This window comes from Staurois parvus, unplaced genomic scaffold (genome assembly GCF_062004578.1).
Source record: "Staurois parvus isolate SC_StPar_1 unplaced genomic scaffold, SC_StPar_1.0 ptg000303l, whole genome shotgun sequence".
Lineage (NCBI taxonomy): Eukaryota > Metazoa > Chordata > Amphibia > Anura > Ranidae > Staurois > Staurois parvus.
Window position 1 is genome coordinate 9973960 of NW_028318099.1, and position 72089 is coordinate 10046048.

The following is a 72089-nucleotide window of genomic DNA, read 5'->3' on the forward strand; positions in this document are numbered from 1 at the left end:
GATTGCACAAGTGTGAGGTGATCTGTTGCTGCAAAACAAAGTCAGGAGCCCTAAAGAATGTTTGTTTTCATATTTTGAAATTATGGTGAAATCTCCTGCGAAGGCAACCATCTGTTTTGAACAAATATATATACACACATAGCGGGTAAAATAGTAATGAACATGTCACCATTTTTCTATGTAAATATATTTCTAAAGGTGCTATTGACATGCCATTTTCACCACATGTTAGTAACAACCCATGCAATCCATACATACAAAGAAACCAAAACAAATAAGTTCAGAAATTAAGTTATGTGTAATAAAATGGAATGACACATGGAAAAAGTATTGAACACATGAAGAAAGGGAGGCGCAAAAAGGCATGGAAAGCCAAGACACCAGCTGAAATCTATCAGTAATTAGAAAGCAATCCTGCCCCTTGTCAGTGCAAATTAATATCAACTGCTTCAGTCTCAACTGATGGTCTATAAAAAGGTGTCTCATTACAAAAAACATCTCATGATGGGTAAAAGCAAAGAGCTCTTGCAAGACCTCTGCAACCTTATTATTGCAAGACATACTGATGGCATTGGTTACAGAGGGATTTCTAAACGTCTGAATGTTCCAGTAAGCACTGTTGGGGCCATAATTCGGAAGTGGAAAGAACATCATTTCACCATAAACCAGCCACGACCAGGTGATCCTTGCAATATTTCTGATAGAGGAGTGAATTATCAGAAGAGTTGTGCAAGAGCCAAAGACCACTTGCAGAGAGCTTCAGAAAGACCTGGAATTAGCAGGTACACTTGTTTCAAAGAAAACAACAAATATTGCACTCAACCGCCATGGCCTGTATGCACGCTCACCATGCAAGACTTCATTGCTGAAGAAAAAGCATGTTGAAGCTTGTTTTAAGTTTGCTGCACAACATTTAGACAAGCCTGTGAAATACTGTGAGAATATAGTCTGGTCAGATGAGACCAAAATTGAACTCTTTGAATGCCATAATAGACACCCCCAAAGCACCATACCAACAGTGAAGTTTGGAGGGGGGAACATCATGGTGTGGGGCTGTTTTTCAGTATACGGTACTGGCAAATGTCATTATTGAAGAAAGAATGAATGGAAAAATGTAGCAAAACATTCTTGATAAAAATCTGCTGTCATTTACCAGGATGATGAAGATGAAAGGAGGGTGGACATTTCAGCAAGACAATGATCCCAAACACAAAGACTTGAATCACCTGACTTGAATCCAATAGAAAATCTATGGAAAGAGCTAAAGATCAGAGTTCATAGAAGAGGCCCATGGAACCTTCAAGATTTGAAGACCATTTGTGTGGAAGAATGGGCCAAATTCATACCTGAGCAATGTATGCGACTAATTTCCCTGTACAGGAGGCATCTTGAAGCTGTCATTACCAACAAAGAATTTTGCACCAAGTATTAAATACATTTCAGTAGCGTGTCCAATACTTTTTCCCTGTGTTCCATTTTATTACACATACCTTAATTTCTGAACGTACTAGTTTTGGTTTCTTTGTATGTATGGATTGCATGGGTTGTTACCAACATGTGAAAATTTAATGTCAATAGCACCTGATATTTACTGAGAAAAATGATGACATGTTCAATATGTTCAATACTTATTTTACACGCTGTATATATATATATATATATATGTGTGTGTGTGTATATATATATATATATATATATATATATATGTACACACACACACACTGTCACTTTGACCCTTTAGGGCAAACTAACAGTGTCTGAATATCCTACCCCTCCAAATGTGCATACGTAGGGACGCAGGAATGTAACGCTGCCCAATGGGGATAGGCATACCCCATAATATTTTTCAAATTGTAACACAATTTGTTTTTTTTTATATGCAAATGTAATGCATTATACAAAACCAAATTGGCCCTATGGCAGATGATATAGTATCATACATATGGCATAAAGAATGGTACTTTCCACTCACCGATCGCAACACACTTAATGCTAAATGTTGCATCTATCAAACCGGGGGCCTGTGTTTTGCCATATGATGAGAATCATGGAGCCTGCACAATAAAAATAAAGTAAATCAGCAATGGTAGGTGTATTTCTACCCTGACAGATTTGTTTTAAAATGGGATTTACCCCCCCAAAAAAATCTCCCAAAGAAGTCAGTACACAAATAGAGATGCAAGGCCTTGTGATTATGGATACCTAAAATGACCCTTTCAGCACAGGGTCACTTCTATTCAAAAGTATAAATGCTAAAAGTGGAGCACTATACTTCCCTTTCAGGCTGCCTGTGTCTTCAAACGCCGCTGAGCCCCAACAAGTAAATATTCCATGCTTCTTGGTGTGTGTTGAATACCTTCCTCTTCCTTCCCAAACTCACACTGTTATCTCCTCATTGTTGGCTAAATGGGTAATATTGAACACATGGTATTACAAAGGCCCCTTTCACACAATTGCTTTTTGAACAGCAGGGAATCAGCCCACAGATCTTCTGCTGATCAGATCAAAGCAAAGGGATGATGCATCAGTGTCTGCCCAATTTCTGCAGAGCAGACATGGACAGAGCCCACTCTGCTTAATGGGCAACAGGGAGTAAACAGACTCCGCTATCCATTTACACCCAACTGCCCCCTGATCAGCCTAAATTGAAGAGGATGGATCCCCTTCCATTATTTTCTTTTTAGTGAACCGGATTGGACCCGGAGGTAGGTGGGTGCGTGTGGGCTTTATTTTCTAAAGTTGTTCACTCCGAATCTTGTGCATTTCTCATTTACTTCTGCATGGAAACCATGCTTACAGCTTACAAGTTTTACGTATTGCTAAAGCCTAAATGAACAAGCTGAGGTTAGAAGCTGATTGGCTACCATGAACAGGTGCACCAGATTCTGAGTGAACTAGCTTTAGTAAATCTCCCCCCAAATGACAGAAGTCCGATTACAGCTTTGATCCATCCATTCTGTCAAATATGTGCAGTGGCTGGGGAGCAGCAGAGTGGTGGCGTTTCAAAGACATGGCTGCTTGACAGATAACTATTTTCCCTCTTCTTTTAGCAGTGACCCTGAGCTTTGCCCTTTCAGGACAAAGAAACAAGTTTGCTTTAATCCCCCTATGCCCAACAGCACGTGCTTACCTTTCATTTCTTCATACACCACTACATTTTGTACCAGGAGCCAAATTAATTCTCCAGTAATTCCAGGTATAGAGGAGCATGTGATGGCACTTGGCCAATAAGTGTTGTTACATAGGGAGTTCATAGTTCTGTGTAAGCTACTCGGAGCCTACACAGGGCTTTCCCATCACTCCCAGCAGTTGGACAGAGAACCAGGGGAGCAAAAGAAAGTTTCAATATAAAGGAAAGGCTATTCTTTATGGCAGTAGCAGCATGTTTCTTCCTTATGATGTTCGTAAAACAACATGTTAACATTACACTTAGTTAGTATGGACAGCAAGAACACTCCAGTATATTAATAGTTTGTTTTTTCACTTTTTCTAACCAGACACTTCATTTTAGGGAGCAAAGGACGTTATTACTTAATAAGTTCAGACATTGGCCTCAAGTTCAATAAAGATAAAGAACATGAAAGAGAAGATAGATCCCCTTCGGAGCAGAGAGAGTGGATGACACATGTGTCTGCTCAGTTCTGCAGAGCGGACACAGACAGAGCCCGCTTTGCTCTACTTGCGGCTGGGAGTAAACTGACTCCGTTGTCCATTTACACTTGACTGCCTTCAGATCTGATCTGCCTAAATGAAAGAGGAGGTAGGCAGGTGTAAAGAACACAAGTCCATTTACATTTGCCTGTCCATAGGAATGCATGGACTTTCCATTTAGGTCCTCCTGAAAAACTGACAGGTGGACCTGATCTAATCACCCGTGGCATAGGGTCCTAAGAGTAGAAGAAGAGACAATGTTATAAAGTTTAGGCCAAAGTAATATAGACTGCAAAAGTTAACATTTTCATGAATTTCTGTCATATCAGAGCTCAGGCATTAACAGTGGAAGGAAGAAAAGCTGGGTATATACTAAAAGAATTGTGAATGAAAATGAATGTTGTTCAAAAGATTTTGCTTGCTTTTACCAAATGAAATACACCTTAGAAATTTGAACACTTGAGAAAAATTTTCCATCTTGCTCCTTTCAATTTTTTCATTATTGTGGTCGAAAAGTGAACATTGATTTGAACCCAGTAATGATTACAAAAACAAGTGTTACTACAACAAAAATGTAGAACAACATTTTACTAGTGTATACCTAGCTGAAAACATCTGAAGTTATTTTGGGGATCAGGAAATGGCCCTATGTTCCGAGTGTAGATTGGAACAGGTTTAACATTTGGTCTGTTGCTGTTGGCAGCACATTAATATTCATGTTTCACATATTGGTTTTGGGTTTGGACACACTCTAGGTCTAAAGGCTCCATATACAGATAATCCTGATGTACATAGAGTGAGTGTAAATGTTGAAGATCTCTGCCCAGTTTATATAAATTTCAATAAAATGCTCTCGTCTTCTTTAAAGCTGTAACCAAAAATGACTGTTTAGAGACAAAGAGATCTGCTCATCCTTATTTCAGTAAGTCTGAGTGCACTTAAATATTTAGTCTTTATCTTGGATTTCGCATAAACAAAACAGTGTGCCATGAACTTCAAAGCTGTATCTGCAGTGTGAGATCAGCTAAGGCAATGTTCCTCTGACTGCTAGTTTCATGAGATTTGGGGTGGGTTTTGATGATATCACGAATGTGCTGGTCCTTGTTCTTCCTGTATAGCAGTGGTCTCCAAATGGTGGCCTGGGGGCCAGATGCAGCCATTTGCTTGCCTTTTTCTGGCCCTTGAGGCACTTTTTCTGCCACTGACACCAGTGATGGAGCCCTATTCCTCCCACTGATCAACAATGGGGCACTATTCCTCCCAACAATACCAGTGATGGGGCACTATTCCTTCACAGGACACAATGACAGGGCACTATTCCTTCCACTTACACGAATAATGAGGCACTATTCTTCTTACTTACACCAATGATATGACACTGTTTCTTCCAGTGACACCAATGATTTGGCACTATTCCTCCCACTGACACCATCAACAGGGCACTATTCCTCTCTCTGACACAATTGATGGGATACCATTCCTTCCAGTGACAGCAATGACGGGACACTATTCCTCCACTTATACCAAAGATGGGACACTAATTCTTCCACTGACACCAGTGATGGGACACTATTCCTCCCACTGACACCAACGATGGGGCACTATTCCTTCCTCTGATACCAATGATAGGGCATTTTCTGCTCCCACTGTGTAAGGAATTCTCTAGAAAGTTGTTTCAACGTTGTTTGTTATATGTGCATATCTCTTCACCAACACTTGTATGGTCTCACCTTTTTCTTTGCCCCAGGTAACATGCACTTTTCCCCTTTAAGTAGGGTCTTCTACCATGGCTGTTAATCCTCTCTCCAGCATACAAATATTCAATAAGCCACCTCCCTCCTATAATCAACGTTGGTTTGGAACATTTAGCTGACATATGGCAACATCAGACCTGGGCCAATGCAGACACATTAGAATGGGAGATCACTCAACCCAGCACTGCCCGCATGCTGACGAGGTGTTGCTATAATTGCATCTAGTACAAGACAAAAGGGAATTTGCAGTGAGTGCTTCTCCCCCTATGATTCTGATTTCATTCTGTGGCTCTGTGCTTTCAGCACCACTTCTTTTTATATATTAAACCTCCAGTCATCACGGTGCCAGCTCTGGCATAATATAATTGATGGCCCTGCCTCTAGATTAGTGGTGCTCTACTTTCATGATACAGGATGCATCTAATGCTGCCCCTTACATCAACAAACAACCACACATCATTTTTATTGAATATAATACTATAGAAAGAGACTGCAGACCTGCACTAGGAGATGGACAAAGCCTATGAGCATGCAACAAAGGATGGTCAGAGACTGCAGACATGCTGGGAGGGATGGTCAGAGATTGCAGACATGCTGTAGGAGATGCTGGAGGCTAAGGACATGCTTTAAGAGACTGAATACATATTACATAAGACTGATAGAGATCACTGCTATTACAATCTCTTTACAATTTAGTGCTTTCATATTTGTGCCCCCTACAGTTCACTTAAAATGTATTTGAGCCATATTTGATATTTACCTCAGCAAAAACTATTAAAAAAAGAGTAAAGGGACTGCACAGAAAGAAAAAAGATAATGTGAAAGAAACAGACCAAACCATTTAACCACCAAAAACCAGACAAAATAATATTTTTCCTTCACCGCCCTGAGGAAGCACCTAAGTAAAAAAATAAAGACTACTATCTACAGAGACACCGAAGGCCACACAGTAAATGCCTAACGGCCTAGATGATGGGTGCCCCTACACAAGGACACACTGCACAATGAGGCATGGTAAGTCTGTAATGGAGAAAAGACCAACTATAAGGAGCCTACAGACAATACTAGTCACCAGTCCTTTGATCTCTGCTTGGGCACACAATTCCACAATTCTGGTCCTCTTCAAGGTTAGAAATGGGTAAAAAATTATATGTCTGAAAAGGAGAACCAGACAAACAACTTCTTTCAACACTTTAGTGTAATTAGACTAAGATTAGTTGATTTCTGGCTGCTGAGGGTTCCAGGAAATCATTTACTATTTCCATTATTTTTATATTATTATCTCAATAAGTTAATTAGCTCAATGTAAAATGTGCAGAATGAGTAAAAGGTTGTTGAAGGCAACACATGGTGCAACACATGCTGCATGCCTCTTTAAGACAGGAGGTGGAGTAAAATGTCCCTCCATATAAAAGGTCCTGCATGGCCATTTTTAGGGCAGTAAGATCAGTAAGAAGAAGAGAACAAGTGAACTCGAGGATTGAGATCCCTCGAAATACCATCTGCAATCCTCCCTGCCTCTCCCCCCTTATCTCCTAACACCATATAGCAGGGAATAAAAGAACGCTAAGGAATTGCAGCCATGAGTGAAGTAACAGCTGAAGAACCAAAACCCAAGGCTGCTGGGAGTGAACCAAACACAGCTCCGTCTGGTACAGGAGAAGTAGAGAGGAAAGTACTGGGTGAGTAACAATAAAGTTTTATGATTGTGACCTATGATGAAGCTAAAATCCTTCTGTGCCTTATATTTCTTCCCAGTTCTCACTGCTCTACTCTGCCTAATGTTCCTGTCATGGTCTATTTTTGTCCTTGCTGATTCTATGTCTGTTCCACTGTGCCCATATTCTGTGACAAACTTTCCTTCTGTATAAAATTACCCAATTATCTAAAAATTGTTTGTACTTTTTGTTTTTGTAAACCTTCATAACTTTTTTCATAGCTTAAACTTTGGATAAACAGTATTTGTGAAGATACAATGAGTTTTTTTATATTACATTTTTAACATGCCCTGTAGCAATACAGACAGTTCATCCTTAAAATATATGTAAACTCAATTAATAAGATCCCATATACAGTAATCTTTTAACATGCTAATGTAATTTTCAGTCATCTACAGCTTTCAGTATAATAATACCTGGTGATCCTGGGATGAAGGTTCTTGTTCAAAATGTCACAACACTCTATCACTGTCTCCCAATTGCTCTTCTGCAATGTCATCCTGCTTCTAGTGGAGACTTCATGTGGCCATACCGACCCACAATGAGCAAGCAGGGTCCACCTTGTCATTATCAATAATCTGGTTCAGAATGAAGGTTTGCGGTTGACACTGGAGTGAATGCATGTAGACAGGATGTGGCTAAAAAAGCCAGATAGGATCAGAAGTACCGAAATACAAAATGAAGAAAAATACAAGAGAAGCCAATTGTATTTCACACACAGACCAAAAGCCAACTAAATGCCATACAGTTAAATCTATTTTAAGACAGATTTCTGAGTGAAATCCAAATCAAAGAACTAATTATTTAAGTTTAGAGAAAAGGCACAGATTAGAATCGCCAGTAAGATCTATTGTTGAAAGGTGTCTAGATATGTTTCTCAAGGTGCTCTATCTTGGCCAGTACAAGAGGGACGCACTTCTTTCTGAATTTGTATTTAGTAAACAGTACAGAGCAATTGATAGGAAATGGACTCTATGGCAAGAATACTAAGGAAGAACACTAAGGTAGGGGTTTAGGTGGAATAACTGATTGTGATAATAATCTCTCTCTCAGATCCTTTTGAGATCTGAGATGCATGTTGGTGATTCAGTCCATAAATATTAACCTATCCCCATAATGAGTGTTAAAAAGGCACACAAGTCAGGGCAGTAACCAGTCATGATGTATAAAAATGGCAACTTTTTACAACATACAAAATGATTGGACATAACTGGTTGAGAGTTCAAAGCTAATGTTAAGATGGCCTGCTATGTGTCAGTGAAGATACAAATAAATATCTTTTCATGGTCACTGAGTGCTGGTGATTTAATCAGGATCATAAACCAAATGCGAGTCTTTTGGCACCTTTAGACCTCTGAAGACATTGCTGAGGATATAGTCTTGGGTGAATCTCTCCAGTTCCTAACTATTGATTCCTCAATAATAAGTATGGTCTGAGCCTGTTATTCTAAGTGTCAGTGGGACAGTAATTGAAAATACTTAACTACAAACCTGCTCATGAGGTCTTCATTATACAACCTTGCCTGTTGGCCCCTATTCATTCCTATAGATGTGTCTGCACATGCACTCCAGATAGGGTACAGAGCCTTTCATAAAAATAAATAAGGACTGGAGCACTCAGTTATGCCTGGTGCAGGGCCTGGACAGGACTGGGTGATGCCAGGCAGAGTTGCACAGCAGAGAACCCAGGAAGAAAGCTTCCTTGAAGGAAACCACTAAAAGTGAAGCCGTTCTTAAAGATTCAGAATCCTGTGATTACGTTTTTATTGTGTGGGGCAGGAGTAACTCAATTTCCTGTCTAGCCCAGGAAAGGTCACACAAATGGATGAAAGTATATTTTGTCGCTCCGGCAGTGGTTACCTCTAGCTTCTTTTGCAATTGAAGAAGAAATATTTTAACTAGTTAATAAACAATAAAAATGCATTCCTAAATAAATAGCTTGTCTGGTCTCAAACCTTAGGTAAAATATGATTCACAGCATTAATTTGCATTCCAGGACAGGTTCCAAAAATACTGTAGGATTTCGCTGTATTTATTGCTCAATCTTTGGGCCAGAATTGGTTGCAGTAAACAGACATGTTTATGACTTGACTCTTTTACAATCAAAGTATAATTATATTAATAACTCAAAAGTAATCTTTTTTTTGTAGCAACCAAAGTACAAGGAACAGTGAAATGGTTCAATGTGAGAAATGGCTATGGATTCATAAACCGGTAAGATTTGAAATAGTACAAATGTAAATCTTGTGCCATGCCATATCTGTACAAAATCTAATAACGTATCTGTTCATACACACCTGCTGGTTATTCAACATTGAATGCTGGTTGGTTAACTAAGGGTGGACAGCATGTACCTCTCAGAGAGTTCCCATTTCTGGGACTTTACATACAAAGGTTTTATGGCCAGTAGATATGAAACTGGAGGGTTATTCAACCATGCTTAAGCGTTCACTAGTGTAGTTATTACACTGTTCTGTATTGCTAATACATTTTATATCAATGCTACTTAATTAAATCTTTAAGGAGCTTCGTCCTCCCATAGTTTTTACTTCATTGCAATAGACACTGCTGAATTAATTAAAGTATGATGTCCTGGAGAATTTAAAATGGACATGTACTTGAAAACAGGAAGAACTGTACATAATGCTTTTAGATTCATAATTTGTTGATTAATAATATTCTCCATATTATTTTTATAGGAATGACACTAAAGAAGATGTTTTTGTCCACCAGGTGAGAGTGTTACCACTTGTGACTGAATGTTTTTGGGGTTTTATTATTTATGCCAGCTCCTATGCTTAAGCCTGAAGATGCATGTCCATCTATAATTCTGTGTAGATGCACTAATAATTCTTTTCATAACTGTGGAGCAAATATATATATATATATTGGAGGATAGAAGTATGTTTTTGATGCCCAAAGGAGATGGTCAGTTTTCTGCTTTTGTTTTTTATAACCTACAGAGGAAGAATGACACCTGGAATCATGCTGGTTGACATGAAATTTAGCCACTTATTACATTACACTTTCATAAATCAAACATTATATCATTATATAGCCACCTCTGTCTCATTTGTTGTTTTGTACAAAAAGACATACCTCCTGAGACCCAGTTTGTACAGACAATATGGCAACTTGCTGACTCAACAAGATCCACAGGCACTGCCTGACTCAGCAATTGTAGCCTATTAGGGCTACATTCACACTGAGCTGATCATTTTTCAGTGGCTTTTTTTTTAGGTGTTTTTAAGCATGTTTTGAGCATATTTGCAAATATTATAGGCGTTTTTTTCAGGTGTGTTTTATTTAGGTGCTTTTGCTGTGGCTAATAGAAATAGAAATAGCTGCTGTTTGAGCTGAAAATGTCTGAAAAAAGTCTTGAAAAAACACTCATTCCCACTGTTCAGGCATTTTCCATTCAAGTATATGAGGACAAAACACTCGAATCTGCCTGAAAAGTAGTGCAAGTACTTTTTTGAGAGACAGGCATTTTGCTACAGGCGAGAGAACACTCAAGAGTGAACAGGGGCCATTGGAAATAATAGGATTTTACTTGTTGAGTGTATCTGAGCGTCAATCTTCGAGCTGAAAAACGATCAAGTGTGAAAAGAGTCTAAGTCTTGCACATACAAAGGATGTGATTCCTTATCTTTCTCAGAAGTTTGAAGACATTTCTTTTTGAAAGCCTTCTTTACTCCATAAAAGTCCTCTTAACACAATGAGGGAAAAACTGAAACTAACATTCCACATGGTGAAGCAGAGAGTGGCAACTAAGGGCGTTTAACTACTAAATAATAACCAAAAATAATAATAAACAACAATAAAGGAGGCTGTTTGCTGTAAAAAACATACAACACATACACTCACCGGACATTTTATTAGGTACAATTGCTAGTACCGGGTTGGAACCCCTTTTTGCCTTCAGAACTGCCTTAATTCTTCGTGGCATAGATTCAAAATGATGTTGGAAATATTCCTCAGAGATTTTATTCTATATTGACATGATAACATCACGCAGTTGCTGCAGATTTGTCAGCTGCACATCCATGAACCGTTAATACAAGGCAGGATGGATCCATGCTTTCATGTTCTTTATGCTACCATCTGAATGTCGCAACTGAAATCAAGACTCATCAGACCAGGGAATGTTTGTCCAATCTTCTGTTGTCCAGTTTTGGTCAGCCTGTGTGAATTGTAGCATCCGATTCCTGTTTGTAGCTGACAGGCATGGTGTAGTCCATCTGCTTTGGGCTCGATGTGTTGTGTGTTCAGAAATAGTATTCTGCATATCTTGGTTGTAACGAGTGGTTATTTGAGTTACTGTTGCTTTTCTATGATTTCTATCACCTCAAACCAGTCTGCCCATTTTCCTCTGACCTCTGACATCAACAAGGTATTTTTGTCCACACAACTGCCGCTCACTTTATCTTTTTTGGACCATTCTCTGTAAACCCTAGAGATGATTGGGAGTAAAAATCCCAGTAGATCAGCAGTTTTTTAAATACCCAAGCCAGCAGGTCTGGCACCAACAACCATGCCATGTTCAAAGTCGCTTAAATCCCCTTTCTTCCTCATTCTGATATTCGGTTTGAACTTCAGCAAGTCATCTTCACCATGTCTAGATGCCTAAATGCATTGAGTTGCTGACATGTGATTGGCTGATTAGCGGTTTGTGTTACCAAGCAATTGAACAGGTGTACCTAATAAAGTGTCCGGTGAGTGTATATATGCACTGTATCTGTGTGTATTGCCTCAAGCAGTCTGTTTTATTGTTGTTAAAAAAAATAAAAATAAATATATATATATATATATATATTTTTTTATAATTATAACTTTTATTATAGGACCATCATTTAACATATAGCATACAGTTGCATATAATATAGCAGAGTATTTGGGCTACAACTTTATTATTCAGTATAATAATACTGTGAAGTTCAAACCGCAGTAAAACATGGCAACCAGTCAGAACTAAGATTACAGTAGGTTAGCCAAAGAAGAATTCTGATTGGTTAACTGCCCTTTTCACACTTTTGTTCCTATTTGAATGAACTAGACACTCCATGTGCAGTTTGATCCTCAAATATTCATAGTGTCTCATAATTCGAAGTATGATTGACTAGTAACTCCTGACTGCATCCTTTCTGGTCAGTCATCCAAAGGCTTTAGTAACGATCAGCTAAAATAGAACTCAGGGCTTCTGCCAGATCTGTCAGGCTGTAATTTGAGAGAGGAACTAGCACTGACCCAGTTGTCAAGGCCTCAGAGGGATGTAATTTGATGGGTCAATGAGAGCAGTCAGTGGATAATCTTGTATGCATAGTAAATTTATGTTTCCTATGAAGAAAGGGTACAAACAGTCAGACCAAAATTAGCATCTCAAGTAATACATTACATTACATCCTCTGGATCAACTGTGGAAGTAGGATTATAATTTTTTTTTTTTATGGTTAAACTGGATGGACTTTTGTCTTTTCAGCCAGACTAACTATGTAAAAGCATAGTAGCCATGGATAGAAGGTTGACGAGAATTAAAGAGGCCCTGAGCTATAAAGCTGTGCCCAGAAAAGGCAAGAAGAGGGTGAAGATCTAGTCCCCAATATTACCCGTAGGCTCCCTACAGCTAATCGTCTCCTCATTACTAACCTACGATGCCTAATTCCACACTGTGTCTCTTTATGGAGGAGGCTATCTTGGTAGAAGCAGAACTTCAAGTCCTTATATCAGACTGACCCTGATGATTGGAGATCTGATAACTGATGAGGAAATATTTAAAAAGCAGAAGAAGTGAGGGAGCCAAGATCTGCAGAATGAATGAAGTAGAATCTTTAATTTGCAGGTGCTTATGTACTGCTTCCTTTCCAGCAAGGAGAATAGTGAGCAGCACAGTAGCAATATCACCAAATCTCACTCCAAATCTCATTGAACTAGCAGTCAATAGCAGATGTGCCTTAAAGTATAACTTAAGGCAAACCTTTTTTGGTTTTGGATAGGGTGGTGATGGATTACAACCTGTCAAGTTTTTATTGCTTTCTGTGTCCCTGTTATGGAGATGTATCCTTTCTTTGTGTCCTGTTTACCATTTTTGCCAAAAGTGAAAATGAAAGAAAATCCCAAATTTTGGGTTATCCCCAGAATAGAAATAGAGTGCAAATCTCCAAATGAAGACACTCACATTGGAGGGATTTCCTCTCAGTTGCTATTCTGGCTTTCAAGACAAAGGACAGACATTTCAGGGTACTGCTTAGGCACATTAAACATTTCTAGAAGTTCCCTTTATGAAAGAAAAGCTTCACTTTTTGAGTTGAAGTCCACTTTTAGTATTAGAATAATCTATTAGAAACTTGTTTTAAAATATATTGAGTAAGCCAATTTTTATTGCCTTTATTTTTACTTTTGTGAAGAAGGGGGGATAGTTAGGGTGTATTCTTGGAAAAGCTGCAGAATTCAGTCAATATTCCTTTCTACTGCTGACACAGAATATATTGCCTTTTCCTCTGTATAAGTCACCTGTTCCTTCTCATGCTGCCTTATGCAGCAAAGTGCTGACCAAGAGAATGCTGTGGTGGTGATATCTGGGATGTATGTAGAGATCCTTAGCTTGTGCTGAGTTCATCATAAACCCCTTAAGTTCACTTGATATCTTTATTGTATCATGATTTTTGTGTCTTCTTTCATTTTCTTTCCATATTTATGAAAATTTAGACAGCGTTATTTAGTGTAAAAGTGAAAACATTATTTTCCATATTTATTACCCGTGCAGTTTTGATTCTAACCAATGATAATATCCTGTTACTGATAACAGTATTGATACTGTTTGGCTATAGATATTAGGAATTATGCTAAAGCTGTATCTCATGTTTTGAATCTGCAGTGGAAATTAGGAAACTTCCCCTCAGGGGTGGACTGACAACTCATGGGGCCCCTGGGCAATAGGGGATCATGGGGCCCCTGTGTCCTTGCCCAAACTCAAAAAAGCCTATGAAAAAGGTACCAGGGGCATCTCATGGGGCCCCCTACTGACCCCGGACCCTTGGGCAGTGTCAGTCCACCCCAGCTTCCCCTCTAAATATTGCCTGCCTCATCTCCAATCGAGTTTAGGTGGTTTTATTTTAAATTGTAACTATGGAGAGATAATTCATGAGTTCTGACAATGATGTTATATTTTTTGACAGACAGCAATCAAGAAAAATAATCCTCGCAAATACCTGCGGAGCGTAGGGGATGGAGAGGTGGTGGAGTTTGATGTTGTTGCTGGGGAGAAGGTGAGAATATCTGCAATGCCATCATCAAATTTACAGCCCCTACATTTTTCTAAAGGCTAAATTCACCCTGCACACATTAAGCAACTTATAGCAATTTTTTGTGCAGTGATTATTAAACATTATATGGTATAGATGTGCTACAAACACACAAACATGAGAGGTATGCATATGTGTTTGACCATCATCCAATTCAATAAACCTGCTTAAATGCATATAAAAATGTCCAGTCATTTGAAATGCACTAAGATGTAGTGTATACAGTACATATGAACTAGCCATGCAGTAATAAATTGTATAATTCACATTCATACATACCAAGATCAATTTAGACAGGAGCCAGGTAACCTACCAGCATGTCTTTGGATTGTGGGAGGAAACCAGAAAACCTTGAAATATTCCTTAGTGCTCCCTGTAACTAGGGTGAATTTTATCGATTTTATTATACAACAAGGCATTTTAGAACAGGACCAATGTAATTATGAGGGCTAATTTTTAAAGGTTCAAAACTTGCTTCATACATTCTCTGCTGCTCAAATGTAACACTGGACCAAAACTTGCTTTTGGCCACATCTCCTGTACTTTACTTGAGCATGAAAGACATAGAAGTTATAATGCACTACCAGGCATTTTATCACCTAGCGGAAAAACAAATCCTAACAATATGAAAATGTTCACACATAACAACCCATTGCCATTAAATAGGACAGATGTTTCTATCAAAATATCATGGATCAGGGTACTCCATACATTCAGACCATTATCCATACGTGATCCAGGTCCCAAATAAAAAAATTTATTTTTATAGGCAAATCTGTCTTTTTTCTAATGTTGGTGAGTTGGTATGTGCAAACATTTTCATATTATTTGGATCTGGTTTTTATTTTTTTTCAAGTAATAGAACCCTCTGAAGTGTATAAAACTTTTTTATGGCTATATATGTTTTGAAGCTTGCACCACACAGAGCTTTTTGAAGATAACACAATTCCCATGTGAAACCTAATTATATGTATGCAGAGGAGGTGAATTGGGGTCATTTAGGGAGAAGTGGTGGTGTATGTTTTTATTTTTTTGGACAAATCTGTGTTTTGCTTAATCTAGGCAAGTACATTTTATTAGGCCAGTCAATTCTTACCTTTCTTGTGCCACCCTGTGGCCCTGATCTGCTGCCAGTGTTGTTTGAAGTCCTGAGTAAGGGCCAGTTCACACTACATGCGTTTCAGTTACATGTTTTCTGCATCCAAAATGCACAGAAAGTAGGTTATATGGTTGTCAATGTCATAGTTCACATCAGTGTTTGCAGTTCCAGTGCGTTCCAGTTACAGAAAAAAAAGTAGAACATGCTGCATTTGTTTCTGCACAGAACTGTACTGGAACGCAGTAAAATGCACAAAAAATGTACCGGAACGCACCAAAAACACACTGGAATGTGCATGTCCCTATTTGAATTGAAGAAAAAGAGAGGAGAAAAAATGAACTAGAATGCTTACAAAATGCACTGGAACGTGTCAAAAATGCACACGTTCCAGAATGCACCAAAAACTTGTCAAAGACGCACATGCAAAAACGCATCCGGAAAGCATCTGGACTGCGTTTCTATAGTGTGAACCACCCCTAAGTGCAAACTTTAAGTCAAAATTTCCCCTGCACCCACGTGCCCTCACCTTGTGGCTGGACAATTGCATTCTGGGAGGGAGGAAGGAAGAGTACCCAATGTTCATTCATACACAGAAACATAGGGTAGATCTTCCGGCTCCAGAGACAGAACAGGGAAAGTAAATAAAAACTGCTTGACAGTACCTCCATTAAATCAAACTACTTTGCCTAAAATGATCAAAAATTAAGTTTTGCTTTAATTTGCTTTCCGTATTAAAATCTGTCTTACACTTTTGCATAACTGTCTTGGTCCTCTAGGATTGCAGAATATTTTCATATTCTGCAGTCTTGACAAAAGTGATCATCAATGACTAGAGAAGGCAAATCCAACAACTTAGTGCAGATCCATTACAAATTAGTAAAGCATGATATTTTATTGAATTACATCTTAGCACTTTAAATAATACAGTTGATGACAATGATGATGGTACCTCATCCCTGAGTAATTATCATGTGCAAACATGGAATGGGACTTTATATAGGTACCAAAGAAACATAAAAGAGATATAAAAAATTATATCACTTTATTTGTTAACAAAATATTAAAATTATATCACCATTTAAAAGGTTGTACTTGATTACATCAAGGGTTTATATAACGTATACAATCCATCATATACATATGTCTTCAATATCAGTCTGTAAAAACACCTCAACACGTTTCAACTCATACAGAGTCTTCATCAGGAGGTAAAGAATATATTCTGGAATACAAACATGAGTAAATACCAAAGTTCAAAACAAAAAATATTATCAGAAAAACAAACAATTGTACGTCAACAGGATATTCCAATTACTTACGAAGAACCCAGTGATGTATATATAAAATAGAGAGGATGTAAGTCCAAGGAAAAACCACAGAGGTGGTCTGCACATGATAGTTGATGATACCTGACTTATTATTTTACAATTTGTCTGCTTCTGTCTAAATTATATAATATTTTTTAGGGTGCTGAGGCAGCTAATGTAACAGGCCCGAAAGGAGCTCCCGTCCAAGGAAGCCGATATGCTGCCGACAGGCGCAGGTACCGCCGTGGGTACTATGGACGCAGAAGGGGACCTCCAAGAGAGGTATGTAATAAATGTAGTATGTCATATTTACTATATTATACAAAGCACACAAATCAGGCTTTCACAAGTTCTTTTTCCAAAATGTAATGAAGCTCAGAAAATAAGTGCTTTTGGGTTTTAATGAAACTGTAAGTTACAGATAAAGTGTGTTCCAGGACTGTCAGGTTTTTATTGCTTTTTGGGGGTTGACACACAGGAAAACTCAAGTGAGAAATCTGTCTTAGTTCAGGGCCAAAATTTGGTACCTAAGCGACAATTGCGCATAGGGCAGCCCATTCACATGAATGGCCTGTCTTATGCACGACACGAGTTTCCACATGAGAATCGCGCTAACAAAATTACGAGCGGTAATGCATGTTACTGCTATGCGTAGCGTGAACGGGGGCCTAAACCTATAAAAAAAAGATTTTGGCTTGACATACAGGCAGTGCTATATAAAACATATGGTATGAAAAATGATAGCATATCACTGCATTAAGGAATAGGAATGAAACAGAGACTTATGTTACATCTATTTACGGTCATACTTGCTATCTACCAGTGAGATATTATATGTACAAATAAATATCCAAGAACACATACATTATTGCTGTAAGTATTTCTGCTGACTTTTCTAGCACATGTTTATGTCTAGTGAAAGTTAAATGAACGTCAGAGCTTCCTGGAATTGAAGGGGTAGATGAAGAATAAAGTGGAGCAGCTGCTGTTGTTGGAAGTCTAATTTTATCTCCTGAGTTTCATGCTGTGTGAAGGAGAGAAACAGATGCTAGGGATTATAAGAAAAAAAGGAGTGTGAAAGCCCAGTCAAGTGAATCACTCAGATTACAAGCACATGTGTCTAAGTGTCATGCCCACAATGACTTGTCATGTTCTAAAGGCTGCTGATGAGCCCATCAAATATAATATCCATATTAAGGAATAGATGTCCATAAAATGGCTAGCTGCATTTAGCCAAATCTAAAATGGGATTTCTCACTAAGGCAAAGAGGAATGTGCAAACAACAGTAAATTACAGCAATCAATCAAATTCCAGATTGGGTGGACTGATTTCAACCAAATTAAATGTGATTGGGTGTTCTGGGTTCTTGAGTATTGATCCTTGCACTACCTTATAGAATAAAGACTGTTACAGCTGTTGTAATTATGGTTGATGCAGTTGCTATACGTAGGGCCAGCTTCCCATTGACAGAGTGTAACCTCATTTTTCATTTATCATAGGTAGTAGTTGTTGTATTTTATCAGATAGCTAGAATTATACCTACAATTAGTGATGAGTGAACCAGGCAAAGTTTGGTTCACTGCACATGTACCAATGAAAAAAAAATGTTTTTGAAAAATAAAATTATGCGAGGAGAGAGTCCTTTAATTTGACCTAAAGGGCAACATTAAAAATACACAAATCCTTTAAATAACATGCCTTCCTTGAACCTGCACATGAAATGGCTCATCTGTAAGATGTACTGCAGCAAAAGTGACGCTTACAATAAAAACAATCTATTTAAATAACATTTATCCACTAGCTGGAATGATGTATATATAGCCCCCCCCCCCCGTCCTAAAGGGGCTTCCAGATTCTGATAAGTCCCTCATTCAGACACGCACACTACTTTTGGGCAACAGGCTATGTAGGGATGTTTTCCTCTCAACATGGGGACATGAAGACTTGCAAGGGTGGTGAGCTTTGCCCTCCCAATGTTGAAGGCATGTGGCCTGGTATGGAGTATTTTATAGATATAAAAGGGGAATCCATGCCAAATTTTACATTTTTTTAATGGTGTGATAGCCCTTAAACTTAAAAAAAAATCCCCACTCTTCCCTTGCAAGGCACCTTGTTCCCATATTGAGAGGACAAGGACCCCATCCCCCGCATCCTGTCCTCCAAAAAGTATATGGGGATCTATGGTGAAAGAACTCTCGCCATGGAATCTGGAAGCCCCTACATATGGTATCACCTCAAGTTATTAAGTCACAAAAAAAAAATATTGCCATATGATGTGAATCCCTTTGGTCAGTGATGTAGATCCATGTCAATCATGAAGGGCCACACCCGATGATGTTTACCTGCCACCATGCTGCCCTGACACTACTTCCATTGAGAATGACAGATCATACGTGTTCTGTAACATCACCAAAGATCCCAGCAGGATGGCTTACAAACAGAAGTTAAAAACAATTAAAAATGAGCCCACGCAACAAAACACTCTAAAGAATTTTTTAAATACCATAGCTAGCCAGCACACTGTGTGTATCACCCACAGACAATAAATGGTAAATGGATTTCGTACATTTGTGCAGTGCTAAATAATGTGAACACATATACAAAAATCAATAATACACATGTACAAAGTGTATATACAACACATACACATCATTTAGCGCCGCACAAATTTACTGTATTCATTATACAAACAGACGTTTTCTGGGAATATGTCATGTCATTTCAAAATTTAGTGGTTGTGTGGCAACATAAGACAATCCTTTTTAAAAGAAAAGCTTTAACAATTGAACTTACAAAATAATATTCTATCTAAAATTATTATAACTGTGTAGGCTTATCTATGACATAATTACAGTATAACTGTCCTGTTGATGATCTTCCTTTACCTTTTACTCTTTAATCTTCACATCAGGAGTCAGGCTTTTACTGAATATATAAAGCTAAATATGGTGGTAAATATATAATTCCTGCACAATTGTAATAACTTTCATTTGAATATTAGGGTTCTTGCCCTGATTTTCTTTACAACTAATCATGAATGATGCTGATCATTGCTGACCAATTAATTACAGCTTGAAATGCACTTAATGCATACCATAGTCCACAACTGCTCATTAGGATATCTCTACTTGATACAGGGAGGAGATGGAGAAATAAAAGATGGTGCTCCTGAAGCAGCCCTACCCCAGCAACCAATTCGCCAACCTACCAACTACCGAGGAAGGTATCGCCGGTAAGTCTGTCCCATATAAAGCAGTCCTAGTTCTTAGTCTTCTGATTAAGACCTGATTGACATCTATAATACAATGACAATGGCGCTAACGTTTTTGTATATTTGGAACAGACCCGTGTCTCAACCCAGGTCTGGTCTACCTACTGGAGAAAATGAAATGAAAGAAAACCAACTTGAGACAGGGGCTCCAGAACAACAACAGCAGAACCGCCGCGGTTTCAGAAGACCATACAATTATCGTCGTCGACCTAATCAGGCAACTGCTCCAACACAGGGAGGCAAGGAAACAACAAGGGTGTGTAAAGAACTCTAAAGTTTACATATAGTTAATTTCTGATAAAATTAATCTTGTGAAAAACCTTCAGTTATTTTTTTAATTTGGTATTCAGTAGACCAAATTTACCCATAGACAGAAACAGCAGATACTCAGTAGAACAAAAAAAAACATCCAAATTAGGTTACTGCAGTGCTGACTTATACCTATGGGTAAATTTAGTCTACTGGATGACAATGTACCAATTTATTGAAGGTTTTTACTATCTCATGTCAATGGAAAACTGTCCAAGATGGTGTGGAATGTTTGAGGGCCCAAGCTAGTACACCCACTATGGAGTCAATGACTGCTCACCCAGTTTGCATTGCCATTCCTGATCATGTTTGCTCGACCAGGGCAGGAAGAGCCTTACAAGGAAAAATAAATATTATTATTATAAAAAATGTTCATCTCTACATACTATTTTAAAATAAACTACTAATTCCAGTTGCAGAGCCTCTGCCTCTAACTTTAGTTGTGGCTGAGCTTTATTTTGTTCTACTTTATAAATAAAGAAATAAATAAAGAAATGTCCTAAGTATAATGACAGCTATGGTAACGGGGGGGGGGGGGGGGGGATAATATGATGCACCTAACTTTATATCAAAAGTTTGGGGTGACAAGTTGCAAACAAAAAGCAGCTTTTTGCCTGTGTCAACAACAAGTGTACCCTTCCAAGGTAAAAAAGACCCTGAGAAAAAAAACCCAAAATGTACCTGCTTGTCATAGAATTCTTTCCCTCTATTTGCTGCTGACTTCCACCTGCATTATGGAAGAGCAGACCAGTAGGTGTTCCCCCTACAGTTATGCCCCGAGAGCGGGGGATCTTGCCACAGTCAGGAAATGCAGCACACAGTGTTTTTGTACCACTCCTCAAAGTGGGACATTTTGGACTCCCTCTGGGATGATGGCAGTAGATTCTCCATAATTTCCCCTTATATTTGGGAGGGGTGAAACATCCCTCTTGAAGCCCCCCAACAAATTTCTACTTCCATCTGACCTCCAGAACCAAAATAATGATTTCCCAACTTCTAACCTTCAGCACGCCAATATTTTCTACCAGCATTAGCAGTTAAAATGTCTGCTATGCACCCTTGAGTAGGAGGAAAATGGTGCATTACCAGCCCCCATAAAAAAGGGCTTCTATGTACTCTTGAGTAGGAGGAAAGAGGAAAATTGGCAATCCAAAAAATTGGTTGCTATTTTCTCTTGAGAAGGAGAAGGAGTAGGAGGCATTAGCAGCCCCCCCCCCCCCTCAAAAAAAATGGCTGCCATGCATAATTGAAAAAATGGAAGAAAAGAATACATGAACAGCAGTGTAAAAAGAGTAACTGCTCTGCACTCCTGAGAAAGAGAAGGAGGAAAAGTGTGCATGAACAGCCCTGTAGCAAAAAAAACAGTTGCTCTGCGCCCTTTACGAAGGGGAGGAGGAGGAAAGGACATATTAGCAGCACAGTAAAATAAAGTGGTTGCTATGCATCCTTGAGCAGGATCAGGAAGAAAAGAGCCATAAACTTTCTGCTAAATTGTATTGATGGGTTTGAAATGCAAAGAACTTGGCAGATTACTAAAGACAAACATAAAATAAACAAAAACATACAAAAATATGAAAATTAAAATTTAAAAAAAGAAAATGGTGGCTTGTAATCTCCCACTCTGGGGCTACCCAGGCCAGGAAATTTCCACTAGATTATATGGAAGAGGTTGCAGTGCAAAGAGCTTGGAAAAAGGGGACTCAGACTGCCAGACTTGGGGTTGGTTATAGTGTAGCTTTTTTTGCAACTCAAGATGGCATCTGCCATATGGAGTGGCAGTGTCCAGGCACTGTACATTATTTGTTAATATTTTCTCTGAAATAGTACACTATAAAGTTTATTTCATGATAAAACCTGTCTCATATCTACCTGTTTCATTGCTACCTAACCAAGCTGCTTACATACTGTCCAGCCACTATACAATTATTATGTGTTCTTGCATGGCAAGACCACTTACTGTTATCTCACATATATATTCTTATTATTATAGCCAAATTTACCACCCTAACTCCTCCCACAGTTTTTACACTACATAGACAGTAATATACCGAAACGTGCGGATTGTTCCTGATTGGTGTGCTATTACTTTGTGGAACGTTTCACCGAATTGTTCACAAAATATTGGCGTTTTTGTGGTGAAATTCATCCCATAGGAATGAATGGCGGAATGTTCAAAACTAGAGTGGGAGCTGACAAAAGCTAGAGTGTGAGCTGAAAAATCAGGACATGATTTCTAAACTGTCTTCACTACCTCATTTTCATGCCCGCCTACACAAATCTTATTTCAAAACGTTCAGCTATCCCTGCTGGCACTAAAAATGTCCACGGCTAAGCCGTAGTCCTGATAGTTTTCACAATATGACCATTTGTTTGCAACTCAGGCCGCCCATTGACATTCATTGAAACTCCACTCTAGCCACCTGAAATTTGAAGGGCAATTTCTAAACTCCGACTGTGCCTTTATTTTTAATATTTCAGAGACATACTATGCATCAAACTATAGGTCTGGGTCTTGTGATTCTTACAATATAAAGCTCTTCGGTGTAGAATTTATAATTTTTAAACTACAACCATTTGAAGAGGCAACCGCCAGTGAAGTGAGCAAGTTGGAGCAGGTTGTTTTTAACCGCTCTTTTCTGCCCTTACTGTATAGTGAGTTGCCATAGGAACCCAGGTGTGTGAGCGTAATGTTTACTATCATTACTCACTCCAAACACTCCACACAGTTACTCTGCCCACTCCATAAAGTTACTCTGCCCAGTCCAACCTTTTCACAGTTACTCCAGCCACTCCAACCACACAACAGTTACTCAAGCCACTCCACCCAGTTACTCTGCCCACTCCAGTTGTAGACCAGCGGTGGAGGCAAGAACACTTCACACAATTTCCCCAGAAATTGTAGCTTTTCTAGTTGTAGCTATTGTCCCTGAAATAGTACACATTAATGTTTCTTTCAAACCTGCCTTATCATTATCTCTAATAATGTGGCCTAATCTAGCTGCTTACATACTGCCCAGCCAATGAACCATATTTGTGGCTATTGTTTCTTAGATAATGCACTCTAATTTTTATTTTAGGAAAAACCTCCTTTGTCTGTTTCTATTTGTTGTCTATTCAAGTTCTCACATACTGTCCTGATGCTAGCCATTTTCTAACAAACTAAAGTCTATATTTGATTATTTTCGACAATGCAGTGTGGAACTGCTAAAAACAAGGTCACAAACTATATTATCGAACTGTTGTGCTACTGGCCAATTTCTACAAAGTTAATGGCTTTAGCTCTATTTTTTTAAGAGTAAACTTTCCAATAGTGTTTAGATCTGTTGCATCTGGTACTTAAACCTTTTAATTCAAGCCTATTACTGCTGAATACAAAATCAGGTGCCACAGCCAAACTAGCTTAAAAAGCCTTTTTTTTTCAAGTTGTAATGAATTAGATTGGGGTGCTGCTGCTGTATTTATTTAGATAAAAAGTGTTGCACTGTAAATACATATATCAATTTGTGCAATTAAAAAAAAATAAAATATACAAAAATCCACAATGATTTAAAACATATAACCAAAATGAAACACATAAAGTGACTAACAAAATGTGAAAAAAATTATATATAAAGCTGAGTTCCATTTAAATAAATGTAAAGTGATTACGAAGAAAAAAGTCGCTATTAGATTCAATATGGACTCCTGAAGTAATTTCCAAATGGTGCAATATCACCAGTGCCGCCTGTCACCAGGAATAGTGAATAAAATGTGGGCTTACCAAATGTGTTTGACCTCCTTATTCAGATAAGTCAACATGAACTCAAAGCAGCACAGCCTCATTCACATCTCTCCATGCCATTCCCAGAAATGCCACTCTGCTAGTATGCAATATAAATTCCATGCAATCCATATCATGTAAAAAGAGCACATATACGCTCCATAGTATAAATATCATAAAAACAAATTTTATTTCAGCAGAGGTCCGAGTCCCATGTTTGTGCAATGACCCATACCCGTACCCATAAGTGTTACAGCTTTCCCTGGTCAAAACAGCCCAACAAATAGGTACCCTGGAAGCAATTCAATTAGATGCCTGAGACCCTGCCATTGGCGGTGGGTAGAAGCCCAATTGAAGGCAATGGGAGTCTGAAAGCTCATCAAATCACAAACTGCCCAATTTGCAAGTGTGACTTAGGTCTAAGGGCTAGTTCATATTAGATGCAGTCCGATACGTCTTTTTTTCTGCAACAAAAATGCATGCACAATGTTTTCCATGTATTCCAAAGGCCTTAGTTCACACCAGTGCAATCAGTTCCAGGTGCACACAAAAAGTAGAACATGCTGCATTTTTTCTGCACAGAACCACACTGGAACATAGCAAACGGCATCAAAACTGCACCAGAACTACGTGTGCTGAGAACTGTAAACAAAAATGTATCCGCAATGCATTAGGAGTGCCTTTTTGTGGTGTGAACTGGCCCTAATACTGCATGCATTTGTAAAAGTGTTAGCAGCAATGAGACAACAATCTTGCCTTATGGTAGATGTCAGCTCTGAATTTCTGATGCATAATGTGATACACACAAGAATGCCAATTTAATAATGATAAAGACAGTGGTTAACATACAGTAACCAATTACTGTCTGCTCTGAAAGTAGTCAGGTCGGATTATTTACTTTGAGTTACTATGGAACATAAATTATTCTTGCTCTCTAAACACTACATAAACCTGTACATGCAAATATATCCCGAGTAAGTTAGAAATTGTAGTCATAAAAATGCCATATAAAGTAAATGATGTCTGTGTTAAAGCGTCACTATGTGCACCTGCTGTCTTGTGAAGGTTGTTACTTTATTGCCGTAGACATTATTTCATTTAGGACGTTACTATAACACTGTTTTCTGTTTGCTGTGTAGCCGGCTGAAAGCACAGCCGAGAAGCCTGTGCCAGTGGTTGAGAAAAGCAATGCTGTGTAACCCGAGTGACTCCATCGACCATCATGTAAGTGAGAAGGTCAGTTACAGTTACATTATGTGCAGTTGCTTCTGTGCCTTCAGCCAATTTATGCCAGGGATTAGACCATATATCAGATTTCATTAAACATGAAGACCAGACCGTCATTTTACTTTTAATCACCTGCACTCACTATAAACTACAACTGATACCAGAGATTAAGAAGTAAACTGTGCTGTCTAAGGTGAAATCCATAAAAACTGATATTTCAGCTTCTAGCAAATGTTGGTGGGCTTCATCAGGCACTGTTTATTTTTAACCTTTCTTTCCTGACACGAAGTAACTGCTCATTCTGTAGTTACAGTGTAAATGTCCAATTAATCTGCCATAATTTTGTGCAGCGGGTAGGTGGCTCTTTGAATTCAGATTCAGAAATATTTATGATATAGTCACTGTAACGGAACCGGACCCCAGACCACACTTGGGTATATTCCGTTATACCTCAGCTTCCCTGTCCGAACACCATCCACGGACCACACCCTTGATATCCCTCAGGAAATAGACAGCACCTGACTCTTCTTAAAACAGGAAGTCAACTACTTTATTTTACACACACAACAAGTTATATACACAGGGCGGTGAAACACAACCAGGAACAGGAAACACATCATCAGCCCACCCCATCAGTGGGGAGGGCTACAGGAAACACATCATCAGCCCCCCCATCCAACCAAGACACAGAACAATGGGGCAGCACATGGCAAAAGGACAATAGACAGCCATGTGGCTGAGAACAAAGGACAATACACAATAGACATTCACATACACACCCTGTACCCTAACAGGCACAGGGTCACTTAAACATAAGAATTTGGGAAGATGATACAGAGGTTCCCCCCACCCCCAAAAGGCACTCCCGTCACAGTCACTTAGGCTGGATTAATTTTGTGTTCCTGCTTCTCACACACATTACCAGAATGCATTGTAAGGCTACTTTCACACTGATCTCCTGCAAAAACGCATATTCGTTTTTGCAACATTTTTTACTGCATTCGCAATGCATTTTTGTTAAAGGACATACAACTTGAAAATTGTACCAAAAACACAATGCAGGTGCATTTATGCTGCATTTTCCATTGATTTCAATGGGAAGATGCATTACCAAACCTGCAGCTGCAGCAAGCAAGGCTTTGAAAAACGCACTGCATCTGCAATATATCAGTGTGAAGAGTTTCACAGGAATACATGGTCACACGGTTTTCTTATTTTATTGCAAAAGCGGATGAAAAACGGATCAGTGTGAATGCAGCCTAATGCACGGTACATTTTTGAATGTCCATTCATTTTAAATGACACACCCCAGGTTTCTTTGCAAGTGATTACTAGGTGTAATCCTACACTCCCATCTGTCCTTTTAGCCCCAAATTTAATCACTGTCCAAATCTTGTAGACTTCACCTCCGCAACATCTCCAATCACCAATCCTTAACCTCTGAAACCACTAAGCAAGTTATTCACTCCCTTGTTATCTTTCGCCTTGACTATTGTAACTCCCTCCTCATTGGCCTACCTAACCAAAGGCTTTCCCCTCTTCAGTCTATCATGAATGCTGCTGCCAGACTCATCCACCTTACTAACCGTTCCCTCTCTGCCATCCCTCCACTGACTTCCCATTGCCCAGAAAATAAAATTCAAAACATTAACAATAACATATAAAGCCATTTATAACTCTGCCCCAAATTACATCACCAATCTTGTCTCCAAATATCACCAAAACCATTCTCTCCACTCCTCCCACGACCTCCTGCTCTCTAGCTCCCTTGTCTCCTCCTCCCATGCTCATCTCCAGGACTTCTCCAGAGCTTCCCCCCATCTTCTGGAACTCTATACCCCAACCTATTCAACTATCGCCTACTCTGCCCACTTTTAGGCGATCTCTAAAAACCTCTCTCTTCAGGGAAGCCTATCCTGCCTTCAACTAATAATGGAATCCTCTATTCCTCCTATCAGTTCATCACCAACAGTTATTACCTTTTGTACCACCAGCCCCTCCCTCTTAGATTGTAAGCTCCAAGGAGCGGGGCCCTCCTAACCCTCTTGCATTGAACTGTATCGTTGCTGTATTGTCTCCCTTTATATTGTAAAGCGCTGAGCAAACTGTTGGCGCTATATAAATCCTGTATAATAATAAATAATAATGATTAAGGCGCTTGCCCTGCTTCAGTGCACTCGTCAAGCTATACAATAAACATCACTGGGTACAAGCCCAGAACAAAAGCTGGATAGACTAGCTCCAAAATAGAGAAAAGAGAGCAAAATATATCAATACTTATGTATTGGGTTATATTTAAAAACACATTTTAAATTGAGAATTTTTTATTAAAAATTATATTATCAGAGATAGAACATAGACTGTGCCTGAAAGATGCCTGCATGCAAACAGTTTAGTTATTTAGATGTAGTCTACCAATAATTGTTCTGTGTATGTGCTGAAATTGATTCTCTCCTGGATGGGATGGAAAGCCATAGGCACAATGACTACGTTTACTAGTACATGTGGTAATCATATGATGGGTTCTTTTACCTCCTAACATGGAAATTTGAGGTCTGGCAGATTTGTATATTCATACAAGAAAAATGTAGAGTGAACACCATAATTATAGAAATTATTTTCAATGAATCCCTTTTATACTGTGATATGTGTGCAAAGTATCTTCCAAGGAAGGTTCTAAACCTTTGGGACTCAGAAAAAGGGACTATACTGTGGTGTATTTGCACAGGCTCATATTCAGGGTCATTTAGACTAGAGCTACACAAGCCATTTTAATCTCATGGTCCCAAGAACTTTAAAGTCTACTATGAATTGTTCTGTGTATGTACTGAAATTGATTATCTCCTGGATGGGATGGAAAGCCATAGGTACAATGACTACTTTTCCTAGTACATGTGGTAATCATATGATGGGCTCTCTTAGCTCCTAACATGGAAATTTCAGGTCTGGTAGATTTGTATATTTATACAAGAAAAATGTAGAGTGAACACCATAATTATAGAAATGCTTCTCAATTAATCCCTTTTATACTGTGATATGTGTGCAAAGTATCTTCCGAGGAAGGTTCTAAACCTTTGGGACTCATAGGTATAATGACTACTTTTACTAGTACATGTGGTAATCATATGATGGGCTCTCTTAGCTCCCAACATAGAAATGTTAGGTCAGGTAGATTTGTCCAATCATACAAGAAAAGCGAACACCATAATTATAGAAATTCTTGTCAATGATGTGTCCTTGTTTTAACTCATTAGGTTTGTTTCTCTTTGGCAGGTTGTGAGCGGAGGGAATGTGAATAATCAAAGTGGCCATTTACCACAACTAATTCTGAAAATTCTGCAATTGCCTAATACTTAGGAGGGAGATGAACTACAACTTTACTGCTCAGCTTGCCTGCTGCTGATTTCTACACTGTAAACTTTGTACTCTGTGGTACTACCAGTGGAATTCTTAACTTTCCATTACAGCCATTGATGTGGACTATGAGCAGAACAGATTTTGAGAAATGTCTCTTGTTACACATTTACTACTGAAATCTGGTTGGGTCATTTAAGTAAATCTTAATACAGACATCTTCTGCTTGAAAATGATATACAAGACATAAAAAATAGGTTTTATTGATGAATATAGCACAGTTGCTGCAGCAAACTTAAATGTTGCTTAAAGGAAAGAATGGTTAAATGCAAAAATAAAACAAAACCCTCCTCTCCTAGCCTTTGCACATCTGATGACATCATAGGCCATATACTGACCTTGGTTCACAGATACATTGCTGGCACGTTTCTTAAAGTCAAACACAACCCCTGGATGCCTTTGCAATAAAATCAATAGATATGGAACAACAAAAAAATCTGCTCCTGTTTTATTTCCTAATGATAATGTACGGTATATACAGTATGAATGCACCATTTTCTCATTAGCCAGTGGATGAAATGCTTTAATAGATTCATGCTCAGAACATTTTAATTTATAACATCATTAACATACAGTATGTCAGCAAATTCTGGTGCATGACCTTGTCATGTGACCCCTGTTGTATGTATTTTCTGTCTTTAAAGAACAAATTCAAGCAACAAATCATCAAGCAAATGCATACAACTCACGTCCTCCAGAAAAAATACTGCATGCATGCTAATGTGAGAAGCCTACTCATTTTACTACAACTAAGATTTCGTAAAAATTCAGTGCAGCTACATTTAGTTGGCTGCTCCTGGGGCTTTCTTTAACCAGGTCTACCACCTTTTTTTTCATGGTTGTGTTGTGCAGAATCCCTTTTATACTGTGATATGTGCGCAAAGCATCTTCCAAGGAAAGTTCTAAACCTTTGGGACTCAGAAAAAGGGACTACATTGTGTCATAGTTATACAGGCTCATATTCAGGGTCATTTAGGCTAGAGCTACACAAGTGATTTTAATCTCATGGTCCCAAAAACGTTATCCACTTTATGGCAGTCACTTAAGAAAAATGGCTATTCACCGTGAAAACAAACTTCCCTCTTCTCCAACCCTCCTCAACTCTGCTACACAAATATCTCCCTCCCCTTTTTTTCTTTCTAACCCCCCCATCCTCTTTTCTCGCCAAGGCGAATGACGTGCAGTGCTTCCTGTGCCTCCTGAGATATGCACGTCACATATCCCAAGTGGTATAGTTTTCTAATGATAAAAGGAGGAGGGAAGTGGGCCTAGTTGCACATCACCAGGAGGCCCACCGGCTGAACCCAGAAAAGACATTAGTCTCTGGTTGACATCACAAGAGTAAATAGTAGTGTGGGACCCAAAGTGGATCTCAGCAGAACAATGCTGGACCCCTGAGTGGGTGAGTATCTGAACGGTGTACAACCTAGAATCTGGTAAGCAAGGATTTAAAAAAATAAATAAATGTGAGGGGAGGGTAACTGAAGTTCCTATTTAAGTTAGAGCAGTCATTCTCAACTAGGGCTTCTTCACTGGGTGCTAGGGGTCCTTGAGCTTTGGCTGATTGACCTGGCATTTGATGGTATATTTACAGAGTCAGGACCACTTGGCAGAGTAGGCGGCATGACGAAAATAGTTTTTTTTGCTGTTTGCAATGCCGGCATTCTCGCTACAACTGTAAAGGGCATTTTTCCCACTTACCCACAAGAAATTGGTTTAAGCAGAGGTTCCCCAAGACTTGAACATTTGTTCAAGGGTTCCTCTGGTGTAAAAAGATTGAGAAAATGTTAGTTAGCACTATACGTGAGATTCTTTGTAAGTTAATGAAACTAATAAAATCTATAGCAATGTATTGCTAAACAGACAAAACAAATGGCTCCTGATGGGGTAAGGTAAATGAGTAGAATCCAGTTGCATTTTGCTGCAGTCAACCAAACATGACTGAGCATTGCATGATTATGCAAGACTGATCACTACTACATGCTATTTGAGGGTAGAGGTTCAGGTGATTTTGCCAATTGCACCAAATGGATTAATAAATATCTTTATTTACATAGTTACATAGTTAGTCTGGTTGAAAACAGACAAAAGTCCATCCAGTTCAACCATTAAAAAAAAAACTTATAATCCTATACCCACAGTTAATCCAGAGGAAGGCAAAAAAAACCAGCAAAGCATGATCCAATTTGCTCCTGCAGGGGAAAAAAATCCTTCCTGATCCCCCGAGAGGCAATCTGATATTCCCTGGATCAACTTTACCTATAAATATTAGTATCCAGTTATATTCTGTGTATCTAAGAAAGAATCCAGGCCTTTTTTAAAACAATCCACTGAGCTCGCCAGAACCAACTCTTGAGGGAGTCTATTCCACATTCTCACAGCTCGCACTGTGAAGAAACCTTTCCGTGTTTGGCAATTACATTTCTTTTCCTCCAGAGGTAAAGAGTGCCCCCTTGTCCTCTGTAATGACCTCAGGGTGAATAGCTCTACACCGAGTTCACTATATGAACCACTGATGTATTTATACATGTTGATCATATCCCCCCTTAATCTCCTCTTCTCAAGAGAGAATAAATTCAGTTTCTCTAATCTTTCCTCATAGCTGAGCTCCTCTATGCCTCTTATCAGTTTGGTTATTGACTTTTAACTTGCCTTTTTATACAACATTTGCATGTTAAACAGAAGACAACACACTTGAGGAGCCAACATCTGTAGCTGGGTGAGTACAGGCACAAAATCTGAAGTATTCAGATTATTTGATTACATACTACTCTTGCACTGTCCATACGGAGCCATTTGTTTGATTGCTACTCCTAGGAATTAATCACTAGTGATTTTATTAGAATAATTTAACAGCTAAAAATATGAGGTGAGAATAAGCAAGTGGTTAAATCCTAGTTGTAAGAGATTAAAATTGTCAATGTAGTTTAACCCTCTAATGAGGATGCCAGCAACCAAATCATGTCCAAATATTCATGTTGGCAGGAATACACTTTGTATACTCTCATCGTGCAATGTGATCTGCCGCAAAGCACCTCTCCTTCATCCCATAACAGAGATCACTTAGAAGGGTACAATTTGTAGTTTTACCTTCATAACAGCACAGACCTTTGTTAAGATGTTCATGAAGAGGTCTTGGTTTAAGAATGTTCTGCAGTCAAACATTTTGAAATGTCGCACATGGTTTAAAACACGAACTAGTAGCAAACAGATGAAAACATAGCTGAAATATATACTGTATATATTAAAGCATTATTAAATCTAAAATCCAAAATGTAATGCAGCTTAGCAATCACTAGATGTGGCTGCATTAGTTTTCCTTTCTTGGGCTTTTTTTCCCTCTGTTTTCACCTGGTGATTTGGCCAGTAACACACCTCCTGTATTAGAGTTCCCCTCACTCTGTAGGAATGAGCACAGGAGGCACTTTTGGACATTGTTAATCTGGGGGAAGGGAGTGTTAGATGTACTAGCAGCAGTGGTATATTTAGTTGTTGTGCTCCTGCTGCCCAAGGCAACACTAAAATTGGGCACCCCCCAGGTAGGGTTGCCACCTCATCCCTTTAAAGCTGAACATATATTAATTATACAGATTCTGAGGATAATTTAATGCAGATAAGGCACTGAGTGAGTTTAACTATCATCTTAATCAGCCACAAAAACATAATTAATGTGTTCGGTACCACCACCACTCTCTGCAAGCACCCCCCCCTCGAGCCCTGCCACCACCACTCTCTGCCAAACACCCCCCCCCTCCCGGGCATGGCCACCTCCACTTTTGGCCATATCACCACCCCCAACCCCGTGCTCCACCACCACCACTCTCCGCTTAACACATACACCCCCCCATTCTCCACTCCCCAGACCCTACCGATGCCACTCTCCCTTTGCTGAACCAATGCCTACCCCTGCCATTAGTTCTCTCACCAGTTTCGGAAGTGTCCTCCTCTGTGAGCTCTTTTGGTCTCTGCTAGTCTCTGTCTCTGCTCTCAGGACTGGACCCGCTTACTCCATCCTACCCCATACTCCCAGCAGGAGCTTCACATGTATCCGTCCATCCCTGATCACCAGGTCCCTTTTTCTTGGGGGGCAACGCTGCCCCCCTAAAAATTGCTGCCCTAGGCAAATACCTTGTTTGCCTTGCGGTAAGTACGCCGCTGACTAGCAGATGTAAATACATTAGGAGATTGAGGCCAAACTCCAGCTAATACTTTACAGTTACAGGAAACTTTTTTTTATCCAACTGGCAGAAAGGTTTTCAATGAAGAAATAAAAGTAGATCATTGTAGCCCCTCTGCTAGCATTAAATTGTTTGTCTCATCCCTGTAACTGATATATTCTACTGGAGAGCTTGAGCTGGGGGAAAGGGGAGGGGGGGATGTCAAATTAAACCAAGCGACCCTTTTATGATTTACATATTCCAGCATCAACTACCTTTCTTCCTTTGTGGAGCTTGGCATTTGGTTACATGACCTCTTTAAATCGCAAAACAAGCAAGTGTTGGAGGGCTTCCCTCTGCCAGATTACAGGTATCCAGGGGTGGACTGACCATTTGAAAACTCAGGCACTGCCCGAGGGCCCGGGGTCCGTAGGGGGCCCCATGAGATGCCCCTGGTACCTTTTTCATAGGCTTTTTTGAGTTTGGGCAAGGACACAGGGGCCCCATGATCCCCTATTGCCCGGGGGGTCAGTAGGGGGCCCCATGAGATGCCCCTGGTACCTTTTTCATAGGCTTTTTTGAGTTTGGGCAAGGACACAGGGGCCCCATGATCCCCTATTGCCCAGGGGCCCCATGAGTTGTCAGTCCACCCCTGCAGGTATCACAGGTATGAACAGTGAGCAGGTAGCTATATAATGTCTAGTATGTGTCAGTGACTGTGGGTCTCACTCTGATCAATGTTTGAATGGGGATTATTTCCATTCAGGATCATCAGCTCAACATACCTTATTGAGACTGGTCCAGGCTGCACATATCTCCTTGCCACCATCCTCAGTCTGTCTGTGGGGCTTGACTGGTTTACAGGGTTGGCCCTCCATTTTTATGGGTCATATTGTGCAAGAACCATTATAGGAATCTAAAATAAAACTAATTTGGGTATTATATTCTATACTAGCTATATTTTAAAATCTGTAATTTTGTAACCAGATTAATCAGTATTCATATATATCTGTCTGGAGTTCAGCTTCTTCTGCACCTCTAGCTCACATTTAAAGAGCCATGGTCACAAGATTCCACATTTCTAGTATTATAATATCTTACAATATTTGTAATGTATTCAGTGTTTCCCTTAGTGAGACTGTTAAAGTGGAATTTTAGTCAGACAATTAAGACCTGATAGATCACTTCAGGCTGGCCTCTTTTGCAGGAATAGCTACTGTATTTAAAACAATAAAAATAAGTGCCTATACTGTTTAAAATCCAGCAATGATCTGTCTCACCCTGCTTTGCAATTGCTTAGTTGCTCTCTATTCTTGATACTGTGTCTGAAATTAGAGCCACTAGAGGCCAATCAGACGACAGCTTTAAGATTTACTGTTGAAGGGGGAAGAAAGTAATAGGAATGACAAAGATTGCAGGAAGGTAACACAGCTTAGGAAGGTAGAAAAGCAGGAGAGGTGACGGGACAAACTCTGCTGCCAGGGAGACACAAAAGAGCTAAACTAACAAGGACAGTGTCTTATCTCCTTGACATTCTCTGACAGCTTGTGAACTCTGGCACTCTCTCTCTATCTGAGCCAAGACATACAATCAAGGCTGGAAATGCACACATTTTAATTACACAAAGTGACATATAATTTTTGAGACCAAGGAGAGGGGAGAGTTTCTAAACAAATTGGTGGCCTCCCGCAAGAAGAAAGAGGACAAAGCTGGAGGCAATTTATAGCACACTCTAATTTTGGTAGCAAAATTATTAATGTGGAGTGTATGTTCTTTTGCTAAAGAACATCGGTTGTTAAGAAAGCTGTTATGGGTAAAGGTCTAGATGCAAAGAAAACAAGCAGAGGGCACACCGGCCTAGTGCATTACCTAAATGACATTTATTGATAAAAGTAGTAGATGGTGATATACTCACAAAAGACAAATGTATAAAAGCTTATCCTACAGAACAGCAATGTCCAGTCTGCCTGATACAGCTTTCCACACAGGAAAGCACTGAACCTCCAACATCTAATGTTTTTTCGAGGACTTGCCTCTTCTTCAGAGGTCAAGAGGAGGTGACGGCCCATTTGTAGCACTTAGACTCGATATATGACCACTTATAAAGAGGTTACAGGCACTGTGTACACTGGCTCTGAGGAAGAAGCAAGTCCTCGAAACGCGATAGTCATTGTTCCTGTGTGTAAAAGCCATATCAGGTGGACTGGACGTTGCTGTTCTCTAGGATGAGCTTTTATACATTTGTCTTTTGTGAGTATATCACCATCTACTACTTTTATCAATAAATGTAATTTAGGTGATGCACTAGGCCGGTGCGCCCTCTGTTTGTTTTCTTTGCATCTAGTGTTTTGGACTCCCCCAGTCCTTTGAGGGCAGCAAGGCGTGCAATATCCAGGATCTCCAGAATGGATCCATAGCCGCATTGAGTTCACCCCCAAGCACAGGATTATTTGTGTTGAGTATATGGGTAAAGGTCTGCTTTAAAATAGAACTATAGGCAAAACTTTTTTTTACATTTTGGAAGAGTAAGGGAGGGTTATAAACCCTGTCAGATTTTTTTTCACCATCTGTCTCCCATTGCGATTTCCCCAAATTTCCTGACCATAGCTAAACAAGAAGTGAGAGGAAATTTCGCCAAATGTGGTCACCAGAACTAGCTTCCACAATGGAATTACTTTTCTCGGGACCACCCCAAATTTTGGATTCACTTTCAATGACAATGGTAAACAGGACAAATAAAGAGGGTGAATCTTCTTAACAGGGCCACAGACAGAAATAAAAACTGATAGACTGTTATACTTTAAGTTAAATTGTTGAGTTTGAATGCTGAACTCTGCAAGTTTTGCTATGCAGTAGTGCCATATGCTAACTTTACAAAACTTAATCTGCCAAAATCAAAGACTTTAGCCTTATAGGTAAGAATTTTTGGCATTTAGTAAGGTTTTGTGCATTAATTATTGAATAGTGAATAGTCACCAACCAAAGTGTTCCATCTTGGCATGGAAAGTTTTTATCAAATACATTAGGAGGAAAAGAAATTTAATCTCCAAACACGGAAAGGTTTCTTTACAGTGAGAGCTGTGAAAATGTGGACTAGACTCCCTCAATAGTTGGTTCTGGCCAGCTCAGTGGATTGCTTTAAAAAAGGCCTGGATTCGTTCTTAGATACACAGAATATAACTGGATACTAACATTTATAGGTAAAGTTGATCCAAGGAATATCCGAATGCCTCACGGGGGATCGGGATGGAATTTTTTCCCTGCAGGAGCAAATTGGTTCATGCTTTGCTGGGTTTTTTGCTTTCCTCTGGATCAACTGTGGGTATAGGATTATAACTTTTTTTTAATGGTTGAACTGGATGGACTTTTGTCTTTTTTCAGCCAAACTAACTATGTAACTATATTAGACAGAATGTAATTTTACACTATTTTTTCAGTCACTAACTGTTGACATGGGCAGAGCTTGAGGGGTTGCAGGGATCACAATGGCTACCCTGCCCATGTTCCAGGGTAGTCATAAGAAATGGATAGGTACTGTATGCCAAATTATGAACAGTTTCTCCAAAATATTTTGAATTACCCTCTGAATATGTAAGTAAAGATCTTGTGGGGAGGTGCAGTGGCAGTAAACACACAGCACAGATGCCAGCTGCAGTAAATGGAACTTTTATTAAAGTCAGAGTTCAAACTTCACAAACTACCCAGTGGGAAGGCATCTGACCGGGAACTCACAGATTTAACAGGATCAAGTCTCAGATGTGCCGACAGCATCAGGCTTATGGTGCTGTATGTGGTCTTTACCCAAATGGGAGGATTCCAGGAAGGATGGCTTGTCCTTATCCTTTCCCTATTTGTCTGGAACCTTTCCCTATTGCTATTCACTGTCCCTGTCAGATGGGTGACCTGTTCCTGCACTACCAACTTGCAGAAATGCATGCCAAATTGGGGAGCCAGGGTTTTAAATAGACTCTGCCTGACCCAAGATGGCAGCCAGAGTCATATGGGGTGGCTGAATCCAACCAGATAGCTCCCCCAGTGACACAGGAAACCATAGAGGAGAATGTTCCTCTTAACTTCCTCTGAAATGCCATTGTGGTTTAGCACCACCTGCAGTGGAGAAAGTAGACTGCACTTGCCAAAAATCTGAAATAACTCTTTAGCCACTTGGAGTATCTTGGAGTATCTTGGAGCATGGTGGGAGTATCTTGGTGTGTGGCGGGGCAGCTGATGGTAGCGTGGGGCCCCAGGTCAACTTTTGCATCAGGGCCCACAATCTCAAGCTATGCCTCTGTGTGTTAATATAGTTAAATGACCAGTAAACATGTTATCGCTTTTGTAAAATAACAACCACAACCATTTTGCTTGAGGCTACAACCACAACCATTAAAATTATAGGTACGTTGCCCATTTTAGCCTAAATGAAGCCTTTCTAAACCTGCTTACAAGGCTTTCTGGTAGGAGGTAACCTAGTCTTTAGGATTGTTATATGTGTTTATGTAATATTGGTTCCTAAAACATTTAAATGTTATTACTTGCATTTAAAGAAAAAACTTTTTTATTGCTAAAGAGTAACTCAACAAGTTAAAGCAGTGTTTCTCAACCTTTTTTCAGTCAAAGCACCCTTGAACAATCTTGAGGCACCCTTTAAAATTATGGACAGTATCAAGACACCCCATTCTAAAATGTAAAAACTATTCTAATAGTTTTACCTAATTCAGCAACATCCCCACATGTGGGACACCCAGTGTTAGAGGGGATTTATTCCAAAGCGAATACACTTTTGTACATGTATACTGAATAGTATTCCAATACCAGGGATATGGGTTATGATGTATCTAAAAGTGTAATTCCCACCTTTTACTGGAGTGTACCTTTAAGAAAAAACAATACTAGGTTATTTGAGGTCTGTAGTCTAGCAACATATCTCCTTTGTGACTAAGGATTATAATGTTTTCAGAACATGCAAAACAAGTAGAGAAATCATGTCACAGAATGTTTCCAGGTAACATAAATGTACTTTTTTTTAAATAATCAGCAAGAGATACATATTAAATGCTACTAAATTCTACAGTGAAATATCTGTATATTTATCTCTGAAAACTGTCATCCTCCTATCTGGATGGTCACAGTCTACATCCCTATCCCCAGGGCCCTACACTTGAGAGATAAACAATGGTAACATGACACAGAGCAGCCTGTGACTCGGTAATGATATACCTGTGTACGTGTACATTTGAATAGGAAGGTGCTGCTGTTAAGGTAGACTGTGTGTTCTACCCACTCTGCAGAAATGGTCTCTATTTTATATATAACAGCAATTAAAAAGGGGAAATGCAGTATGCAAAACATAGAAAACATACCAGGAATATTTTTTTAAATATAATGTACTCTCTGCATAAATATGAGGCTGCACATTTAAGCTGATCTCTGGTCTTCCCTTGCACTGCAAGTGTTAAATACTCCTTTTGTGCCTAGTGTACCAGTGAAAAACACTTTTACTTACCTTATCCCTTCCTCCCCAGCAGCTGTGGTTTTCCTCTTCTCTTCAACGCTCTGGGTTGTGAGCGGGGACTCTGCTTTCTCACTTACAATGCAGGACCTCCGGTCCTGCATTGTACATGATGATGTTGGAGCTGAAACTGTTTGATGAGCGCCAAAGAGAAGAGGTTTCAGGGGACAGTTAGCATGGAATGAGGGGCATGCAGGACCAAGGGATAAGGAAATGATATTGCTTTTTATTGGTACCTTAGGCAAAAAATGAGCATTTAACCCTAGAAGTTGGGGGGGGGGGGGGCACTGCAAGGGTTGATTTTTATTTTCCACTTTAAAGTATAGTTAAAAGTTTTGTTAGATTTTGGTAGAGTGGTAAGATAGAACCACTGTGTCCCTGTTAGGGATATTTACTTCCTCTAATTGTCCTGATCACCTTAGTCTAAAACAAAGGAAAATAATCAGCAAGGGAGTGCAAATGCCTCACAAACACAATAATGAGTTGGGAACTCTGAATGGGGCAAAGGGATCTTGCTGCTCCCACTCCAGCCATGCCTAAGGCCTGAAATGCGTTGGTTGTTTTCACAGCTTTATACGTGCAATTCAAATAAGGAAGACCACTTTGGGATTTATCCTGGGTGCCCACTGTTCCTCCTGTGGATTAAGCACTGCAGGGCATTGGAAGCCTTACAGTCCAAGCTCCAGGCTGTAGCTGTAGATAGTGCTGTTTCACCTGTTTCCCGATCTTGCTGCTGAGGTCTCTTTCACATATTCTGTAATTATGAAGGCAAAAGGAATAACACTTTGCTTTTTTGGGTTTGCAAAACACAGCAATTGCTACAAAGCCTGGACAAATAATGGTTTATTTATAGAAAGCAATAAAACACACAAACAAGATTTATCTCAAAATAATATATTATGACCAGTGCCAGATTTCCATCAATGGAGCCTGTAGGCACACAACTTTTGATGTCATACATAATGCCCCTCTGCTAAGTTCTCCTCAATAATTTGCCAATAATTCAGTGTAGAAAAAAAGTCATGTGCCTACTGTGCCTAATGGTAAAGTTGACATTGTTGATGCCCAAATAATGTTGCTCTCAGTAACTTGCAGTTTGTTTCTTTCGTGCCTTAAATTGTGCTTGTCTTGGCCTTTAGGTATTAAAAAAGAAGCAAAGAGAATGTATCTTTATTGTTCATAGTAACTATTCAGATGTCAAAAACCAACTTCAAACATAGTAGATTTCTCAGTTTCTGTAAAATGGATACAGGCTTCCTTACCTTGATGAGTCATAAACAGATGACAGTTAGACCCAAGTTCAAACTATGGTTCTCTCCAACTTAGTTCTCCTTACATTACATCAGAAATTGCACTAGAGTGTGTTGGACACTGTGAGGCTGTGATTGACCAAAGGAGATGAAAATCTTCACTCAAAAAATTGTGTGAATACTCACTTCAATTATCCAAACAGTTAATTTACATAATTGCATTATTAAAGTGAATATATACACAATTTTTGAGGAAACATTCTCAGCTCCTTTAGTAAATCATCCTTTGTATGCCTATCTACTGTATACAGTTTATTATCCACATGTATATAAAATTCTCAAAAAGCCAGTGGCAGCGGAAAACTGAGCTCTCAGTTGATCTCCTGGCCTGTCAGGGTTATGCAAGAGCTGTACAATAGTCTCCCCACTGAGATCCAACAGATTACTCAATACTTGATAGGCATTCAAGACCTGCTCTGTTCTACCAATGTTGATTTTTATTTTTTTTTCTTGACCATAAACCTGTCACTAGCTTTGGCAAAAAAAAAGATATTAAAGCTGTAGTAGACTTTGCTTTGTCACTTTTACCTACAGATAAGCTTATAATAAAGCTTATTTGTAGGTAATGAATATGTCCTAAATGTGCACCATTTAAGTGATATTAACATGTTTCGTAGCCGGTAACATTACCGGTGCATGCACACTGCACTCTGAATTGAGGGCACACTGAATATGCTGTCAATCCAGTAGCACTGTGTTGCAACTGTGACTCCTATGAACATGCGCGTGTCACCATCGCAGTTTAGACATTCATAAAGCCAGAGCCCGTGAACCCGGAAGGAAGACCTGGTGAAGATAGAAGCAGTCACAGCAGTAACACTGGAGGGAACCATTTTACAGGTAAGTCTTTCTTTAGATTGTAAGCTCGAAAGAGCAGGGCCCTCGATCCCCTCATGTTTTGCATTGTATTGTATTGTTTTTGTTCTGTCCCCCATTGTAATGTACAGCGCTGAGAGAACTATTGGCGCTTTATAAATACTGTATAATAATAATAATAATAATAATGTGCTAACTAGCACATTATACCATTAACTTGCAGGGGGACCGGTAATTTTTTTTTTCATTTCACGACTTAACTACCGCTTTAAGGATGACTTACTATGAAGTTAACTAAGCTTGAAAATTAAAATTATAGTAAAAAATGCTTAAAGCGGAACTTCCCCCAAAGGGGAAAGTTCTGCTCTTCCTCCTCCCTCCTCCCTCCCCCCCTTTACCTTTTCGCACATATATATTTTTTTTGGGGGGGGGGGTACCTGATTTTGACAGGTACCCTCTCCCACTTTTGCTTGGATCATCTAAGTAATCCAAGTGGGAGTTCTCCTCCCCTCTGCCTGTCTGCATCCTTCTGGGACACATCACGGGTTCCAGAAGGCTACAGGACCATTCATTAAGCACGGCGCTGCTTGCGCATGCACAGTGAGCAGCCGACTATGAAACTACACAGAGTCACAGCCAGCTGCCCACACTTAAGATGCAGGCGCTGGAAACTGAAAACTGGTGAAGAAACCGGCTCGGGTGAACTCGGCTCTGGATTCTTGCGCAGGTGAATGTCTGTTTAGAGTTTTTGTAGCTGCTGAGTTTTAATTTTGGCAGAGTAGAATGAAGAACCGCTTTAAGTAGAAGTTGCTTTGACTTTAAACATGTCAAAATGGCTCTTCCTCCTCCTCCCTCCCCCCCTTTACCTTTTCGCACATATATATTTTTTTTGGGGGGGGGGTACCTGATTTTGACAAGTACCCTCTCCCACTTTTGCTTGGATCATCTAAGTAATCCAAGTGGGAGTTCTCCTCCCCTCTGCCTGTCTGCATCCTTCTGGGACACATCACGGGTTCCAGAAGGCTACAGGACCATTCATTAAGCACAGCACTGCCTGCGCATGCACAGTGAGCAGCCGACTATGAAACTACACAGAGTCACAGCCAGCTGCCCACACTTAAGATGCAGGCGCTGGGAACTGAAAACTGGTGAAGAAACCGGCTCGGGTGAACACAGCTCTGGATTCTTGCGCAGGTGAATGTCTGTTTAGTGTTTTTGTAGCTGCTGAGTTTTAATTTTGGCAGAGTAGAATGAAGAACCGCTTTAAGTAGAAGTTACTTTGACTTTAAAAATGTCAAAATGATCAGTAGATTCAGGAATATAGTTAGCTATGGTTCCAAACAAATTTGACTTGCTAAAACACTGAGATTATACTGTCCCCTACCTCCGTGCCTATTGGTTACTGAGGCTGTTCTTTCCACTAAAGAACCAATATGGATCCTTGGGGGTGAGAGAATGAGGCTAAGATTGACTTTTAAGAGAAAATTTAAAAAAAAGATATTTTATAAAATATTAGCTGTTAGTATCTTTAAACTTTCTGGTCATTTTGACATGAAGGTTTAACTGAAGGTAACTTCTTATCTAGTTTTTTGAATAGTACAGGTGTAACAGGTTACTTTAACAAAATGTTTTTGCTGCTTTATAACAACTCATTTTTATCCAATAATACAAGCATAAATTCACTGCATAACCTAATGAAATGAGTGTACTTTTTATGACACTAAAAATAAAATGAACCACTGAGTCATACATTGCTGTAGATTGTATGAGCCAATAATGAAAGCTATAATTTAAGCCATTCGATGCTACAGAATGGTTCTTTTGTTGCACATAAAGCCTTATTAATTTATCAAAAAAACTAAATCTATACAATCTGCCTGTCATGGAGGTGATGGAGGTGTATGCAAGGATCTACCTTAAGTAAGCTGTTCACTCGATCACATTACCAGTGGCGTGCAGCCAGCAACAGAGAGGCTTACTGAGAGATACTGTATATTAACAGAGATGTACTGCAAGCAACACGAGGCAACAGTCAGCAGAGCCCTGTAACAATTAAGTCATTTTCTTTTCAACAGAACAAAAGAAATGACCTGTGAACGGCATTCATGGTTTGATTCCTAAGTTCTGAACTTACAGAAGCAAGCATTGCCTGGAGTACTCATCAATATCGTCTCTTGCAATACTAACAGCTACAGTTATGAGTGAAAAAGATGTGTCAAGCCAGGATATCCCAGCTCTTCTTCGTGCCTTGGGGACATTGGCATTGGCGGCTGCTACAGCGTTGGTTATTAAATGGTTTATTTCACATGACACTAAGGAGGAAAAGACTGAATGTGATAAGGCAGACCTGAAAAACAACCGATGTTCAGCAGTTCAAAATGAACAGCCAGCTTGTGAAGACTACCCCATACGTGATGGACACCCACTAAAGGATACAAACCCATTGGAGATCAATGATGAGTATGAAAAAAAGTTTGATCTTTCACTGGAGGGTTGTCATAACTCTGGGAACTACAGAAGTCAAGCAGAAACAACTTGTATTTCTCAAAGTACCGCCTCTGAGCAAGAAAATGGTCAACAAATCAACTTCTATTGTGCTATTTCTCCTAAGAAAACAAATCAGATAACATCAGTTGCTTGCAAGTTAAACATGATGGCCACATCTCCAGCAAATAGTGCCTTAATTATCCAAACAGAGGATGGCTGCAATGCTTCAGTTCTCACTTCAACAACTAGGGGCAGTACATATATTGCTACTGAGGATCAAATGTTTTCTGGTTGTCTGACATACAAATGTGATAGTCTGCCCTTTGAAAGGTCACCAAGCATTCAAGAGCTTGCATGCAACTTTGGAACAAGTTCAAGCTATGGTGAGTTTAATGATGACTTGAATACAAGGTGCTCAGGAAGTCAACACAAGCTGAGTGGCCAGGATCTTCCTGTTGCTGAGTCATTTGTACAGCACAGTGCTGTAAGCTTAAGTGGTAGTCGAGATAATTTGATTATTAGACCAAATGAAGAGAATGTTGTTTTAAACTGTGATTCTGAAACAAATGTAATAAAACATACAACTCCAGAGGAACAGAAACACGATATAGACGATCTGGTTATTGATTACAATAATGAAGATAGTACATTGGTAACTAGTACAGGAGTCAGTGAGAAAAATGAAGTCGAAGTACTTTGCAATTCATTTGTTTCTAAAGCAGAGATGAGTACTAGAAATGATGCAGGCATTCTTAATTGTCATAGTGCCCCAGTAATATTTGACAATACTGCACAATTCACTGTAAATTCTGCAGTTGAAAATGACACCTTTTGTTGCACAGAAATGCTATCACATATACAAAATGCCCTGTCTGCAGATGAAAATGTAATATCAGTTGGTGACAACTGTAAAGATATTAAACAAAATGCAAAGTTGCACCATAGAATGGACTCTCAAGATACAACCATTTACCAATCAGATGAGGAAGAGAAACTTACTCTGAACGATTGTAATGTAATAAAAATACCAAATGAGGATCTGAAAGTTTCCATTCAAGATGCAGCACAGAACATTAGTGATGATGACAATGACACTGAAAATATGGTCCCTTTATTAGAAAATAGCTTACCCAATAAAGTAAATAATAACTTCCAACAATTTGGTACATCTATGGATGCTTACGCTGGTAGATTTGAAGCTCAGGAAAGTTTTCAAGGATCATTACACTATTGCTCAATAAATCCAAAAGAAGAAAGCATGACAGACAACACTCACTATCCGAACAATATAAAAGTCCTACCAATATCAGAAAAATGGAAAGCCAACACTCTTTATAATTATACACAAACTGTCTTGATGTATCCCTTGGATGTAGAGGTCTCTGATGCATCCTTTAATATTCAAGGAAAGCAAAGTGAACACGAGTTCTATGCAGAAGAAATGTCTGTTGTTGTAAAGAACATGGAGGTTTCTAAGAATTTATCAACAATTATTATATCTGAAAAACCCCATGAGGATGATGATGTTAAAAAGGAAAGTATTAGGTCACACTGCACAAGCAGCAATGCAGAAAATGCATTGACTACATTTGAGAATAAAATGAATGATTCTACATCACTTGGCACAGTCAGTTCAACGGTGGTCAATGAAGCTGAGTTTATTTCTGGTGGGAAATCAATAAATTGGCATACCGGTACATTTAAAGTCAAACATCAGGAAGGCAGTAATGTCATCACAAATGGATCTCTGGATATCAATCATGCGGTTACAGATGAAAATGAAAATAACACTTGTTTAAAAATGCAAGGGGAACATTGCAGTAAAGAAATGATGTCATTGCCATCTAAGCCTTGTTCTAGCCTGTTGAACACTGTGCTTCCTACTACAGATTATAGTATGGAAAATACAGATTTTTTCAAGGAAAATAATGTTCATTTACCCTTTTTTATGGGAACATCTAATACTGCACAAATAGGTCAACATAATCCAAATGAAGAAAATTATGTTTTCCAAGAAAGTGTTAGCACGGATAGGGATGAGCAACACTCTAGCATGGGTGACACCTTCAGTTCCTGCACAAAACATATTGCAAAGGACAAGCAAAATATCCCAATGTGTTGTGATTCTGATTTCGGTTCTATACATAATCAGAATATGTGTTTGACATTTCATAATGTTACCAATTTATATCCTGGTGATGATGTGACCCATTCCAGAGATGATGTAACCTATTCTAGAGAAAAAATTATGTCCACTATAGCAGAAAATCCAGAACTGATTTTACCTGAATACCAATCAAAATTTAAAATTGTAAAGAAAAGGCCATTAATGGCTAAGAGTTGTGACAACATCCTTTCTGGACATTCATATCAAGAACCCACTTTAAGAACCAAAGCCCAAAGTATGTTATGCTTGCTAACAGAGTATTACTCATCCAAAATGCCCTCAGAGAATGGACCAGTAGAAAAGGTAGCCAGAGGAAGTTTCATTCGCATCCCAAAAAGTCTCCAGAGTACTGGGGAGGCTATAAGGTTTCAGCTGACACTGGGGAATTGTCTAGAATTATTAAAATCAGCCAGAAAAAACAGAGTGCAGGAACTTCTTAAAGCAGTTTATACAGTAATTAGTGACAATTACCTCAATGTACTTAAAAACTCAGCTGTTTACGGTCAATTAACTGGCTTAGAAAGAGAAAAGATTCTTCAGCTACGAATGAGGGGGAAATCGTCACTTTGTGTTGTGGAAACGAGGAGCATATTTGGCTTGAATAAATATATCCCATGTCCAGTGGAAACAGCTGAGTGTACAGCTCAGCTTTACTCGCTAGATATTAAAACAAACAAGTGGAAACCTGTAACTAACATCCCAAAAGAGGCTTCTCTTAAGGGGTGTAGTATTTGCTCAATGCACAACTATTTGTTCATTGCAGGAGGACTCCAAGAGACCACTGAAGGTTTAAAATGCTCTAGTAAATTATTTTGTTACAATCCACTTACTGATATCTGGACCCAACTATCACCAATGAATGAGGGGAGGTCCCAGTTGAAGCTGATCCCATTGGATGGCTACCTTTATGCCATTGGAGGTGAGTGCTTGCATACAGTAGAGAAATATGACCCAAGATTAAACAAATGGACCTTTGTAGCACCTCTTCCCAAGGGAACTTTTGCTGTGGCTCACGAAGCTGCAGCTTGCGGAGGAGAAATTTATATCTCAGGGGGACATTTATTTTACCGGCTATTAAAGTACAGCCCTGTCCATGATCAGTGGGAAGAATGTCCTTTTAACGCCAGCAAGGGCCGTTCCTGTGACATGGTAGCAGTTGGCAACATCCTTTATCGATTTGACATGCATAAGGACTCCTTTGTTAATATTCTGAAATACAACACTATGGCCAAGATGTGGTCGGAATACACAGCAACCTTTCCAGGTAGCAAAATTCCCTTTAAATGTGTTTTAATGGAGGGTAACATATACTGCATTAATAGAGAGACCACTGCAAGGTTTTCATTGGAGTATGAAAAGGTTGTGTTTGAAGCAGGTGTTTTCAGTAAAGTTCCCACCAGAGGTACAGGTTCTCTCCACCCTACTATGCTTTGCCTACGTGGGTCAGTATCACAAACATCTGTATAAAGTAAGTTTTCAAAGGTTAAATGCTATGCCTGTGTAGAGTTTAAATGACTAATGCATTGTAAGACAAACTGCACATGTCCACCTTGTCTAGAACCTTGATCTAAACTAACCAAACCCCCACCACCATTTATCACAGCTGCAGTATAGCACCTGTACATCCTAAATTTGCAATTTTTCCCACAGCTGGATATAGCTGCAGAGGGCCTGATAGCTCCCATGGTTGGAGATGCTCGTGAAGTAGTGCCATCATCCCTTGTATAACCACATAAGAAAAACCCTCCTTTTTTATGGGATTCGTATTTTATTTTATTTAACACAAAATGTTAAAAATTTCCATAGACATACATAATATGGCAGTTATACATTACATCTCTGTTACAATTGATATACAAGCAAAAAAGCAGGGTTCAAACCAAACACAGGACACTTGATGCGTTTCAAGACAACAGCCAATCTCTTCCTCAGAAGTGCCTTAATATGACATGATACCTATGGTATGCATATATAAGTCTAATTACATTGCTGTATTCATCCATTTTGAATTCCATCCAAGAGTATACAAAAATCACTTACATAACCCAACACTGACACAGAGCTAAAAGAACCGCCACTGTTATAAAACTAGAAAGCATATATACAGCCACTTTGTCCCATATCCTCCCAGACTGGTGTGCAGGAGGGGAACAACACGCATGATTGGAGATGCTCAGTAGACAGCCCCGTAGAAGTCTCTGAGAACCTCCTGTGCTGATGAAGCAAGAAGCAAGGACGATATTCAGGCAAGAAAGTTGGGGGGGGGGGGGTTAGTTTAGATCAGGAGGCCTAGGTACAGTGAACAAGGACATTTTATCTAAAATGCACTTTTCCTTAAGGGGAGGAAACAAGTCACTTTATTATTTCTTTGTAACCTTACAAGAACAAGGTATATTGTAATGTTAATTATACAGTATATATGTACTATACCCTATTTAATTGTAATATTTTAATATATATTATTGTCAAAAAGATGTGTGGTCTTTATAAAATCACCTAAAATTTGGTCTCGGGGGACATACAGTATCATTGAATACAGCCCATAAACACTTGCAGCTAACCATATATATAGTTGGTATACAAGCCTATCAATGCTTTAATCCACGGATATCCAACCTGTGGCCCATAGGTTGCATGTGGCGTAAGATGACTGTGAATGTGGCCCAACACAAAATCATAAACATACTTAAAAATGCTGATTTTTTAAATTTTTTTGTAAAAATGTGTTTACACTTAGAGAACACATGCGACAAAAGACAAATTAGCCAGTGTCTCTTTACTGGACTTTTATAAGTTTTATTTTCCCAAAGAATATTATCCCACTCTTCACAATCACACCTTATTCATGCTATCAGTTTTCGGCATTACCTATATTTGTGAGCAACTATGTTCAAAGATGAAGCGCACAAGTGCAAAATTAGAACCAAAATATGCGATGAACACCTTGAGAGCTAATTGAGAATTGTTACTACATCCATCGAACCAGATATTGATGTATTAGTTTATCATAACCAGTGTCAAATATCACACTAGTTTTTTTCTGATACCGTTTTACTTTTATAATAGAGAATATTACACAAAATATTTAGTAATTTATTACTCAGATATATACATTATCTACATCAGTGAACGGTAACATATGATCTGCCTAACTTTTTCTGCTTATCAGCTATGCTGATTATTAGTGTATTTTATCTGTTGTCCAGGAAAGTCAAAAGGTTGGACACTCCTGCTTTAGCCTTTGCTGAAACGTCTAGGTGGAGCAAATGCCTAGGTGTCATTGGTCTTTTTGCAGGACTGCAAGGGCTGATTTATGACAACTCAAGAAAATTGTTGCCTACAGTGATTAATTTTATTAATATTTTTATTTTCCTTCAAAATAAAAAGGGAAGCCTAATCAAATCATTTGAGAAACAGGTTTGCTTTTTGACCAATTATTTGCATGCATTTGTAAATCATAAATGACTTCTTGAAAATTAGTTTCTACAATGGTATTTTTTTCACCTTTGACTGCAGTTCCTTTCTAAAGTGAAACCTGGAGCTAAATACTAAATACACAGTTGAAATACAGAAAGGTTTAATGTTTTACCTAGCAAAGAATTTGCAGTATGTAATTGACTTACATTCATTTTCCACACTGCACTGGTGACACAGCAGTTCAGATTCTTATGTGATCTTTCTCCCATCAGATTGTGATGGACATTTGCAGGTTGCATGAAATATGCCTAGCAAAAAATTCCCTACATTTTCCCATGCCAGAGGTGCCGCAGGTGTGGCATTCAACCACCCATAGAAGTGAATGGCTGTACTCCCCTTTACTCATGTGAATGCCAATGCTTCCTTGCGCTCACAAGGTATTTTTCTGAACACATTTTGCCTGCAAATGTTCATGTGGATATGGCCTTAGCATCATCACAGGTGTGCAGTGAACAGGGAGCTGACCTAGGAAGCAGAAATGCTAATCCAGAAACCAGCAAAGTGTCCAGCAGAGATGTGTGTCACAAGAACAGCTGATCAAAATGACAACTCCTCTGGCATATGAATCAGTATACATTTATGTATTTCAGTTGTTTACCCAGAGTCCCACTTTAAGTCAGACCTTCGCTTTGTCTATGCAGGGCAATGTTCTCTTTAGTGCCCCCTCCAGAGTAGCACATACCTTTCCTTCACTTCCCCGCTGCTCTATTCAGCTGCGGATCACTCAGAGGGTGCGATGGGTGACTGAAAGAAATGTGAATATGTACTAAAGGGGGGAAAGCCCAATCGAACTTTCAGTTTAAATCAGCTAAACACATTCCAGGTGCGTCAAAATTTAGTTTTTGGAAGTCTTAGAGTTTGTTTTCTTTAGAAAGCAACCACAGCCTGAACAAAAAAAACTGTACCTGCCAGCATGCTAAGGAGGACACTTATTCTCTATGTGGAAACAGTGGTCTCTCTACAGAGGTCCACCACACCCCTTACTCACGCTCACTGCTGAATGGAGAACCATAGCTTTGACACAACTGTAATCATGTTCCACACAGAATGCAGTCTTTCTCTACAACAGAGGTCTCCAAACTGTGGCCCCCAACAAGATTTTATCTGACCCTCAGCTAGGGTCAGTGGCATATCTTAAACATGAAATTATTGAGGATTCAGCAAAGGATGATTATGGTTACCTCTTCTCCCAATAGCATCTTGTGAACCAATGGGCTGCCCCAGCATTCACATGAGTAGGGAACTTCCTCCGTCCAAACATGTTCTGCCTCCCAGCTCCTGCCCTGCTGCTACAGCCATGCTGTAAATCTTATAGGGGTAAGGGGGACTCTGATGGGGACACTAATGTAAGGGGGGGTTTGATGGTGAACCCTGATGTAAGGGAGACTCTGATGTAAGTGGGTACTGTAATGGTGACTCTAATGTAAGGAGGGACTCTGATGGGGACCTTGACATAAGGGGGACTCTGATGGGGACCCTGATGTAATTGGGAAGGATGATGTAAGGAGCACTCTGATGGGGAAAGGCTTTTCTTTTAGTTCACCTGGATTGCATTTAGCCAACTGTAATAGCTAGAATTCTAATTGTTAAAATATTGTGCACTAGACCATATAATCTATTAATCAATATTGGAATTCAATAACAATGTGAACCTTTTCTCTTTAGTCATTAAAGCCAATTATTATATTTATTTTACATCTTATTCAATATTACCCTTCTGAGCAATTACAAAAGCTGAGTGAACACTTTGCTGTAAAATGTTGTGCTCTTTTCAGGGTTTGCTGTAAATAATCTTTGTTGTGATGCTAATTTATTTGTCATGGAAAATATTTTATAAAATGAATATTAAACATTATTGTAAAGTTATATGAGTGTTTTTGTATTTCTTTTACAGATGCGTTCTGCTTTTCCAGACCTAAGGGCAGAGCATCTGACTAACCATCAGACTAAAAGTAAATGTAGCAGTCATTTTAAGGAGGAACTGAAGGCAAAACTTTTTTTTCATTCTGGAGTAAGGAAGAGTTATTACTTCTGTCAGACTTTTTTACTTTCTGTGTTCCATTAGGTTGATTTACCTTAATTTCCTGTCTGAAAGCCAAAACAGGAAGTGAGAAGAGATCGCTCAAAAATGAAGGGAAACCCTGGTAGTCATTAGGGTCAAAAGAATTAGTTGTCCCCATTAGAAGATTTCTCCTCTATTCTTATTCTGGTGGCAACCAAAAATATGGGATTTTCCTTCACTTTTTGTGTTGGTCACCAGGACAAATAGAAAGACTGAAATTCACTAGCGGGGATGCAGACAGCAATAAAAACCTGGCAGGGGTTTCTATCTCTCTCTACTCTATATAAAAGAAAAAGAAAAGCTGTATTATTAAGAAAACCTTCATGTACCCCTCTTAAAGCTGAACGGTGGTATTCATAAAAAAATTAAATAAAATGTGAGCGTCATCCCTTGTGTCCACCCCATATATACAGGAAATAATGCTCATTTAGTCTAGGAATCTTTAACTGAATGAATATTAAAGCATATGTAAACTTCAACAATAAATTTCTCTTATTTGCTCCATTTTGGCCTGTTAAATATACAATTGAAGGCATATTACTATATATGTTTGACAAGTACAAAAAAAAGAAAAATAGTTCATCCACCCATAAGTGAGCTGATAGGTTCCTACAGTCTCTGCCTGTGGACTGTTATCAGTTAACATTGTTACCTAATATCTCAGTGGACTACAAAACACCTTCCCTCATTATGGAGGAGGGAGGGAGGTGTTATGGTGTCCTAAGACATTGTTAAGTAGTCCTTACATAGTTACAAAATTAGTCTGGCTGAAAAAAGACAAATGTCCATCCAGTTCAACCATTAAAAAAAAGCTATAATCCTATACCCACAGTTAATCCAGAGAAAGGCAGAAAAACCCAGCAAAGCATGATCCAATTTGCTCCTGCAGGGGAAAAAATTCCTTTCTGATCCACCGAGAGGCAATCGGATATTCCCTGGATCAACTTTACTTATAAATGTTAGTATCCAGTTATATTTTGTGTATCCAAGAAAGAATCCAGGCATTTTTTAAAGCAATTTACTGAGCTGGCCAGAACCAACTCTTGAGGGAGTTTATTCCACATTCTCACAGCTCACACTGTGAAGAAACCTTTCTGTGTTTGGAGATTAACTTTCTTTTCCTCCAGACATAAAGAGTGCCCCCTTGTCCTCTGTGATGACCTCAGGGTGAATAACTCTACACCGAGTTCACTGTATGAACCACTGATGTATTTATACATGTTGATCATATCCCCCTTTAATCTCCTCTTCTCAAGAGAGAATAAACTCAGTTCCTCTAATCTTTCCTCATAGCTGAGCTCCTCCATGCCTCTTATCAGTTTGGTTGCCCTTCTCTGTACTTTCTCCAGTTCCCTAATGTTCTTTTTGTGAATTGGTGCCCAAAACTAAACTGCATATTCCAGATGAGGTATTACTAATGATTTGTACCGGGGTAATATGATATCTCTCTCTCTCTGGAATCTATACCTCTTTTAATACAAGAGAGGATTTTGCTCACTTTAGAAATGGCAGAAAAAATGGATAAAAATAATTGTGAAAAAAATAATTTATTTTTTCACAATTATTTTTATCCATTTTTCTTTTTCTCTTTTTTGTTTCTCTTTTCATTTTACTTCACTTTCCTTTTTTCTTTTCTTCCTTTCTTGTTCTTTGAGATCACTACTTTTGATACAATGGTTTTATATGTCTTGTTACAATGTATTAGTAGGCGTACCCTCAGGAGTCAGGAGTGCTGATTAGGACAGGTGTTCTTTATTAACTAATACCTATATAAGACAGCACTTTTGTTGTTTTCTTCTTTGTTTTGTGTGTCTTGTGGATCAATAAATACACACTATATTCATCTATCCTCTGGTGTGCGGCTGACCCTTCTTCCTATTGCATCGTGTGTGGTGGCGAGCCAGAGCCTGCACCTGTTGTGAATTGTTCTGGATTGTTTGCCTAAGCGGTATACCTTTTGTACTTTGAAGAGGAAAGATCGGCACCGATCATCAGGGCACTGATCATCAGGGCACTGATCATCAGTGCCCAGCAGTGCCACCCACCAGTGCTGCCCACCTGTGCCCAGCAGTGCTTCCCACAAGTGCCCAGCAGTGCCACCTACCTGTGCCCAGCAGTGCCCAGCAGTGCCACCCACCTGTGCCCATCAGTGCCTAGTAGTGCCACCCACCTATGCCCAGCAGTGCCACCCAGCAGTGCCCCCCATCAGTGCCACCCATCAGTGCTGCCCAGCAGTGCCAACCATCAGTGCCACCAGTCAGTGCCCAGCAGTGCCATCAGTCAGTGCCGTCAGTCAGTGCCGCCCATCAGTGCTGCCCATCAGTACCGCCAATCAGTGCCCATCAGTGCCACCTATCATTGCCCATCATTGCTGCATATCAGTGCAGCAGCATCAGTGCCGCCTCATCAGTGCCGCCTATCAGTGCCCATCTGTGCTGCCTATCCGTGCCACCTCATCAGTGCCGTCTATCAGTACCTATCAGTGCTGCCTATCAGTGCCCATCAGTATCATTGCAGCCTCATCAACGCACATCAGTGAAGGAGAAAAATTACCTGTTTGCTAAATTTTATAATAGAAACAAAGAAAAACTTTTTTTTTTCAAATTTTTTGCTCTTTTTTTGTTTATATCGTAAAAAATAAAACACCCAGCAGCGATAAATCACCACCAAAAGAAAGCTCTATTTGTGTGAAAAAAATGATAAACATTTCATATGGGTACAGTGTTGCATGTCATTCAAAGTACAACAACGCTGAAAGCTGAAAATTGGCTTGGGCAGGAAGGGGGTGTAAGTGCCCAGTAGGTAAGTGGTTTAATAAGGTTTACACCAAAAGTCCAGTAACATCATTGAAGTAACAAAATGAGTTTTTACTGCCACCTAATGATCAATAAAGATAATTGCTAGTGACTATGAGTTCATTGATAGTTGTTATTGAAAATCTAGTACTTGCCTTTTTGCTAAGTAAAAGCACTGTGTTATTCCTGTTTTCAGACTATAAAAGCTTCAAAATTCGACCAGTTTCCACAAAATTTTGTGTGGAATTTGAGCATTTCTCTTTCTTTAAAGAAATCTTTATAGAATTAAAAAGCTGAAATTCCTTTTGAAATGGTAGTTGACAGGCTGTCAAGTATGCACATCACAGAGCATGCTCACTGCTGCATGTTTATTATGAGTTAGTGTCTCAAAGTAATTAAAATGTATATACAGTCAAAACTCTTTTTTTTTTTATTTAGCAGGAAAGGGTTAAAATCCCCCAAAGTTTTTTTTTCGTTGTTTGTGTACCATTGGTGAAATTTCCCTCCACTTCCTGTCTCAGAGACAAACAGCAAGTTAGAGAAAATCTCTCAAAGTAAGTGAATTTCCCCCTTAGACAGTTGTCCCCAGAACAAGTGTCCTTGTTGGAGGTTTCCTCTTTATGTAATTTGTGACAACCCTGACATGTTGGATTTCCCCTCACTTTGTTTCTCAAACAGTGGTTAGAAGTACAAATAGAAGGGTGAATTTCTCCAATACGGAGAAAGACAACAACTTGATAGAGGGTTTAACCCTTTTCCTGTCTATAAAAAAACAAAAAAGGGGTTTGCTTAGAGATAAACTTTAGGCCAATCCCAGCCAGGTACCTAACCTTTTCAGAAGTAGGATGGAAATGGCAGCATCAGAGATTTTTTTCTCAGAGAACAGATGCAGGAACTCCCCCCTCTAACTCACCCATTGTGTCTGTCCCTACTCACCTCCCAGTACCACCCCTTTTAGTCCCTCCCCGCAATAATGGATCCCCACAACAAAATACCACCCCAGCAACATTAGACCCCGTGCAGCAACAACAGATCTCCCAGCAGCCAGCATTATTAGATCCTCCAGCAGCCAGCAACAGAAGACCTCTCCCTCAACAGTAGATACCTCTCAACAAAAATTGACCCCCAGCAACATGAGTTCCTCCAGCAACAATATATCTATCCCAACACCAGCAACAATATACCCCCATGCAAAAAAGGATCCCCTACAGTGACAATAGATCTTGCATCCAGTATCAGTAGACCTTCCAGCACATCCCAGCACCCTTTGCCATTACATACATTCAGTGCTGGAGGTGCCATAACTTGTTCCCCCGTGTTCCCGCTGAAAACAATCCATGGGCAGCATACTTATTTCTCTATGTACAAGTTTCCTTTAACAACTGGCTGTAGCAACCATTTTCTTTATTTCTCTAAATAATACATTGAATAATATTGGTTGCTATAGGAAAGATACACACTTTCCCCTAGCTAGTTTCCATAAATGAATGTAATTTAATTAGTAGAGCCCTATTCTACATCTCTACTGAGGGCTCTTTCAATACTGTGGGTGTCTTTCTCTAAAGCTGGCTATAGATTCAAGAGATTTTCTAGCATTGGTATGTCATCCATATTCAACTTTTTGATTAGCTTTCAACCAGAAAAAGCTGTTGCTGAAAGGCTCACCATTTTGGAGAAAGTATTCTGCTAACCCCTAGGTGCACAACACGTGGATGACCACAAGAGGGGCCCCACTATAAATCTTAGGGCCCTGCTCAGAAACATTCTTGTGGTCCCAGAAAAGCATATAGAAACTCTTGGGACCACAGCAGAAAAAAAAGGTAGAAAGCCTGTAATTTACTGCACTGGAAATTCAAATACAGTACTTCAAACTGGCTTTTAAGTTACCTGCCCCCCTGCTTGAGCTAATGCCCAGTATCTTGCTTTTCTTTTTTTATATCCTTTACTTTTTTAGTTTTACATTGTATTCTTTGGTTACGGATACAGTATATGCGTGGTCTATGATATGTTTCTTGCATGACTAGTCTTAGGGAGATTACACTTTTCTGCTGTTTTCCTGCAGATCAATTCTCTCCACAAATAAATATGGAGCAATCAGAAACTGTATTTGTATGCACTCATACATTACAATGTAAAGTTAATGGTTTAACTGCGTTACTGTTTCCAGGAAACAAAATGAACGGTAAATATTGTGTGAGATCTATACGGAGCTAATATTTACTTTATCCTCATTCTTTGAAAATACCTTTCAAATGTCAAACCAGCTATATTACAAGGAGAGAGAAAACACATCATACAAAATTAAAAACTATACAACTTCTACAACAAATTCTACAACTTCAGTACAGTTAGCATTTGTTTATGAAAACGGTCAGTAAAAATATTTGTAGTATTGATTTAATTTTTAATTTAAAAAGATTTTTTTTTGCAATCAAAAATTAGTCCAGTTCATTCTCTATCTCAGACCACAGTGTAAACCAACCTACTAAAAGTTCTGAATGGGTATGCAGGTGAAACTCGAAAAATTAGAATATCGTGCAAAAGTTCATTTATTGCAGTAATGCAACTTAAAAGGTGAAACTAATATATGAGATAGACTCATTACATGCAAAGCAAGATAGTTCAAGCCGTGATTTGTCATAATTATGATGATTATGGCTTACAGCTCATAAAAACCCCAAATCCACAATCTCAGAAAATTAGAATATTGTGAAAAGGTGCAATATTCTAGGCTCAAAGTGTCCCACTCTAATCAGCTAATTAATCCATAACACCTGCAAAGGGTTCCTGAGCCTTTAAATGGTCTCTCAGTCTGGTTCAGTAAGAATCACCATCATGGGAAAGACTGCTGACCCGACAGTTGTGCAGAAAACCATCATTGACACCCTACATAAGGAGGGAAAGCCTCAAAAGGTAATTGCAAAAGAAGTTGGATGTTCCCAAAGTTCTGTATCAAAGCACATTAATAGAAAGTTATGTGGAAGGGAAAAGTGTGGAAGAAAAAGGTGCACAAGCAGCAGGGATGACCGCAGCCTGGAGAGGATTGTCAGGAAAAGGCCATTCAAAAGTGTGGGGAACTTTCACAAGGAGTGGACTGAGGCTGGAGCCAGTGCATCAAGAGCCACCACACACAGACGGATCCTGGACATGGGCTTCAAATGTCGTATTCCTCTTGTCAAGCTGCTCCTGAACAACAAACAACGTCAGAAGCGTCTTACCTGGACTAAAGAAAAACAGACCTGGTCTGTTGCTCAGTGGTCCAAAGTCCTCTTTTCTGCTAACAGAAACTTTTGCATCTCATTTGGAAACCAAGGACCCAGAGTATGGAGGAAGAATGGAGAGGCACACACTGCAAGATGCTTGAAGTCCAGTGTGAAGTTTCCACAGTCTGTGTTGATTTGGGGAGCCATGTCATCTGCTGGTGTTGGTCCACTGTGCTTCATTAAGTCCAGGGTCAACACAGCCGTCTACCACAAGATTTTGGAGCACTTCATGCTTCCTTCCGCAGACTAGCTTTATGGGGATGCTGACTTCATTTTCCAGCAGGACTTGGCACCTGCCCACACTGCCAAAAGCACCAAAACCTGGTTCAATGACCGTGGGATTACTGTACTTGATTGGCCAGCAAACTCGCCTGACCTGAACCCCATAGAGAATCTATGGGGCATTGCCAAGAGAAAGATGAGAGACACGAGACCGAACAATGCAGAAGAGCTGAAGGCCGCTATTGAAGCATCCTGGTCTTCCATAACACCTCAGCAGTGCCACAGGCTGATAGCTTCCATACCACGCCACAATGAGGCAGAAATTGCTGCAAAAGGGGCCCAAACCAAGTACTGAGTACATATGCATGCTTATACTTTTCAGAGGTCCGATATTGTTCTATGTACAATCCTTGTTTTATTGATTGCATGTAATATTCTAATTTTCTGAGATTGTGGATTTGGGGTTTTCATGAGCTGTAAACCATAATCATCACAATTATGACAAATCACGGCTTGAACTATCTTGCTTTGCATGTAATAAGTCTATCTCATATATTAGTTTCACCTTTTAAGTTGCATTACTGAAACAAATGAACTTTTTGCACGATATTCTAATTTTTCGAGTTTCACCTGTAGATCAAATGAAAGACTTTTGAAACATTTAATGGTTAAGAACATCAAATACAGACAATGCATTTCGAGGGGCAAAAGTCTCCCCTTTCTTCAGGGTTTGAGCAGTCAATGTTAATAAAATCACGAGAGAATGCACTAAGGAGCCGGTCTTAAAGGGGTAGTAATTTATACCTACAGGTAAGTCTATAATAAAGCTTACCTGTATTTACAGTAAATATCTCCTAAACACGCACCGTTTAGGAGATATTTACTTTTGTAGCAGCCGGTGATGTCACCAATGTATGCACACTGCGCTCTTAGCCGATTGCCCACCGCCCCATAGCAGATGTACTGCTATATGTGATTTTGCATTTCCAGGTAGGGAGTGCACGCACTGCTATTGGCTCCTGAGGATGTCAGTCACCGAGTCCCGGTCAGCAATTCCTGGCTGGGACTCGGTGATCGTCGATGAAGCTGAGAGGGGAGAGATCTGTATATAAACAACACAGGTCTCTCTCCTGTCAGCATGGACGTGTTGCTTTCTATCTCTCTGCATAGCAGAGAGATAGAAATCAGCAGGTCTCCTTAGTAAAACAGGACACAGTATACAGTTAAATCACTCCCTAACACACAGTTAAACCTTTGATCGCCCAAATGTTAACCCCTTCCTTCCCATTGTCATTAGTACACTGTCAGTGCTTTTTATTAGCACTGATCACTGTTAATGTCACTGGAGATGTCAGTGGCAATTAGTCAGTTCCCCATCAGTGTCAAATGCCCACCACAGTCCTGCTATAACTCGCTGTTTGCCGCCATTACTAGTATAAAATAAATAAATAAATAAAAATTCCAGTATATATACCGCCATTTCAAGACACTATAACTTACATGTAGACACTATAACTTTCACGTAAAACACTTACTAGGATTTTTTTTAGCAAAGACATTTAGCAGAATACATTTTGGCCTAAACTTGTGAAGAAATTTTATTTTTTTTATTGGAAATGTTTCATAGCAAAAAGTCAAAAATATTGTTTTTTTTTTTTTTAAATGTCAGTCTTTTTTTGTTTATGGCACAAAAAATAAAAAATGCAGAAGTGATCAAATACCACAGAAAGAAAGCTCTATTTGTGGGAAAAAATGAAATAAATTTCATTTATGTACAGCGTTGCATGACTGCACAATTGTCAGTTAAAGTAAAGCAGTGCCGTATTGCAAAAAATGGCCTGATCAGGAAGGGTGTAAATCTTCTGGAGGGCAAGTGGTTAATGGACGGCATGCAATCCATTGAGAGAGCTGTGTCGTGGCCATAACTCCCATGCACATGCGTGGGAGAGACGTCATTGCGGCTCACCCATTCAACCGGCCAGAGCCCGCAAACCCAAAGGAAAGACCAGGTGAAGATGGAAGCCCTGTTAAGGGTGACAGCGCACTGCTGGAGGGCTTCATTTTAAGGTGAGTCTTTCATAATGTGCTAGTATGCAATGCATACTAACACATTATGCCCTTAACTTGCAGGGTTTTTGCAATATACCACCGGTTTAGGCTCCATTCACTGTAGGGCAATCGCGGCAAAAATGCCCTGCGATTTCAGGTGCCATTTAAATGAATGGCACCTGAACACACGAGTGCGTTTTCACACTTTTACAGTGCGTTTTCAAATTGCAGGCAAAATCCCAGCGATTCCACCTGCCATTTGAAAAACCCTAGTGTGAATAGAGCCTTAATGAAGACTAATGTCTCCTGATGGCAACTGGTTCTTGACTGCAGAAACCCTGAAGAAGGGGGAGACTTTTCCCCTTAATCATGTTGACTGTATTTGATGCTCTTGACTATTAAATGTTTCAAAAAGTCCTTAGATTGATGAACTTTTGTACCAGGTGCTCCTCAGTACACATCCAAGAATTTACCATCTGGCAAACACTCCCATTGTCACTAACAGAGAGGTAGCAGCCTAGGACCAGGGCAGGGTCAGGCTGTCCACCTACTATATTTCAGTTTTGGATATGCTTCTTTAAAGGAAAAATCATCTTATTGTAGATCCATTGGAACCAACCTATACTTCAGGTCTATCACACACATCAACCAGAAAAAAAAAAATCCAAAATCTTGGGTTGTCACCAAAACAGTAACAGAGGAAATAATTTCCAATGGGAACACTAGTACTGATTACCCTAATGACAACCAGTCATTCCCTCACTTTGGAGGGATTACATCTCACTTCTTGTTTTGGCAGGGAGTGAATGGAAATCTCCCCAATGGGGCACAGATGGCAAAAAAAAAACCTGACAGGGGTTTATTTCCCAAATACCAAAAAAAAGTTTTGCCTATAGTTCTATCTTAGGTCTGAATTTGAATTGTTACCAAGACTGGTTCTCTTTAACAGGATTGTGTCAGAAAGAGAAATACCTTTGATCTACCCACTTTTTCTAAGCATGCGTCTCACCTTTTACCTTCTGGGACTATGCAGATTATCCTCCAGATTCACTATGAATACAGTGAAAACCTTAAGCAAGAATGCACCTTAATTGGCTGTAAGGAACCAATGGCTCCTGCACACCTGTAAGCAGCCACTGATCCTCTGTTTGTGTGATCAGCTCTCCAAACATCATATTTCTCCTTCTCTTGAGAGCGTCCACACCATCTGCTGACTTAAACAAGGAACTGCACTTGTGCACTAGATATGGAAAAGTTCGTTATTTCCTGCCAAATAGATTACATACTGTATATACTGCATATAAAATAGGTGCTAAAGGGACGTGGCCACATGTTTAACACTTAAAAGACCTCACGTTATATTAATATATGTAAGCTATTTGTATCTTTCCTCAAAGTATGTCTTTCAGCCCCATATGTACATGGTATGCTAAAAGCAAGTAATTATTTTGCATTTTACACAGTAGCGTAGGAACTGGCCAGAGAAGGATCTCTTTGAAACAGTTGGCCAGCTTGGATATATCCTGCAAAATATGCAGCCCAAGAATCCCTGCTGATAAGCAAACATTTGCTAGAAATACAGTATGTAAGGATATATAACAGAGGGTTCATTCAGAATCTTCAGTATTAAACATTATTATGTATTATCATTATTATTATTTTTATTAGTATTATTACAGGTACTTCTATAGCGCTGTCAATGTACACAGCACATTACATATATATTATACATTCACATCAGTCCCTGCCTTCAAGGAGCTTGTCATCTAAGGTCCCTAACTCACATTCATACATACACATACTAGGGCCAATTCAGACAGGAGCCAATTAACCTACCAGCAAGTCTTTGGATCACTTGCAATCATACCCCTTTAGCACCTCAGGTGTTTTATCTATATACATATATACTGTATATACTATGTATAGGTTATTTGGATGTAGTTTGTCCATTTCTATTGCATAGTGCAGGTCATCCACCAGACCTGTGTCTGTAGCTCTCTTATGTGAATGTGTGCTCCATATTGGAATTGTATGTCTCTTGAAGTATGCTATAAGGTATTTTGCACTGTAGAATAGGGACTGGCCAAAGAGGGATCACATTGACACAGTTGGCCAGCTTGATCAAGTATTCCAATATAAGCAAAATAAGAATACCTGTTTTTATGCAAATATTTGCTAGAAATTTGCAAGTGTATAGCAATGGTAGTTCAGTTTTAATTGCACTCCAGCATGCCTGTGATATTACCAAGCAGTACAAATTTAGTTTGGTGTATTGTATACCTCAACCTTCTGCCCAATACAATCTGCCTGAATGTTACCTGCTTTAGCTTCTTCCAGTTTATGGAATATGCTGTTTCCTGAAGGTTGCATACTCTGTAACAGCAGCTGTCAGTGGGTCAGAAATGAAGGTAACAATGAAGAGGTGTCACACAGCAAAATGTAAACTCCTTGATCAAAATGAGACATTGCTTAGACTGCGTCTAGAGCATGTCACTGGCGCTCCACACAGACACTGCAATGGACTGGTCACACTCATATTAATATTCATGAATATTTACTATATCTATCTAGATAAAGGCATTTTTATTCATGTATAAAAAGGTTAATATAGATTAGCAGACAAATGCATGACACTGTTATATCTTTATCAAGTCAAGCTATTTATTTACATTTAGTTTTCTGGATTTCTGTAATGGTATAAAGTGAACTGTGTAAACTTTAAATAAATTGAATGAACTTTAAATGCTTTTAAGTCAATTATAGTTTTGCTACATATAAATTATGCATTTTAGGTTTGAAGGAAAACAGAGCTATTGTCATTACAGCATTCTGACTCTGATGCCTGCTTGGCTTCCTCTAGCATCTCCTTCCAGTTTTTCTGCACCTCGTTCAGGCACTTCTGAAAAGCTTCATTGAGTCTCTTCACTTGTTCAGCCAGGCCAGGATTGCTGCGGGTAGTCACCATTTCATAAGTCATCCCTGTAGCTTCAGCTAATAGTAAGCACAAATACACATTATTGCAGTGCTATTTACATAAAGTACTTGTTTTTGGTAAATGCAATTTTACAATATGCTAACATAGAGTTCTGCTTTTATCAATGTAAAGGATAGGTTTCTGCCAGACTGTATTTTAACCACTTGCCCTACTGAGAATTTATCCCCCTTCCTGACCAGGGCATTTTTTACGTTACGGCTCTGCATTACTTTAACTGACAAATGTGCGGTCATGCAACACTGCACCCAAATTAAATTTATGTCCTTTTTTCTCACAAATTGAGCTTTCTTGTGGTGGTATTTGATCGCATGTGTGTTTTTTATTTTTTGCGCTATATAAAAAAAAAAATACTGACAATTTTTGAGAAAAAAAAAACTTCTATTTTTTACTTTTTGCTATGTTCAGTAAAAAAAATTCTAAAATCAAATTTCGTCATAAATTTAAGCCAAAATGTATTCTGCTACACGCCTTTGCTAAAAAAAAGTCCCAATACGTGTAAATTAATTGGTTTACCTGAAAGTTATAGTGTTTACAAATGGCGGTATATATACTAGATTTTTTTTTTTTGGTGGCAATCAGTGACTTATAGCGGGACTGTGGCGGGCATTCTGACACTGGGGGGAACTGACTTGGTGTCACTGACTTCCCCAGTGGCACCAATACAGTGATCAGTGCTAAAAAAAAAAGCTGGGAGTGTTTTACTAGGGGGCTGTGTGTGTGGGCTTCACTGTAAACACACTGCTCTGGATGGCTGTGCACAGCCATCCAGAGCAGTGTGTCCAAGCCGACAGGGAGGAGGACTGTTAGTAAACAAAGCAGCCCTCCACCCCATCAGAGATCTTCAGGAATCACCGGCCGGGACCTGTTGACTGACAGCCACGGCCGCAATTTGTCGACGTGTGGCTCGCACACGCTTCCTACCCGGAGATGCAAAATCACACATCTATATATATATATATATATATTTATATATGTATATAAATATATATATATATATATATATATATACACACACATACACACACACACACACACACACACACACACACACATGATTTTGCACACCCCTGCCGCCCTGTAGCAGTATATCTGCTATATGGCAGAGGGGCAGCAGTTAAGAAAATGTGTCAATAAGAAAGAATGCTTTAGTATGCAGGAATTCACTATTTTAGTAACATACCACCCTTTAAGTGCCTGGTCTGTGTCTAGAACACGATTCAAAAATTATCAACACAGTTTAGAAATATGCAATGTTGAGAGCTGGCAACTCTCATGCAGCATCTCCACAGTTTTTAACAGCAGTGCCAGAGATTTAAAGTCAGTTCACCTTGACCAAAAAACTACCTATGCAGGTAAGGGATGTATGCAGATGAAAACAAGCTGTGCAGCTTTGACCAAAATTGAATCATGCTCCTGCTTTAGGTATAGGCCATTTATATACCTCATGAAGCCTCATTGAAGAAACTTCTAAGACCTTGCTAGGAAGTTTCTAAGAGGGGCCCAGCTATTACTGTTCACCTTCACCATTACATAAGTCAGCTCTTTCTCTGATTCAGACCTCATCACATGCTCTCTTTCTCTCCCCTGATGCATTAGCTCTGAGCTCAGCAATTGGGAGCTCACTTCTGTAATGGTGAAGGTGAGCAGTAATAGCTGCGCCTCTCTTAGCAACACCCTGGGGGTTTACCAGTCCGGCTTCATGGGATACGTAAATGGCCTACACCTTTAGCAAGGGCATTGTTCAACTTTTGTCAGAGCTGCACAGTTTGTTTTTATCTACAGACACCCCTCATCTGCATAGACATTTTTTTTTTTTATAAAAGTAAACTAATAGTGTATGTCAGCTATTTTATTTGAAGGAATAGGACTTTCTTGGCACTGTTGAATAAACGATACACAAAAACTTTTCATATCAAAAGCAACTACTTTTATTTACAAAGAACATATTTATATTAAAATCCACATATAATCAGTCATATTTACAGTAGATTCCCATATGAACTGTAAAGCCGTACCCATGCGTTGGATGTTCAAAATATAGATTTAACAAAAACATTTTACTTGATGTATTAACAGATACTATGAGATAAGTACAGTAAAGACTCATTGGGAAGCCTTTTCACAGTTGATACATTTCAGCATGTTTCGTAGCAAAAATCTGCTTCTTCAGGAAAGATGGGAATCTTAGCTACAGGAAAAAACAAAAATAATGTAATACATATGTAATACATATAAATCTCCAAAAGCCCTGCCATTGGATAGGGATCTACAGAGCTTACCCAGGGTTAGATATAGGAGCAGTATACCCCAGGTCAAACTCCAAGGAGCCACACAGACAGATCAGACACTCAATAAAAATAAATGTGTCTTACCCCTTTGGCACAGGCTCTTAAGGCCCCATGTTGGATTTCTGTATCGTGTTTGGATTTCTATTCACCATAGAAGAAATTCAGCTGGAAGAGCTTTGCTTTATGTCCCACCTAAATGTGGCCCACATATACACATCGATACCAAATCCTTTTGGTAGGTCTCCTTGGATATATTGTGATCTTTACCCTAGGTTTCTAATGATCACAATTTACTGGATTTAAATGTTTTTGCAGCTTTTATTGAGTGTCTGATCTGTCTGTGAGTCTCCCATGCCCACTGGGGGTAGGATGTGGCTCCCTGGACTCTGGCCTGTGGTATATTGGTCCAATTTCCATTCCTTGGTAAGCTCTGTAGATCCCTACCCAATGGCATGGTTTATTGGAGATTTATATGTGCTATATATGTATTATATTGATTTTGTTTTTTTCTTGTAGATATTGTGTTCCCATCATTCCTGAAGAAGTAACTTTATGCTGTACAAATATATACCCCTGAGGAAGCCACGTGACCCAGTGATACCATACAGCAGAGAAGTGGAGGCTATTTGTATATCCTTACGAATGGTAATTTTGGATTTATATGTGCATAATATTAGGTGCAATTAAGCACCCACACAATGTGTGTGGCCAATTTTATGTTTTTAATAAAGCAGTGTGTTTAAAGGATAAAGCACTATTGTGTTTTACTCATTTTTTCTGACATATGTATGCTGAGTGGAGGAGGAAGGATTAAAGGGACCGGTCACTACTGGAGGACGATTCTGTATACAAGATACACCCACCATTGTATGTCCACTTCAAGGGACACATGCGTTTTTTTACCTAACTTTATGTGAGGTCAAAAACTCCAGGTGAGAGCACATCTGGTGTTTGTGGTGGTGGATTAAGTTTTAAGAAGTTTTTTTGAAGTCGAAGAAGCAACACTATTTAAGAGATTTTGCAATCAGAATTGTTCACTATATTTTTATATTTGTTTGCACTGACATGTGTTTTGGGGCATTTAAAGGAAGCGCACCAGATGCAAAGGTGCCATTATCCAAATTACAAGGCAGAGGGCGGTGTGTGCTACAGTTTCAAGGACAGGAAGATGGATTAATTCTTAAGTTTGGTGAGCAGTCAGTGAGCATTCTTTGGCAATATCTGGGCTATTATTAAATCGGTATGCAATGATAAAAGTATCTGATGAAAATAATAATACATTGCTCCTCAATTACAATCAATGATTACTTTCTGTGTTCAGTAATGGCAATCACGATCATCTTTCAAGCATGGAACGTGACCTACTCAGATTATGTATCTTACCTGCAGGGCTTTTTTTTCCCAGAAATAGGTACAGGAACTCCCCTCTTCTGAGTCACCCCTTGTCTCTGCCCCCTACCCACCTTCGAACACCATCCCTTGGTTCCACCCCTACCCACCTCTCAGTACCACCCAGTTTTGTAAATACAGAAACAAGCATAATTTTCTGGTGCTAAGTAATTTGTATTGAATTTGTTAGCCAGTTGGCGCCCGACCTATAGCAAGATGGCGGCTGGGCGAACAGCTCGTCCCTCCGGGTGGACACCATATGGGCCGCAGGGCCACGCTGTGAGGCGATCTGTCACCAGCCGTGTACCTCGGACACGGACGATGACAGATGTGTACCGGCCCCATTGCCATTACCATGAGACCTGCTGTAACCAATCACAGCAGGTCACATGACAGTTGTATACAATGGATGGCTTCCTTTCATGCCATCCATTGTATACAAGTGTGTCTAGCTGTGAATGGTCACAGTGATCACATGACATGCACAAGCTGGGCCAATCACAGCCCAGCTGTGTCATGTGAAAAGCCGTGGCCAACTCACAGTTAATCACAAAAAAAAACCCTGAATGAATCGTTTTCATTCAGGTAAATGTTTGCTTATAGCAAAGTAATTCTTCGAAATAAGCAAATTGTGCAAAAAAAAAAAAAAAAAATACTGATCACTTCCCCAAAGTAGTACAATGTTACTATGGTAACATTATACTACTTTGGTTATGGTGAAAAAAACATCTTAAAAAAAGAGAAAAATGTAATAAAAAAATTAAAAATAATAATTTAAAAAATTAAAAAAAAAGATCTTTTTTTTCGTACTGTCACCAGTCAGTGTTCCTGATCACCACCATGGCAGTTATATGATGATCCTGTACTGCACTAGTGACAGTATGTAAAACAAAAAAATTGTGAAAATATTTTTTTAATTTCTTCATTTTCCGAAAAATTACAAAAAAATTACTATTTCAAAATACTCGCCATGCCTGTTATGAAATATGTCGGACTGTCTACTTTGCAAAAAGGGGTCATTTCTGACATTCTTGGACCTCAATAAATGAGATTGGCTGTCAGTACTTCAGTATTGATCAATATTCAGTTATATCCCATAGTTTGTGAACTCTATAACTTTCCTACAGACTAAATAATAAATACTAATTTGGGTTATTTAAACCAAAGAAATGTAGTAGAATACATCTTGACCTAAATTTATGAAGAACAATTATTTATTTGCAAACTTTTATTACACAAAGAAAAACGTGTTTTGTTTTTCAAAATTTTGGTCTTTTTTTGTTAATTTAGCAAAAAATAAAAACCCCAGTGGTGATTAAATACCACCAAAAGAAAGTTCTAATTGTGTGAAGAAAATGATAACATTTTAGTTTGGGTACACTGTTGTATGACCGCGCAATTTTCATTCAAAGTGTGACAGTGCTGAAAGCTGAAAATTGGCCTGGGCAGGAAGGGGGTAAAAGTGCTCGGTATGGAAGTGGTTAATGATACCAAAAAAAGCAGTAAAATAGATCCCCTGCAGCAAAAACAATAGACGTTCCCCCCCACCCACAACAAAATACCACCCAGGCAACAGCAGATCCACCGTAGCATTAATAGACCCACATCAGCAACAATAGATCCACCAGCAGCCAGCATCAATAGACCTGTCCCTCAACAATTCGATTCCTCTCAGCAACAATCGACCCCCCATGAACATAAGACCCCTTCCCGCCAGCAACAATAGACCTCTACACAAAAATAGATCCCCTACAGCGACAATATATCCCACAACAGCCAGTATCAATAGACCCTCCAGCACACCCCAACACCCCTTGCCATTACATACATTCACTGCTGGAGGTGCTGGAACTGCGTTCCCCCACGTTCCTGCTGAAAAAACCCTGCTTACCTGATACCTTCTCGATTTGCTCTAACAATTGTTCCAGATCCTTGTTAAGATCTTGTAGTGTCTTTAACACATCTTCTGTGCTGTGCTTATCAGATTCTGGATCAGCCATCTAGTAGAAAGACATATTTAAATGTAATGCATTTGTGGGGAGGTGCAGCGTGGTGGGCAGCAGAAAACTCAAGCCTTGTATTGCAGAAAATGCCAACTACAAACAACTCCATTGGGAGAGTGCTGCTTAGGGTAACACTCTCAGTTCAGTTCTTGGTAGAGAGGCAGCTGGTAAAGATGCACCGACTACGTCTGTCTTCAGAGGGTGGAATGCGGCCTGGCCTGTCTAGTCTAAAAGGGGAGACTACAGCACAGGAGTGTGAGTCCCTAACCTGTCCCTACTCATCAGGAACCTTTCCCTGCTGCTATCACTCTCCCTGACAGGCGGGTGCTCTTTCCCTACTCTATCCACTTCGCAAAGTTCTCAGGTTCTGCTGACCCAAGATGACCGCCAGGGGTCACCAGCATGCAGCATAGCCGGAACACTACCTTCAGGGCTCAGCAAACCATAGCGACACCATGTTTCTCCTGACTTCCTTTCCAGGCTGCGGTGCAGCTCCAGTTCAGCGCCACCTGTAGTGGAGACAGCAGACTGCATGTGCTTACACATTTGATTCACTAAAGACTGAAATGAAGCTGTTCCATGGAGTCACGTTCCATGTATTACCATTTTGATTAAACATTTTCCCATACAAATAAAGTATATATACTGGATGTTGAAATGCGTTTTTTATATATTACAAAATGTAATATATAACACACACACACACACACACATATATATTTATTGAAATGTATTTTGAAATATGTTGAATATGGACAAAATTGTAATATTTCAAATGTATGTCAATATATCTGGGAAGAATATTTTAAAAATATATTTCAAATATATTTTACTTCTATATGGGGTCCTAGCTAGACCTTCCCCATTTCTTCCATGTTCCCTCAGTCAGTATTAGTGGTTCACAGAGGAAGGGCTTAGGAAAGTCACTTCAAAAGACAGGAAAAAATCCTCTGTACTGCAACTATCCAAGGTAAATGTGCGATGGATTCAGCTTATGTGTCTTATTGAAGAAATCAATTTGATGGAGCCAAGTCAACAGGTGACCTTACTGTCTGGACAGACTAGACTGGGTCTAAGACCTGGTTCACACCAGTGCATTTTTTGGTGTTTTTTGCAGAAGAGCACTACAGTCCATTTAGCATGGTTTCCTTTGGGACATGTTCACATCTATGCTTTTTTCAGCTGCTGTGTTTTGGGAAAGGGTCAGGGACTTTTTTTTAACACAAAATGGTGTGTTTTTGATTCAATAGACTTCAAAGGAGATGCTGTAGAAAAGCATGTATGTTTTTGACGTGTTTTTGATGCATTTTTGACTCTGCCCAACAGCAAACTGTCCATAAAAAAAGCATTAAAAACGCATGAAAAATGCACTACAAAAAGCACTGCATAAACAGATCAAAAGCAAACTGTGTTGGTGTGAACCAAGCTTTGTCAGTATGTCAATGCATAAAGTGACATTTGAAACAAGATTCACTGTGTTACTGGGTGCATTTACCAGGCAATACGCTAATTTCGTTGGACAGTAGAGTGGTAAGGCATAGCTACAGTGTTAAAGTGATTGTAAAGATTCCCTTTTTTTCATTAAAGGAGGAGTACAGCCAAAGCTCGTTTGGCTCTACTTCTCCTGTGAACCACAGGGATGCAGTTCGTTCTGCACTGCTGTGACCAATTTTCAGCATACAGTGGTTTAAAGTCACTCAGCTTGTCAAGGCTGGGGAAAATCCCAACCATATGGTTGGGATCCACCCAGGAGCCTGTACCCGCTGAGAACGTGAGCTAGCTGTTCTCGGCCCCCCACCCATATCCCAGCGCTCTAGTGAGTGCTGAGGGGGAAGAGCAGAGAGCCAGAGACTGACAGTCCTGGCTCTCTGCTCAGAGCAGCAGGGAGAAGGTGTTTGATTACTCAGTTCTTACCCTTAGAACCGGAGGGGGACAGATGCAGCATCAGATTGATGCTGCATCCACCTAGGTAAGTATAATTAATATTGAAAAAAAAAATCTCTTTTAAAATAACAAACATAGCATACTTACCTGCAATGGTTTTGCGCAGAGCCATTTTGATTTTCCTCTTCTTGGGTACCCCGTTGCCACTCCTGGCTCTCACACTCTTCCCACCGAGTGCCCCATAGGAAGCCACTTCCTATGGGGGCGCTCAATCCCAAGCCAAGCTATTTTCATCTATTCAGATATACAGCCTAGTTTGGCCCTGCCCTCTGCTCTCAGGTTTTGATTGATAGCAACAGAAGCCTGTGAAAGCTGTGAGAGGGGAGAAGAGCTGCTGTAGACATCCACAGCTCTGGACTAAGTTTGGGCTCAGTTAAGTATTTAGGGGCTGTGGGGGGAGCTGCACTTAAAAGTTTTTTCACCTTAATACAATCAGGTAAAAAAATATTTTATGTTTGTGAGTACTTTAAGGAAAAACAGGTCTCAGAAAATTAAACTACAACATAATTCAGTAACTGGCACAATAGAAACTTTTCTGGCTGATGATGTTAATAGAAGGTATCTCATAAAAAAACTTAATTAAAGCAAAGATTCACTTTAAATTGTATTTACACTTCTCTAGCTTAATTTTATAAAACCCAACTATGTTTGTTATATGTTCTTATTTTCACAGCATACATAGAACTGATTAAAACAATGTCTTACCTTTCTAGGTGTTTGTTTGGAGCAGAGCTATTCTGTATACGTTTAAATGAAAGGAAACTCAATCTGTCCCCACTGACTGAGTTTCCCTCATCAACGTACAAAGCAGAAGGCCAACTTGTACATCTTTAAGCCTTCGGTTAGGACAGAGTGTTGAAAATCTAGTTTGCAACTGATAAAAAGATATGCCAGCACAGTACACTCAGGATAATTATGGTAAACGTTAACTCCTTAACCTCCTCTGTACAGCAGAGGAAAACGTCAGTTTTTGAAAACAAGCCAGTTACATAGTTTGTAATTTTGAATAAAGACAACAATCCATCCAGTTCAACCTATGTGGGTGTGTGTGTGCTCATGTCAAAAATCATATCCCATATCCCTGTATATTGTGTTTACTAAGATGCACATCTAAGTGCCAGTTCACATATATGCTGATTGGATGTGGTTTGAACTGCACCCAATCCGCATGACATGTGAAATAACATTGCTTTCTATGGTACCTGTTCCTATATGTCCAGTGCACTGGCAGTGCGGATTGATTACAATTTCTGAACAATGCGGTCCAGTTCAAGTACAGATTACAGGCTACTGACGTCTATGGGAACCATTTCTGAGCAGCTCATGTGTGAAAGGATAAAATCCTGACCTGAACCTGTTCTGAACCTGATGTAAACCTGACCTGAACTGCTGAGCAACTACTGTGTCAATTAGCTGTGAAACCGGAGCTTCAATTTGCACCACACATGTGTGAATCAGCTGTAAGTGCTGGTTCGCATATATGCGGAAAGGATGCAGTTTGAACTGCATCCAATCCGCATGACGTGAAAAAACATTGCTTCCTATGATGCCTGTTCATATATGTCTGGTGCACTGGCTGTGCAGATTCAGTACGGTTTGAAACAGTCCTGTACGATTTCTGAGCAGTGCGGTCATGTTCAGGTGCAGATTACAGCCTATTGACGTCTATGGGAACCATTTCTGAGCAGCTCATATGTGAACAGGATAAAATCCTGACCTAAACCTGATGTAAACCTGACCTGAACTGCTGAACAACTACTGTGTCAATTAGCTGTGAAACCTGAGCTTCAATTTTCACCACACATGTGTGAATCAGCTCTAAGGCTGGCCATACACTATACAATTTTCTGTCCAATTTCTGCCCAATTTTCTTTAGATTTATCTTCAACTGTGTAGTGCAAGGGCCCGCCTAATTGGATACAATTGAATGTGTTGTTTAGGTTTGACCTCATATTATATGGTTTTTGGTAAATCTACAGCAATTTTCTAAAGAAAATTGTATAGTGTATGGCCAGCCTTTGTGCTGGTTCACATATATGTGGAAAGGATGCGGATTGAACTGCATCCAATCCGCATGACAAAAACATTGCTTCCTATGATGCCTGTTCACATATGTCTGGTGCACTGGCTGTGCAGATTCAGTACAGTTTCAAACAGTCCTGTACGATTTCTGAGCAGTGCGGTCAGGTTCAGGTGCGGATTACAGTCTATTGACGTCTATGGGAACCGTTTCTCATATGTGTGAACAGGATAATCCTGTCCTGAACCTGATGTAAACCTGACGTGAACCGGTGAACAACTACTGTATCAATCAGCTGTGAAACCTGAGACTGAACCCGCACGT

At 39.4% G+C, this 72089-nt stretch overlaps 3 protein-coding genes across 5 annotated transcripts in view; 2 read left to right on the top strand and 1 right to left on the bottom strand.

Annotated features, from left to right (window-relative positions):
• Window positions 1-6835: 6835 nt before the first annotated feature.
• LOC149457776 (Y-box-binding protein 3-like) lies at window positions 6836-29248 on the top strand. Of its 2 annotated transcripts, none has more exons than XM_089683220.1 (9): window positions 6836-7087; window positions 9274-9337; window positions 9823-9856; window positions 14299-14388; window positions 16990-17112; window positions 19969-20063; window positions 20175-20358; window positions 25311-25407; window positions 28672-29248. In XM_089683220.1, exons 1-8 carry the CDS (start codon window positions 6988-6990, stop codon window positions 25368-25370), a joined length of 750 nt encoding a protein of 249 aa, XP_089539346.1. In that variant the 5' UTR covers window positions 6836-6987; the 3' UTR covers window positions 25371-25407; window positions 28672-29248. The 2 variants fall into 2 exon arrangements, with proteins under 2 accessions (XP_089539346.1, XP_089539347.1); XM_089683221.1 differs by having other exon boundaries at window positions 25311-25395.
• An 11568-nt stretch (window positions 29249-40816) lies between these two features.
• On the top strand, window positions 40817-50601 carry LOC149457777 (uncharacterized). Its single transcript, XM_089683222.1, has one exon. The coding sequence runs from the start codon at window positions 42802-42804 to the stop codon at window positions 46723-46725; it is 3924 nt and encodes a 1307-aa protein (XP_089539348.1). The 5' UTR covers window positions 40817-42801; the 3' UTR covers window positions 46726-50601.
• An 11161-nt stretch (window positions 50602-61762) lies between these two features.
• The window catches only part of SYCE3 (synaptonemal complex central element protein 3), a 20717-nt gene continuing 10390 nt past the window's right edge, over window positions 61763-72089 (bottom strand). Inside the window, exons 1-3 of one of the 2 annotated variants that reach the window (XM_089683101.1) lie at window positions 68227-68274; window positions 67690-67798; window positions 61763-62117 (exon numbers count right to left, since the gene is read on the bottom strand). In XM_089683101.1, the coding sequence (XP_089539227.1) occupies window positions 61915-62117; window positions 67690-67798 (312 nt within the window). In that variant the 5' untranslated portion in view covers window positions 68227-68274 and the 3' untranslated portion in view covers window positions 61763-61914. Of the gene's footprint in view, window positions 62118-67689; window positions 67799-68226; window positions 68275-72089 lie in introns of those variants that run through there. The other variant, XM_089683100.1, reaches the window with a different exon arrangement.

Excerpts from the sequence above, each read along its gene's own strand:
- LOC149457776 (XM_089683220.1), top strand. The coding sequence starts at position 6,988 with ATGAGTGAAGTAACAGCTGAAGAACCAAAACCCAAGGCTGCTGGGAGT. Across the intron at positions 14,389-16,989 it reads ATGTTGTTGCTGGGGAGAAG|GGTGCTGAGGCAGCTAATGT; the intron begins GTGAGAATATCT and ends AATATTTTTTAG. Across the intron at positions 17,113-19,968 it reads GAAGGGGACCTCCAAGAGAG|GGAGGAGATGGAGAAATAAA; the intron begins GTATGTAATAAA and ends TACTTGATACAG.
- LOC149457777 (XM_089683222.1), top strand. The coding sequence starts at position 42,802 with ATGAGTGAAAAAGATGTGTCAAGCCAGGATATCCCAGCTCTTCTTCGT.